The following is a 69954-nucleotide window of genomic DNA, read 5'->3' on the forward strand; positions in this document are numbered from 1 at the left end:
TTGGCTGGGCCCCAGCAACCCAGTAATGGCAATCACGTAGTTAACAGATGGGATGACTTTTGGCCATTTGTTTTATATTGTCCTTCACAATACTGACCAGCACTGTTGGTTTTACTTCTGTCCCGATTTCATGGCAGAAATCACAGATGCCCCAAATGGCACAGTGGAGCTGCTTCTTTCAAAAAGCAAGCAGGGGCGCGGCTTTCCTGCGTGTGCGGGGCTCCGAGCACGGCGTGGCACCTGCCGAAATTCCGAGGGCAGCCGCCGCTGGGGGCACCGCGGGGGATGGGGGTGCAGCAGCGGGACCCCGGCGGGAGGAGGCGGCCGGGCCGGGCCGGGCCGGGCCGGGCGGAGCGGGGCTGGGCCCGGCCACCTCCCGGCGGGGCGGGACAGGGCGGGACTAGGGAAATAGGGGCTGGTTTTGTGCGCAGGGCGGCAGGTGTAGTGATGAGGAGTGCAGCTCGGCGGGCTGGAGAGGGTGGCCCCGCACGGCAGCTCCGACAGCAGCCCGTTCTCAGGAGCATGGCAGCGGCCCCGCCGCGCCGCTCCCCGCGCTGAGCCCTGCCGAGTCCGCGGTGCCACCGGCAGTGCCATTGCCATGCCTCCCCAGGAGCTGCTGGATTACGCGCCCACCCTGCGGAGACACAGCCCGCCCCGGGGCAGCGGCCCGGAGCTGGGAATCAAGTGCGTGCTGGTGGGCGATGGCGCCGTGGGCAAGACCAGCCTGGTGGTCAGCTACACCACCAACGGGTACCCCGACGAGTACCAGCCCACCGCCCTCGACACCTTCTCCGGTAGGTGCCCGCCCGGGCTGCGCGGGGCGTGGGGGGCCGGGAGGTTCAGCCTGGAGCGGCGGCACCTCGGGAGCAGCGGGCTCCCGGCGCGGATGGAGGCGAGCGCTCCCGGCGCCACGGGCTGCGCCCGGGGGCTCTGCGGGCACAGAGCCCCAGGGGACTCCTGGCGCTCGGACCGAGTCCCTCCGACGTTTTGTGAGGTTCAGCAGGTGGAGGTCCTCCCTTCTGCAACCGTGTCGAGCTGATTTGCAAGTTCTATGAACTTGGGCACCTTCCTGGTTTTGTGGTGTTGTTATGACTACATAGAAGGGGGCTTAGTTGTTTTTTTTTTACTGTTTGTGGTGGTTTTAGCTTCAGAAATAGCCTACAGTGTAACGCTGTGATTTTAGTTTTAACTGATAGTCAGGAAGACCATCCTTTTCTCTCCATGTCTGGTGAAGTTAGCATTGAACAGAGGTTGTCAAAAAGTTGACGAGCTTTATAAGTCTGGCTAGAATTGCAAGCTGATGAGCTCTCATTTTGTAAATGCTATCTTTGTTCTTGTTCTACACTCCTCTTCCTTTGGGCTCCAATTTCTAATACAAACCCCAGGAGAATACAAAGCCCTTTGAAAGATTTCTTATCTTCATTTGATATGAAGAAACATAACACTACTTGACAATGTAGATTGGTAGATTAGAGATGTGCTCAAGTCAGACCAGGAATGAGACATCTAATGTGTCATAGTTTTAGGGGTGCTTACAGGGAGTGTTTTGTTTGAACGTCCCCCCTCAGTTGCTCACTCTGAGAGCTGTTGACTTACCTTGACCTTCTCCAAGCTATTCCACTGTCACTTGAAGGAACTGGACTGGGAACACGCTGCTGTTCATGGTCCAGAAGCCCTTTGTGAACAGATGTAAGGAATCATGAGTCCTCCAAGGGAAAGGTTACTGCTGTCTCTGCTCTATTTGCATTAATGTGTATGGATTAGACTAAGAGAGGCTTAACATTACTGTAGCTATTAGACTGCACATTTTTGGAAGGGCAAATCCATAATAAAATGGTCCAGAAAGGTGAAGGCAAGACAAGTGCACAGACTCCTTGATTAACAACAGGTATTCTGAAGATAGCTGCACATGGGTTTAGTTCCAGTCTGGATGTCCCAGTACTGAGTCTTCAGTCCTATGAACCTTCAGAGGTTCATAGGATTTGTAACTGATAGAAATCAAAAGCATTAAAAATGTTTTGTGAGTTTACTTTTTGCTTATTGGGAGGAAATGGAAGAACAGACAAGTTTCCCTTCCCACTCCTACTCTGACACTGGATAAGCCTGAAGAAAGTCCCTTCCTGGAGTCAAATATTATATTTCAGGATCCAGCTTGGAAATTTCAACCCAACTCCTTCCACTTTTGGGGAATACCTGCCATTGAAACAACCGGCAGAACTCAGCAGTGTAAATTCTAACCTTAATCCTGGTCATGGGACTGTGATGCCAATAACAAGATAGGAGAAGGTGTTGCATTAGCAGGGGGTTGACTCTGGGACAGTGACCCAGCCACACACAGATGTGGTCTGGCTGCTACCTCCTGCTGGGTGTCGCTGCCAGCTAGAGCAGTCTTGAGTGAAACGCGTACCTGGTGACCTTTCTCCACCAGGCTGTCCTGTTCTGCCAGCCCCGTCGCTATTGTACCATGATCCATCCTCATCCTGAGGGCGTGGACCTTGTGAGGGCGGTATTTGGAGGGCTGTTGCAGAGTTGCTAACGTAGCTCAAGCTAGCAGCAGATGGGATGAAACTTTGTGCTAACGCTGGAGCAGTAGGTAATATGCGTGGTGAGTTTCATCTGAAGATGGCCAGACATTTCAGAGATGCTAATTCCTTCTCTCAATGCACTTGTGAGACAGAGAAAACCAGGTACTAGAAAGTCAAATGCCTGCTGCCTTGAAGATCAAGTCAGGATCTAGCAGGTTCTTTGATCAGGAACAGGTTTCTCTTCCTCCTCTGGGGCAAAGATATGGTAACAACCCAACTGTTTCCCAGTCACACGGAAGCAATGACTTTCAGCTACGCCGTGAGGAGTGGCACTGTGGTGGATGCACCCACCCCTTCATTTTTCCTCCAGTCTTGGTCTCCCACCAAAATTCAGTTCTTTTTGTCTGTGTCCCCCTTTTTTTCCCCCAGACTGCTTTCAGTGAGGAGTGCTCTCCTTCAAAAACCTGTGTTAAACTCTCTTGTTTCTGTCACTTCTCACCTGACAAATTATTTCAAGAATCACAAAAGATTTATCCTGCCTCTGGCCTCTGGTTGGGAGATTTTTTTTGTTTGTTTGTGGGTTATGGGGGGCTTTTTGGTTTGGTTTCTTTTTTTTTTTTTTTTTTTTTTTTTTTTTTTTTTTTTTTTTTTTGTTTTTTTGACAAAAAGGACAATAAGGCCTCCTTCCTGCACACAGCAGTGGAGTTTTGCTAGTTCATGTCAAGTGCCAGCCATTGTCACCTTAGCCATGATGTCTGCCTCTATTCACCCAAGCAGAGCCCCATCCACCTACTTTCAAGTGATTTCCAGCTCCACAACCCCTTTTTCCCTCTCCTCAGTTCCTAGCCTAATCTCTGTGGTGTCTATGCACTTAAACATCTAACAGTTTCATTCCTGATTGCCATCAGAGGTCCTGCCAGCCCTCAGTCTGAGTCAGCTGATACCACATGAAGGCTTATTGTGATTAGGGAGTGAAATAGGAGCAAACCTTACATGTGTAACTCAGCAGTTTTTTGGTGTGTGGATGGTCTGAAAGGGATTTCACTCATCACTGTTTCTTTAATAGCTTCTTCATTACAAAGATGGGGTTTTCATTAGCTAGGACACTCAGGCAACATCTTTTTAAGGCCAAATTTCTGGTCTGGATGGCAAAAATCTCCAACAGCTTGTTTGATGGAGACTGAATTGAATTTGCTTGGCCAAGAAGATAAGAGCAAGTTGCTGAAGTTCTCTGGTTTTATCCTTATCTTTTTTCTTGGGTTGTGGAAGGAAAACGAGTGGCTCCCAGGGAACTGTTTGGCTAAGGGCTCTTTTTGTGTAGAGGTGCAGTTGTCCAGTAACGTGGAACTATTCTTTCAAAATTCCAGAGACAAGCACAAAACACCTGAAAGCTAACAAAACCAGGTCTGCTGCAGTTCTCTTAGTGTTTCCAGTGCAAGCTTCTACAGTCTTGGTGAGGTTTGGGAGAATGCTCAGCTAGGAGGAGATGTGAGTGACTTCAGTGAGTCTGTTCAGCAGGGTATGAAGCAAAATGCTCAGGAAAAGCCTGTATGAGTGTACCTGTGTGTGCTGGGCAGCTGCTTTGGACTCATCCTTACTCTCCTTCTGCTACAGTGCAGGTCCTCGTGGATGGAGCCCCAGTCCGAATTCAGCTGTGGGACACTGCTGGACAGGTAAGCTCTATCAAAGCAGCTGTCAACTCTGGTCCTGTGGGACAGGGATTGTTTTCAGGCTTTGAGGAAGGAGGTGTTTAACTGGGAAGAAAGGAAGTACAGTGGTCCAGCACCAGCCATTTGCTGGTATGGCAGTCACAGACAAGGGAATGACAGATGCCCTCAACTCTGAAACTTGTCTCTGAAACACGGCATGGCCACAAAGTCAGTACAATGCCCTGTCTCTGTTGTTATCCTAGCTAACTTGTAGAAAAGCTACTGCAGCATCATGCTGTTAGAAGAGCAGTCCAGTGAGGACTTTCTTTTTCCCCTCCCTTTTCTGCAGGAGGACTTTGACTGTTTGCGCTCTCTTTGTTACCCTGACACCGACGTCTTCCTTGTCTGCTTCAGCGTGGTAAACCCAAGCTCCTTCCAAAACATTACAGAGAAATGGATCCCTGAGATACGAACTCACAACCCGCGGGCGCCAGTGCTGCTCGTGGGGACACAGGCGGACTTGAGGGACGATGTCAATGTCCTCATCAGCCTGGATCGCTACCACGTGAAGCCTGTGCCCCGGCCTCAGGCAGAAGGTCTAGCTGACAAAATCCGGGCTGAAGCCTACCTGGAATGCTCAGCACTGACCCAGAAGAACCTTAAAGAAGTTTTTGACATGGCCATTGTCAGCGGTGTTGAGCACAAGGCACGTCAGGAAAAGAAGATGACTGCCAAAGGCATCAAGACTCTCTCTAAGTGCCGCTGGAAGAAATTCTTTTGCTTTGTCTGAAGGTGCTTTGAGGGAGGGGAAAAGAAACACCCAATGCCAGTATTGGCTCTGCCCCTTCTTGGAGTGACTGCTCCTGTGGCCCCAGCAAGGAGGGTATGATAAGCTGCTGGGCTTGGAAACCTGTCTCTTGCTGGGTACAGTATCAGATGCCAAGGAGACATGAACTAGATTTCCATTGTGCTGAGATGTGGAATGGTTCAGGCAGCTGTAACACCTGCTGGACACGTCTGGAGTGTTCCAGACTAATGGGAGCCTTTGGTACATCTAGACTCAGTACCCCAGAACAGGCAGGTTCCTTGCATTGTTCAAAATGACCAGTTTTCTGGTTGAAGCTCACACACTTTCAGAGTTCTGATGCAGCATAATATACATGAGGGACTTCTGAAATCAGCCTGTGTTTTTGCTGATTTACAGGCATGGCAGAGAGTAGGGCAGGAGCAGTTACATGCAACTGCAATGTAGTCAGGCATGGGGTGCAGAGTTTGTAACATGAGACTTGGATTCCCCCTCTGATTCCATTTGCCAAAATAGGTAGAATTCACTTGGTTGTGAAAAAGCAGCACTGTTTCTTAAAGGCCCTGTACTAGGAGTACTCTTGAGAAGTTATTTCCTAAATAAAGGCCATTAGCATGCTGAAGAGAAAATGCACTGGGAGCTACATTAATGTTTTGAGCAAAACATTCTCTGAGAGGACTCTCTAGTCTGCTGGGTGCAGGTGTTACAGTCCTATCCTAAGAGGTAGTTGTGGACTTGGAGACCAACTTTGAAAGGCCTTTTGTGTGTGTGGTGTTTCGAAAGAAAGAACAGGTGAGGAAGAGTGAGGTGTGGCTCTGTCTAGCAGAGAAAAAACTGTGTCAGCAAAGGGTTTATAACACTACCAAGGGGTCAAATGTGGATGGAGAGAGAAGGAAGAAAAGGAAGCAAATAGAAAGGAGAAAGATGGAATTAAGAAAGGTAGATGGAGAAGGAAAGAAGAATGAATGTTGTTAAATTAAAGTTGTGATTCTACTTAGTTGAGATGGTAATATGCAGGGTAACCTTTAGGGATGTGAAAATTTTGCTAGTGAGAAGGTTGTAGTGAGAGTTCCTCTTTATTAGTAAAATAATTCAGATTTACAGATCATTTCAGATCTACACAGAAGAATGGAATTTACCTTGTACTGTTCTTCCTAAGGCTGCAGAACAGGAACAGAGGACTCAGGGCTTCTTTCTGTTATGCTTCCCTTTTTTAGAAGTCACAGCTTGATCTGCTGAAATAAAAAGCAAAGGAAATCCATTAAGTTTATGCTGAAGAAAATAATTCCTTAAGTTTCACTCCCTTCCCCTCTCACCTGTTTCTCGGGGAATTAATACCTCAGACAGCCTATTCACATTTTCTTTTATTTTATTACAGAACTTGCAGCAATTTCTAAATCTTCTTTTGCAGAGACATTTCATTTTCGTTTATGTAGCAGAGAGCATGACAGGTCTGTCAAGTGATGCTTTTGATACTCAGGGGATTCTCTGCATCTGGCCACAGCCCATTGCTTTGAGGACACTCTGGAGTAATGTGACAGAAAGAGAAATAGCTGTGGATGGTTTGCCCTAGACCAAAAGCAAGCAGAGGTGAGCTAGTGAGCCTGTAGCAAGGCAAATGTGACTAATGCAGTCTGGCTCCAAACAAATGCTTCCCAACAGCTCTCACAGCCGGCTGGTTTTGTAGTGCAGCTTATGTAGTTCCCAGGATGTGAGAACAAGACTGCTGTCTCCCTGGGAAGTATTGCAGGATGAAAGAGGTGAAGTGTTCCTGGGAAGGAAAATGGTCCACAGCCTTGGAGCTGCTTCTAGGGTAAGGCTCAGAGGCCTGAAAAGGATGGTGCAGCAAAATGAGCTGAATGTTGAAAGGACTCCTCCAACTGAAATGCCATTTGAGTCCAGTGAGGAGTCCTAAGAGATGGTGAGCACAGAGACAGTAACTAGGAGTGATCTGTCTGACACAGGTCTAGGTAGGACACCTGACAAAGCTCTCACTCAGCAATGCATCCCAGTGTGCATATCCTACCTGTGCAGGCACCTTTGCTGTATCTCCAGTTCAGTTTGTCTGTTGGGTCTTCACACATTTCTTTAGCCTGTGAGACCAAGGGCTGTGGTGTGACCTGCCAAAGAGCATGCCACATCCCTGTGGAGCAGGTCCACAGGTGGAAAGAACACCAGCCTCCTTCCTGCCAAGGACAGCAAGGGTTCTCCTGCAGTAGCTTGGTATGAAACAGGGGTTATTTCATTCTGGAAAAGAAATTGTACTGAGAGCTACTTTCATTCTATGTGATTGTGTCTAAAATTTGTTCAATTTGTTCAAATAAATTTTTTTAATGTCCACAACTTGTGTTTGTAATTTCATCAGTGCAGATTAAGTTGGGCTAATGGAGAGAGAGTTACTCCATTTTACTGACAAAAAGCATAACAGGGAAATAGCCCCACTTCTCACTGCATGTCCTAACCCTCACTAGCAATGGTAAAAATCCCCTCATAGCTAAAACTTTCCAGGTTCCTCCTGTTACCTCAGTTAATCTTTCAATAAGATTAATCACTCAATATGGAGGCTGCTGAGGGGGATGGAGTAGCAAACATCCAGGGCTTTCAATGCCTCTCCCCAGAAGCCACTCTCCAGGGACCAGTCAGGAAGCTCTCCCAGCACTCACTGAGCCAAGCCCATATAGGACTTGCATTTGGAGCCTTAATGACAGCATGCTGCTCTGTCATTAGGGTAATTTTGGACCAGCTTCACTTAACTTACCATGGCAATTAAATACTGCTCAAGTGCTGAAAAATTTTGCTTGTGCCACATAGGATGCAAAGGCTCCATCCAATACAGCTCACAGGACTAACCCTTTTAGCCCTGTCTTCAGTATTACAGATAGGTCAGAGATCCTGCCTGTCCAGATGTGGGGCCCCATAGCTGCTCCAGAGTCAGAGGGCTGAAAAGTGAGGGAAGAGTGTGGTGGTTCAGCAGAGAACTAGGAAAGAAAATGGACAAAAAAAGAGAGTAGCAGAGGTAATGGGCAAACTCAGAAAGTAGAAGGGAATGGGAAATGACTACCAATAAAACATGATTTGGGAATCTGTGTTTTGGGTGAGGTGGTTGTTGGGGTTTTTAGGACTTTTTTGAGTTTTTTGTGGGGGAGGGGCATGGTTGTTTACCAAGTCAGCAACCACATTCTCCTTCTACAGACCCACTGTTTACTAGGTGTAAAGTAACCTATGGGAGTATTTGGAGCTGGCTCCCAGCTTTGTAACTTCCTGGCACTAAATCTTACAGAAGCACCTGTGAATGGAAATAGCAGCAAAGTGTGAATTAACTTTACAGGGAGTGAGTCATTCCACTGAGCCATATCCTGTCATATGCACAATAAGCACTCTAAAACTCCCTGAGACCCGTGAACAAAGCTGAACTCCTGGGTGTGGGGAGGTGAATCTATCTCATTAAATGGAGTTTCCTACCAGAGCCACCTGAGGTGTCTGTAAACCTTGCTCTCATCCTCTTACGGTGCAGTACTGGATCTGTGCTACTACCTGGCTTTGGTAGAGTCTGGGCTTGTTTCTGCCTTGCAGTGCTGCTTGACCAACCTGTATTTTCAGATGCTGCCGAGAGCACAGGGGAGTTCCTGGGAGACTGTTGCTAACACAAACCACCCCACCAGGCTGGGTGAAGCCAGCCCAGTCCATTGCTAGGCCAGCACAATTCCTCACGAGTGCTGCTTAGTTTCTTCCAAAAAGGATCCTTATGATTAGTTGATCTGACTTGTTCCATAGCAGAAAGCTCAGCATCAAATGCTAAAAGCACCGACATTCCTACAGGGTAGAAACTCTCTAGCACCTTCTTCCTTGCTCAGGGCTCTGACTTGGATCCTGGGTAGCAGACTGCTGCATATCCTTGCATCCAACAGAGTAACTAATGAGGAAGACTGTCCTTCTGGTACTGGAGAATGCTGGGTGAGACCCAGCGTAGGTAACAGTACAGGTACACGCCATGTTTTGTAAATCCACACAAAGCCAGTGTGCTTGCTGCCACTCTCAGTTGCCATTGCCAAAGGATATCAGCAACAGGAGAGACACAGTATGGAAAGGACCCTTTAGTTTCCTTTTTCTGTAGGTATCACACCCTAAATAGGCTTAGCTGTGCCAAAAAGGTTTCCAGCTAGTAACACTTTCCTCAGTTTCCACTGAACCCTGACTGGGAATTAAACCCCAAAATAATACCAAGTTCCATCTGACTCAGCACATTGTCCTTTCAGCATCAAAAGGGCAAGTCTGAAAGTCCTTCTGGAGATCTTTATGCCCTGTAGGTTACATCCTATTTATTTTGAAGGGGCAAGGCTGAACTATTACCAGGTCAGGAGCTGACATGAGCCCAGCAGGAGGAACCCTGCTGAAATGCAATCACCTCGGAATGGCATCCTCCCCCCATTTCCTGAGAAGGTGCGATTACATTAACAACCTTATCACTTTCTTAACACTCCCCAATTTAATCCTCAGGTGCTAATTGGCTTTTTCTTCAGATTGTTCCAAGTTTAAAGTTATTTATCAATTAGGCTCAGCTTGGAACCAGGGTCTAATTTGACTTTTCTAAGCTGTACTGGCATATAGGTAACCTGCTTCAACTTTGCTCTTAATGCATTCCTGCCCCTAATTAGGGCTAGATTGGTCCTTTCCCATGGTCCTTTCTGCAGTCTCTCAAAGAGCAGCGTGGGAACACCACAAGAGCAGAAGGGAGCAGAGGCACTGCTCAAACAGATGCTGTCACCACGAGCCATGTTTGTCGTCTCACAGCCTGTGTGCTTACTGAGCTGCTGCTCTTCCATTCTGTTGAGAGTCCTTTTTGCCCAGGATGCTGCCCTTGGCCGTGTGGTCTGCTTGTACATCTTGAGTCTGCTTTACATCATTGCCTCTTTTTGACCATGCTTAATCACTCTGTAGTGAGTGGGAGATAAAGCATTTTTCTAAAGAAACCACTTGAATTTTACAATATGTCTCTAAGACTGTCCTTCCTGTAGTGGAGAATGCTGATTGAGACCCAGCAATGGGTCTGCTTCCAGAAAAGGAATCAAAGAGCTGGCCCAGCTGGCACCTGGGCCTCCTGGAAGCTGCTTACTCATGCCTCTGCAGAGTCCAGCCCTGGGCTCCCCATTCCCACCGTATAAATACAGCATTGTACTTGCAAAGACCTATTGCACAAGAGGGCAGGGTATGTCTCAACTTATCCCTGAGACAGGTTCCCTCTGCTGCAGTCCCACGTGATCCTTGTTCCCAGGGTGACACCATGCCCTTTCCAGTTCCCAGACTGAGCTGCTCGGCATCCAAACTTGCAGGACTTGTTCTAGAGGAGCAGGAGGAGATGTGGGTCCCATCCTCCTCCTCCAACCCCTTATCCCCAGCACTACCCCTAGGGCAGTGTTGTGAACTGAAATACTCTGGTTTCTGCTGCTATGGAGGAACATCAGGTGCAAAGAAATTTGGCTGTGGGACAAGTTTCACCACGAGTCACTGAGCCAGGCTTTTCTTTCCCATGAGATAATCTTGGGCGGGGCAGACAATCTCTTAAAATTAAAATACAATGAAAATACACGGGCTTCCCAGGGTCTAGGGTAAAGCTCTCTTTCCTTGTTTTCTCAGAAAGTGAGCCAGGCACTCCTGAAACCTTCCCCAGGCTTTCAGCACAGAAGGAAGCACAGCAGTGGCAGCCTCAGAGCCAGGCCTGGCGCCTGCTGCTCCCCAGCTGGTAACAGGAGCCCCCCCATGGGCTCTGCTGGTGGTGAGGGTGGAAGAGCTCGACCTCCTGTGGAAGAGAGCACAGTTTAGCAAATCAACCACAGACAGCAAAGCCCCCTTCCTGTGGCTGCGCTGCCAATCATCATGCTGGTGGCACGGTGGAATTTCCTGGTGGAGACAGCCCTGGTGATTCCCAAGCAGTTACCTACACATGAACGGTGCTGCTGCTGGTGCCATCACAAATGTTAAACTCTGTGGGGAGCTCAGGGCACTCAAGCCATGGGCTTGTCCCTTCCTCCACCATCCTCACAAGCATCTCACCCTGCCACCGAGCTTAACTCTCTGCGTCTCCAGGTAAACACCTGGTTACATTGCTCAGTGGCAGCAGGGACTCAGGGATCCAGCTGGAATCTGCCAAGGATCTATCTGGGATCTCCCTTGGAAGGTGGGTGAATACCTCAGCCCTAACACTGGAGATCCTTTCTCATCCAAAAGGGAAAGTCAGCATCACGTGCTGAAGGAGAGCTCATCGTGGGAGGATTTAGTTTTCCCGTCAGAGGCTGCATCCCTGCAGGGCTGGATGGGAGAGAGGCTGGGAAAATGCAGCCCAAGCAGCGCCCATGGGTTGGGATGCATCGCAGAGCGCTCGCTGCTCTCCTGCAGGGAGCCCTTTGCCGGGCCGCGCTGCCGGGGAGCGGCGGTGCTGGGGCCGCGGGTGCCCGCGTGGCCGGAGCCGCTGGCATGGCTCTCCGCAGCGCGGAGGCTGGAGGGGCACCCAGCTACGGGCAGAGCTTCAGAAAGAGCGCATTCATCTTCCCTGCCAGCGAGGCAGGGAGCGCCCGGGGCAGACTGATGACGCACAGCACACCTGAGATCATTTTCATGGGAATAGACCCGTGAGAGACTGAGAGAGGAAGAGTCAGGGAAACTCTCCCAGCACTTCAGTCAGTGTCAGCATTCACAGGGCAGATTTCACAAGATAAACAAAAGCCTTTAATAACCGCAGTGGAGGGAGACTTTGAAACCCTGTGAAACCTCTGCCAGGAAAGGAGAGCAGCAGGCTTCTTGAGGAGTGCCAATGCCACCGGCCAGCCAGAGGCTTGGCAGGCACAGAGAAAAAAAGGCTTGCAAAACCCAAACCATAAAGATCCAAGTGTGGGTACCAAGGCTGTACTCCCAGCTGTGAATAGTTGTACACATGGTGCTATACATAGCACAGAAGAATTTTCATTCCACTTGCTAAGGGGTTTTAATAACATAGAGCAGATGAAAGATGTCAGCCACCCTGGAATATTATCTGGGCAGCAGTGTTTAATTTGAAGGGAGGGTAGGAGAGGATATCTAATGTTGTGATATCTTCTGCAGAATGATTTTTTTTTTCTTGTAAGCCAAATAGATTTGTAGAGTAATAAGTTATTAGCATCTAACAGTAAAGTCTTACATGTACAAAACCCCTGTCAAAGGATGCTGAACCTGAAATACAGGGACTCTGAGCTAATAAATAAAATACAACCATACTCTGGGAGAAAGAGGACTTCCTGCAGTGCCTGCCTGCCTTGTGAGTACCAGTAATGGCAGTGTCCTAGCTTTACATGCACTGCACTTATTCACTATCTCCAAACATCTCTTTTTGGATAATAAAGATACTGCATTAGGTGTTGAGAGAGAAGGTGAGTCTAAATATAATTTAGGTCATCAAAAACCTGGAAATGCTATCCCAGGTTTTAACATAATTTCCCTGAGCAGGTTTGGGTGAATGGCTTTCCTTTTCCATTTGCAAAATGGAGTTCCTTCCCCTCCATGGGGTATGATAAACATTCATGGATGGTACACACAGGGTGCCATAGGAGGGGAAGGGTTATTGCCAGGAACATCACAATGCTTCTTTTCATGGTCCTCAAAATGGGATAAAAGTCCTGAAATATGTCCATTATTGCCTTCTGTGAGTTTCCAGAGAGAACTGGAAAATCAAACCCTCTTGGTTATACCTCCAGCTCTGAGAGCAAATATCTCCAAACTTTAGTGCTGCTGAAGGAAACATTAGTCATATGGTCTGCAAAGTTAGGAGATTATTAAAAGGAAGCTCTGTGCCTATTGCTACTTAATAGTGCATGTGCCACCTTGGTGATGTGGTGGGAGAGGAGGAAGACTGAAATGTGATGTCTTCACACAGCTATCAAGTCCCCAGATAAAATAAAGAGATGGGCCCAGGAGCAGAATACGGGACATTCATGTCAGTTCTGCTTCTTTCATGTGATGCCTGTAGCACAGGCAGCACTATCTGAGCATAGCCACAGCCCATGTGGATGAGAGGACACCACATAGCAGTCTGGGAACCCAGGAGCAGCAGGAACTTTTCCAGAACAAGAGTCTGAACTAGCTTTAATTATGGGTGTAGAAACAGCATCCCATTCTGAGTCTATCATTTTTAGGAGGGGCAGAGGAGGAAGAGGCATTCTGAATACTGAGACACCTCTGCAGACTTTAGTAGACAAGAGCAGCTGATGAGCAGCACAGGCTTCCAAGAAGGGCAAGGTCTCTGGGTAAGCAGCTGGTGGCGCGGGCAGTCATGTCTGAACCCACACTGAATCCGTGCTGCTGTCATGACACTCAATGTGGCTGGACGAAGGGAGCTCACCACCACCAGGCTCTCACCATGCTCCTGACTGAGGTGCAAACAGATGCATGAAAGGGGCATGAAAGCCTCCTGTTGCCACTTGCTGTCAGGCATGGCTTGGACCATTCCACTCTCCCTCTTCCAGAGGTGAGACCAGAGTGGGGCTGCTGAGCACCTGGGATGTTCATCGAGAGGAAACAACACACTCTGGGGTACAGCCTTCTTCCTGTCTCATCCACATAAATAGCCAGTAAAGATGTAGTTTTTCTTCTGCTAAATATCAGTACTGACTTCACTGATGCTGCCCTTCCATGTTTTATTGGCATCCACTGGAAATCTCTGGCTACATCTGTTGTCTAAATAATTACAGCCTCTGAGCAAGAAAGGGTGAGGGGGCAGCACAAGCATTTAAATGCTACAAATGGGTCTCCACAGCAATCCTGGGTTGCTCTTCCCTAAACTCCTTTCTATACATCAAGGATCACAAAAGAGTAGGAAGAGACCGAGTCCTGTTCTCAACCCTCTATTCTGGAGCATGGCTTTATTGGTAATTAAAAACTACATCTCAGCTTAATTTTCTTCCCACACTTGGCTGTACTCTATCTTACCTCCATCTCAAAGAGGCATGTCAGTCCTTTCATATCCTCATTGGAGTTCACAGAAGTTTGCCTGCATTAATCAGAGGCAATTACCTTTGCCTCTTTGGGCAGGGATATCAGACCTGAGCCCAGGGTGACTCACTGCAAGATCGCTTCCCCCTGCAATGTTCTTCCAGACATCTCCTTTGACTGGAGACCTCAGCTGTTGCCTTTGGTCATTCTGCTCTTGGGAAACTCTCCTGGCAGGGAGCAAGCACCAACTACTACGCAGCCTCCTGTACTCTGCATACCTGTATTTTCATCTCACACAGTGTGACTGATAAAAGGGTTACAGGCTGGTACTGGCCAGGAATTATCTAACCAACATTTTCACATTTTGATCAAGTATTTTTTTCCCAATAGATTTGTGTGTGGAACAGTCCCATTTTGGTGACAACCTATTGCAATGCAATCCAGGGCTGCTGGATCACAGGCTTGTTCTCAGCAGTGAGTCCTTAGGAATCCTGGGAAAAACCCAACCACACTGACCATTCCTGATTTGGTCATCTTTGGGATTCTTGCCTTCCTGCTGAAAAGAAACAAGCTGCACCTTCAGCCTTTGCAGCTCTGATACCATCAGAGCCCCGGCTGGAAGGATATCTCTTTCAAGATCCCTTGTGTCTGTGGGAAAAGAGATCTCTCAGAGGTGAACACACCATGCTGCTTCTTTCATTTATGAGAGAAAGAATTCATGGTTTCCTAGAGGGGAAGTTTTCTGTCCTACAGAAATCCTGGGGTTCAGTGTAGCTCATAACAAAAATCTGCATTGGAATATTTGCCAGAAATATTCCAAAGCAGTATGAATATATGCCCCAGAGAAGAAATCTAGTTCCAGCAAGCTGCAGCACTTGGAAGAAAAGTGAAAATTAGTATTATGCACAATATGAAGTAGGTACTATGTTATTATTAGTAACTAATTCATGTTTTTGTTATTCAGCTCAGCCTGCTAACACCCACTCCTGGATGCTGGCTGTAGGCATCCTTACCACTGAAATCCTTGTCAACCTCACAGAAACCCTGGCTGAATAAAAACTCAGGTGACCCTGGCCTACCAGCCTGCCTGTACCTCCAGAGATCCAAGCAAGCATTTGCAGGAGAGCAAAAGAAGCCTGGTGGTTTAAAATTGCACTTCCATCATGACTTCCAGCACAACCTCTCTGGCTGGTCAGGAAGCAGAGCATTTCACATCACACCTGCCACGCTATGAAATGAGGTTGGAAAAGTACGAGTGTTAGGAGCCTGCTGGGATAACTCTGTGAGGACCACTGCCCTTTTATTTCTTCCCTTGCCCTCCAAGCATTCCATCATCTAGGACAGAATTCTGCTCTTCTGCAATAACAAGGATGCACTTTCTGTAGCTCTGGGTGCTGTGCAAATATACTGCTTTGCTGTTCTGGGATCAAGAAGGAAAAATGAGCAGGAAGAAAAGCAACTGAGTGAAAACAAAGCACATCCCAGTAAAGAGATGAAAGACTGTAAGGGGTAATCTAGTTTTCTGTACAAGGCTCAGAGTTCTGAGAAACCCAGGGAACTGGAAAAAGGCCTGCCTTTCATAAAGGCTGGAAAGCACCTTGGAGGGACTCACTCCATATGTGAGGTGCTGCACAGAGTCCTGCCTCAGCACTGCTGAGTGAGCATGACATGAGTGCTTTACACAAATCATTCCCCTGCAAAGTAAATACTGTTCTGGGTAGAAGGAAGCTGCCCAGTCATAATATGCATGGCTGATTGCAGAGTTGCACAAGAAGAAGCTGGTTCTGACGTAGGTGAGAGCAGCTCTGAGAGCACCCTGGGATGGCAGGGTCTGGCTGGGCAGCAGCCCACATCCCACAGTTTCCCAGATGATGCTGAACACAGACTTAATTTCAAAGGCAGAACCTCAACTCAGTGAGCAAAGAGGAAAAATGGACATAAGGGAAAAATGTAAATGTCTTCTGCATGCTACTTAATGACATGCACAGATGTGCTCCACTGCTGGCAGTGAAGGCAAAACAAATGAGCTGTCAGCTCCATCCCAGACACTGCTGGTGACAGGGAAATCCTTTGATAATAGGGACAGATTTACAATCAAAAGAATATTTTTTTGCTTGGCACTTCCCTTTTTACTAAGACCTTTTTTTCATCTCCTTAGTTAGCAGGTACATCCCTGGCTTCTGTTCTTAAAAGTTGGACAACAGCCTCCTCACCAGCAGGAATTACCTCTGTGCTGTGAACAGGACAGGGACATGAAGAGCAGGCTTCTCTGACAGGGCAAGCCTTTCCTTCACAGCAAAACACCGTGGTGCATAACAGGCTACAAGACTGTTTTGGTGCCCATTGTTCCTTTGCATAAAAGCCTTTGAACCAGAGTCAGTAATTATGGGAGCTGCACCGTGCTCAGCTCCTCAGCTGCTGATATGTTTATCAGCAGAGCATCAATCTGACTTGCTTCCTGGAGGTTTAGATGGCATGGGGTCATGCTTGCATCAGCTAATAAACTCCTCAGAGATGGGTTGTTCTCTTTCTTCTGTATCTGTGAAGAAGAGAGCATCAACGGAGTTCCCAACCCTAATTTAAATAGCTGCCTCAATTCAGCAATGACAACCTGCAAGGCTTTAAGGCTTGGGGACTGGAGGGGCATTGCAAAACTCTTCCTGAGAGTTTGGGGAGGTTGAAAACAGATGGGCTTTTAAACTAAATGAACAAACAGGTCTTGCTATGTTAAAATATATTTTGTCATGAAAACATGGAGATTTGCTTTCCTCTCACACTGTCTAAACTTTGGCCAAGTATGTCTGGCAAACAAGTGACTTAGAAAGTCACTGGCCATGGCAGAATCCTCTTGGATACTAACCCTTGCCTGAGAGGAACAGGGATGCTGGGACAGCAGGGTAGTCCCTCTAATTTGTCCTAGAGGGGACCAGCAGTCTTAGTTTCTTTAGACACCCCAAGAATTTCTAAAATCTCTCTTATTTTGTGAGACTCACTGCTAATCCTGTGCAGCCAGGAGGTCCAATGCTCTAACCATTACACACTGCAGTTTGGGATGAACTGCAAGGAGAAGTTGAGACACAGACCCTGGATAACCTCGTCATGAGATTCTCAGCTTGCTCATGCTAGGGGTAGAAAAGATTTTTAAACAAAAGAGCAATTTTGGACAAAAATGAAGTGGGTGTGAGCTGGACAAAATTCAAGACAGGTTAGAAAGTAGATTTTTTTTTCATCAGAGCCTGGAGGTTCTGGAGAGTTTAGCAGATGGAACACTGTAAGGACAACCCCTTCCCTTGGACACCGAATATGTCTTGTTTGTGAAAACGACTAGATGACAACTTGTCTAAAAGAGAAGGTAAGTGTACATGAGTCAGGAGGCCCTTTCCAGCCCTGCACTCAAAAGCAGTTTCAAAGAACTGCCATGCCTCACAATTACCATCAGGCTGGGCTGGCTCCTGAGCTTTGCCCAGCTCCACAACACTCATCTCTATAAGAAATTTGGACCATACCATGTGCAATGTGTATTATTCCACTCTAATTGCAGCACAAACAAGCATTGACTTGGTTAGGAACCAAGCATGGTTTGTCTCAGTGCTTTCAGTGGCCACTTTTAAGATGCACCATGCATCATCTTTTCCCTCGTAACAGTGTTCTTAGTAAGCAGCCCAGGCTTCTGATCATCACTTTTTTTTTCCAGGGAAATCTGGGCAGAGAGCTGATTTCATGACTGTTCAGCTGGGACAAGGACTCTGCCCCCACACAGATTTGGACTCACAAAAATCTACCCAAAAAACCAGAAGCAAAACATCTCAGCAGACAGCCCCAAACCCATGTCACATAAGCAGCAGTCTGGTCACAAGGAGGTGGCTAGTCAAGCTCTGAACATTTTAAGGAAGAGTTTTGTCTTCTGCTCTTAGAAGATGAAAGGCACTCTGGAGAGGACAGTTTGATTAATATTTGCTGAAAAGCACTATTAAGCTGGATAAGAGAACAGACAGGTCATTTTTATCTTCACACAGTTGGTGGATGTCATCCACAGATTGTAGCTGGAGTGTGGGTCCAATGTGGATATACTGGGGTGAACATGAATTTCACTGTTTATTCAACTGAAGCTGGCTTTCTTTGAATCAGAGGCTTTTTTTTTTTTTTTTTTTTTTACAGACAGGTGTATTTTCAATCATTAGGGTTCCCATGGAGCTTTGTGCAAAGTTTGCAAGTGTCCCAGCCAGACAGCTATTGCAGTGCTTTGCACAGTGCCAAAAATCCCCTTAGTGGTTCAAACTGGGAAAAATTATTATCACTTCCTTTTCTGACACCCTTACATCTGTTGCAGAAAGTTTACCATGTCCAGGACCATACAGAGAGACATGGGGCTGCTGCAACTGGAGAAAGATGCTATCTTCTGCCTGATGCTGTGCTATTTAGATTGTGCCACATGATCTGGCAGTTCCAGACATCTTGCAATGCATATCAGAAGTCTCTGGGGGAAAAAACAGAAAGACAGGTAAGGAGGGTGTGCTGGGAGTCAAACAAAGGTAGAGTTTATGGGAAAGTGAACAGGAGAGGGGCAAAGCAGCAATAGGAAGTTAAGACTTTGAACAAGCCCAGTCATGCCTCAGGTACTGGTTCTACCTGTCTGCTGCCTGACCACAGCCCAGTCTGCCCAGTGACTGCAGTGGGAACTGGGGTGCTGAGCAGCACTGAGCATGGGGCTTGTTTGCTGGTCGTGTTCCTGTGGAGGAACAGCAGACAGGTGGAAGTGGCCAAGACACGCTGCAATGAGCATGCCAGTCAGCTGGCAGCCCTTGCCACAGGTTCTTGTGTAGGAACCAGAAATGGCTGGAGAGGAAACACTGATCCACGTGTGGCATCTCCATGGCAGGACTTGGGAAGCGAGTGGATGGTGACAGAGGAGGTTTCAGTGATCTCTGCAGCACACCTCAAGGTGCATCTGCTTGCTGAAAGGGATGGCAGAGGAGGCCCTGGCTACAGGACCAGGTAGATTCACAAATCATTGCACATGATCCTCTCTCTACAGAAGAGAAATCATCCCCCTTATCCAGAATATTTGCCTTTCTCCTACCCTACAAAGTATGATCTTTGTATGGTCTGACCAAGCTCTGAACTTTGTAAGAGGCAGCACTCAAAGCAAACGGATGGGCACACAAGCCCCTCTCCATTTTGAAACAGAAACAGCATACTCCAAAGCCAATTACAAACTGAGATTAACTGTTCTGGATTTCGTTAATTACATATCAATTAGACCATCTCAGAAGGAAGGCTCATTAGGAGCTATGAAGTAGAAAGGGCATTAGGAGGACAGAGTCAGGAAAGCCAGTTATCTTCTAGGGAAGGACAAGCATCCTGTGCTCTCTGCCATCCTCATTTCCTCAGTTTCCTCTTAAGGTTTGGAGACAACCACTATGAATTTCTGCTTTGCTTCTGCTGAAGACAGCAAGTAAAGGAAGGCTGAAGTGCCCAATCTGCAGGTTTTTTTGAGACTTGTGATCAACTCAGCCACAAAAGCTTCAGGAGGAACCTTCCTGAGTACAGGAAAGGGAGCAGGGACAAAGGGCTTGGTTCCCTCCAGCCTAGAAACCTGCCGAGCTCTTCAGCACTACTGAAAAAAAAAAAAACAAAAAGGCTTTTCTCCTGACCTGCTGATGGTCACACACATAACCCTGCCAGGAAATATTTGGCCTGCTGTCTCAGGTGACTTATGCAAAATAAGTGGCCGCTTTTCTCCCGAAGACAGGTTCTACTTGACAGGGCATTCCTGGGCATTTGTAGCCTGCTCCTGCTGCTGCAGAAATCCAGGCTCAAGGGAGAAGCTTTTGCAGCTTCATATGCGGGTTTCACCACCACTGTTTCCTGGTTCTTCCCTCATGGTTTCCTTGGAAAAGACAGTCACAAGAGTTTCCAGCCCACAGCTAGTTAATCACACACAATTAACATAAACCTGAATGTAGTGGGAAAAAAAAAAAAAAAAAAAGCCGGGAAAGCCCCCTTTTCTCAGCAGCTGGATGAGGCAATTTGCAGAAAGCCCGGAGGCATGGGGGAAGCAGGAGCCTTTCTTGAGGTTGCTGCGGGTCCATGTGAAAGGGCAGATGAGGGCAGTTTAGGGCAGCACTCGGGCTCCCTCAGCTTCAGCACTGCGGGCCAAAGCAGGACAGCAGGGAAACTGCCTGCCCAAACACCAGCCGTGCTACAAATGGTGTAGGGGAAAGCTCTCTGAACCATGGGGAGAGCCAAGAGCAACATGACTTGCAGGACAACAGTCAGAACCTGGATGCAGTTTCCGAGAGCCTCAGTCCAGCACTGTAGAGCCAGAGCATGTGGGGCTAGAGGGGATGTCAGGACTGACTGGTACAGTTTGACATTTGTGGATAGCTTCCCTCAGAGGTGCTCTCCAAGCCATGCTCTTCTGCCAGCGCTGGTGCTCAGCTGGTGCCCTGGGGTGTTGGTCCAAGGAGCTGTATTAGCAGAAAACAGATCCCTGAAAAGTGAATTGCTTTTTCCCAGGATGTTTTAGGGCCAGCAGTGCTCATGTGAGAAAAGCTAAATGAGTGTAGAACTACTCCTTCAGTAAGGGCTAGCTGTAGGACAGACTGAGTTGTAATGCTGAGCTGCTCCTTTGGGCTCAATTTTCACCATCAGCTCTGCAGGCTGCTGCTCACCCAGGGGTCCTACCCTGCCCTGCACCCTTGCCTGGAGGCTCCCACCACACAGAGGGCCAGGACAGCCCAGCAGAAAGCTCACCCAGCAGAGAGACAGAATGTCCCTCCAGCCTGTCCCACCAAATGGACCTGCCTGGCACTTGGCAATATGAAGACCATTGCCCATCTGAAGGAGCAGTGCTCACCTCCAGTGCACAGAGACAAACATGTTCTGGAAGAAGCTGCAGTGGATTGTGAAACACCAGCTGTGAGGTACAGCATGTCAGATCTTAGATTGAATCCAGGGCCTTGTGGAGAAAGAGGAGCCTAATGGTGAAAAAATACTGATGAAAACAAATAGCTATTTTCTTGGGACTTGGACGTCCTTCTGGACCTCACCCACTTGCCCCAGGGTTTGCCAACAGTGGGAGTTCCCCCAGTACACAACGCTTTAATATTTAAATTGCAGTGTCTGGTACATTGACTATTTCCAAGTAGAGCCCTCCAGATGCTTACTCATTTAGTGATGGCCAGGTATTTGCATGGGTTTTACAGCCTTGAATATTTAAGGAGGTAATGTGATGGGAATGCAAGAGAAAAGAGAGAAGATAAAGCCTCCCTGGCTGAGAATGTGCATATACAAGGGGATGGGAAGAATGGCATTGGGCACACACACACTGTGCCAGCTCTTCCCTTTACTTGAGAGGCTGTGCTCTGCACAGATTCTGTCTCTGGCCAGTCTCTTAGTTGCTGAATGGGGGGCATAAATGGAAGGAGGATGGAAATTGCATGGCTGAGCAGCAGAGGAGTGGTGGATGGATCAGCTAGCTGAAGACATGGCAAGCAAGAGGTGATTCCTGGGGAAATTAATTTTCCATTTAAGTCATATTAGCCCAGGCTTTGGGGTAAAGGGGAGAAGAGCTCCCCCATCCCAAAATACTATGAGGAGAGGGAAAGGAAAACCTGTTGACAGGGTGTAATTCTACAGCATAAGCAGGGATAGTTTCTAAATATGAGAGAGAACCAGTTCAGACTGGTTTAACAGAAACTCCATGCACCAAAAACCTCTAGCGAGGACATTAGAATAGGAGCGTTGCATCCTTGCCGGCAGCTCCTGTCTGCTCGCCTGCAGAGCTGCATGGTCCATGCAATGACCCCACAGCTCCCTAGAGCTGCTGAGCCACCCCAAGTGTGTCACAAATGCCCCATCATCCTCTAATGTAGATTTGCAGGGAAGGGTTGTGTGGCAACGTTTGGGAGACAGAGCTACCAGCTTCCAAATTTGATGACAGTCTAGTAAAAGGACTGTTTCGGCTTGCTTTCATTTTAATGAAGGTTCTACTGCCTGAAGTCCTCTGATTACTGGGGAAAAGTCTCTTATTTCTTTCAAAATGTAGTGTGTAAGTTGGGACAGCAGTAGAAATCAGCAAAAGAAATCTGGGAAACTGATCCAAACAGGTAAAGAAAGAGAAGCACCCACATGGGTTTTGTTTTAAGTCATACTGGTAAGTTTTTGGGGTTGGACTGGTGACCCCAGTATCTGGGGCTTCCTCTGTGTAACCCATACAAAACCAAAGGGAAGTAAACTCAGGGCACAGCATACCCACAAAAGGTGTGGGAGACCCTAAGTCAATCCTCTGTTCTTCTGAAGGTTTTACCACCTCTTCCTGTCTTGCAGACAGGTAGATATGATGCTTTGAGACCTGGGGGAGTATGGTAGCATAACATTAGACCATGATATAGATGGGGACGAAGGGAACAGGGCCTCACAACTTATGGAGCTCACAGAGGCTCACATCTCACACCTCAGCACCAACTCAGGCAGTGCACCATGTCCCTGCTGCTTTGACAGTGCAGTGTCCGAGGCAGCACCAAGAGGGATATTAAGATATTGCTGCCCCCTCTTGTGGACATCTCAAAAGGAGCTGGCAAACCACCCTGGGCAGCTGCTCTGGCTGAACACCCCATACTGAATAAAAAATGCAGCAGTGCAGCCCGGAGCCCATGGCAGAGGCAGAAGTCTTGGGGCCCCTGGGGATGCAGCTGAGGAAGGGAAGGGCTCCCACAATGCCTACATGAGAGGGACATTATAGTTTCATTTAAAGAAGAGTTTCTGGCTGGGGGAGTCCCAGCAGCTCAAATTTCTGGACCAATGTTTTGCTTCAACTGCTCAGAAATATTTTTTAACAATCCTGAAGCAGTCGTCATGTGGGTCAGGTGTGTCAGGGCAGAGAACAAAGACACAGGCTCTTTGTATGCGCTGAGACTTGTGGAAAAATTCCCTTCCTATCCGAGCGCCTGGCTGGCTCCAGCAGCGCTCCTCTTCCTCTGCATCTCTCATCAGTTGCTCACTGTCATTTTGTGTATCCTCTCATGTAGGTTGGCTCTGGGCAACCTGGAGAAGATGGTAATTAAACATTGGGTGGCCTCTGCAAAACCTTCTAAAGCTGTTACAGGAACTGATGGTTAGTTTCAAAACTCCTGACACAGCTGGAGATGAGAACATCTTGGCGAGGCAACTATTGAATAAGGGCCACACAAACTCTGTCACACCTCCTGTGTGACACCACCTTGCCAGGAAACACTTACTGGTCAGCCAGGTTTCCTTGCAGAAAGGTTCCTCCATGCCCTCTTAGGTGCTGCAGAAGAGATTACAGCTGCTAGAATTTCTAGAGGTGACTCTATTTCTCTGTGACTACAAGCTATTACAATAATATGCAGTTCTTTGCTTGATAACCAAGGGACAGTATTTACAATTCTCTCTCCATGAGTCCAAGGAGGAAAAGAAAAAAAAAAAGATGTCTGGGAAGTTTTCACAGGCTATTTCTCACACAGGTGCTATTTTAGTGAGCAAGGTTTGCTTACCACGTAGTGGACTAGACTTCAAATCTGCATGTCTGCCATTTAGGAGCTCAAAGCACGCTGCAGTAGGAGCAAGTCTGGTCATTCCTAATGCTTGAAGTAAGGTGGGTAAAAATGAGATTCACGATCTGCCTTTACATTATCCAGTGCTTGCACCAAACTGTTCCTTCTTTCACCCAGCTTTAGAGCTCTTCTTTTTAACCAGAATGAACAGTTTGGTCTCAAAACAAAAATAATTTCTTCCTTAGGCATTAAAGTAGCCCTGAGGGCTAAAGCAACTTATCAGAAAGTTTTACCCCACTGTGGCTTTTGTGTGTGGAACAGTGCTCTGGCCTGCCACTATGGAGCCATCCCTTGTTGTACCAGGGCAGCTGCTGCAATGGTTTGCAGAGCCATTGTGCCCTGGGGAAGCCACAGACACACGATGTTTAGCTGTGAGCTAATGCTTCCAGGCCAGTAAGCCACTCAAACCCTGTGAGGTCCCCTCCAGCCTGCTGGGATAATCTCAGCCAAAAGCTCAGGCAAATCCTCCTTCCTGACAGTCAAAGCAAGGTGACTAAACAGCTTTGCTGGTCAGGAAGGGCAGAGTTCCACGGTTATCCTTCTGCAGAGGTGTGCACCACCAACAGGCAGATTGGACAATGTGAAGGAGCAGTAGTTTCCCCTCAGTGAGGCAGCAGCTCCTGGGACCTGCCAGGAGCCTGGCTCCTCAAGGATTGCAAAGAACCCTTTGGAAAACACTGATCTCGGTGGGGAAGGCATTGTCTGCATTCACTGCAAGGACAAGGGGCAGGTCCAGAGCTTCCTGCCCTGAACCAGCCAGCAGCTTCACACAGCTGCCTGTTCCTGGCAGGTGGGGAACATGGAGGATGTGCTCCCTGTCCGACACAGCCAGTGCAATGGGGCAGCTCAGCTGTCACCAAACACTGCTCTTGCTTGGGCAGTAAGGCAGTGAGGCAGCCTCCCCTCACTGCTGGCCCCTGAGGAGTGGGATTCTCATTTTGCAAAGTTTCAAATTCTGGGTTCTTGGTCCTGTCTGAAAATTTCCAAGAGCTAAGATTTCCTGGGAAGCAGGAGCCCTTGTGTCGGGTGGGGGCAGGGGCTGAAGGCAGGTGGGACTTGGGGGTGCAGGCCCAGGAGCCGCACGGGGCAGGGCTCAGGCCGGACCCGCAGCCTCCAACAAGGCTGTGTCCAACACCAGGGGCCACAAAGGCGTACTGTAAGAGAAAGAGACTGCAAAGCACGTACCCAGCTCTCTCTGGAGACTGTCACGAGAAGCAGTCGTGGTTTCAGGTGGCGCTCCCAGGCCAGGGGTTACCGCCGGGAGGGAGCGGTGACCCCGTAGGCCAAGCTCAGCAAAGCCGCTCCCGGAGCAGCGCTTCAGGGCACAGGAGGGAAAATGTCTGCACTCTACACCTGTAAGTAGCTGGAGAGGGCATGTTGGGAGGGCTGGTGTAGTGTGTGGTCATGACAGAGCAAAGCCCACAGCCCAGAGCAGAGTGTGGGGAGAAAGCGTTCCTGCTGCAAGCAGCGCTCGGAGCCCAGCCAGGGTGGCCAGGTCAGTGGTGCAGGGCAGGTCCACCTCGTTGCTGTACAAACCCACTCCCATTTAGCTGACTTTACATCGCAGTTCTTGAGTGATCACCAGCCTGAAGACACTGTTAGAGCAACTCCTGTTTAAAGAATAGTGTCTGCTTTTGGTTTCAGACCCAAAGCCCAAACCAGTCTGACCAGCTGGAACCCAGTTTCAGGTTACACCCTGCCTTGCTCTCTGGGTGACTTAGTGGGTAATAATCTTTCTCCCAGAACACCTCATGCAGTAGTTTCCTCTTTATGTACCCACATATGTTGCACCCGTGCTTCCAGCCCTCCCCACGCCATGGGACCGCTGCTGCAGCAGCTCTCCCAAGACAGCACAGCTGGGGCAGATGAAAGGGTGTGAGATAGCAGGCATAGGAATGGTACCTGCATCCTCTGCAAGTCATTGCTCCTCAGACACCACTCCCAAGCCAGATAAGACAAATATCTCTTTATTATCAGAGTAAGCACACACACAAAAAAAAATAAATCAAGACATTAGGTTTATTGCATAGGCCATGATAGGCTCTGGGAAAAACAAAGAGATGGAAGAAATGATATGAGACAGGTCACAAAAAGGAGGAATCTGACCCAGGAATGCTGAGATGCCTGTGATGGGGAGAGGCATGTAGTCAGAATGCCAGCAGACTCTGGGCAGCAGTTTCTTTCCTTTCAGCCCAGGCATCAGCCCAAGGAGGCAGCTCTCCTGCCACTGCACTTGAGAGGACCTGAGCCGTGTCCTGAGCTGGGAATGGCTTCACCAGAGCATTCAAGAACAACTCTGCCCTTGGCCCTGAAAGAGTCCCAAGAATTTAAACTGAAGCCTGTACATGGATTTATGCTTCTTACACACACAGACACATGGACACACACGCACTGGTTTCCTCTCTCTTCACAGCAGTTTTCCAAGAGTAGCAGACACTGGAAGTTTAGGGATTGGTGCCAGCCCCACAGCTGACAGCACATCAGGCCCTTCACAAACAGCTTCTTCTGCCTCAACAGAAATCCTCAGCTCACTGAGGTACAAGCCTGGACCAGCAGATGCAGGATTGAGCTTGGAAGCATCTCATTGCAAAGGGACTACAGGGGAACATATAGGACCAGGACTGGGAACAGGACACTGGCAAAGTGGGGATTTCACATGCTGCCTTGGGGCCAGAGATGAGCTTTGGACCTCCCAGAGCTGGGCTGGGCTCATCTTGCATCAGAAGAGACAAGTCAGCAAGGGCAAGGAAGCCTGTGGATATTAGCTGGTGGTATCCAGCCCACTTCTGTGCTCTGGGAGATGCCAGGGACTCAGGTCAGGCAGTGTGCTCAGAAGAACATGCAGTAAAATCAGAGCTGTAGCTTTTCTGCACAATCAGCAGGAAAACTATGGATGTTTACTTCATGTGAGAATAAATAAATATTTTCTCAATGAGTTTCGGTCCAGACTGTACACTGGGAGAACTCACAGACAGAAAAATGGTGAACACGTACTGTACACAGGAGACTGAAACACAGCAGCCAGCCAGCAAAAAGTCTAGGTGTGCTTTTCTGTTAAAAAACAAAGCCTAGTGACTTAAGCAGGTATTTCTGTTTCTGTCCATGTTGAAAACAGGAACTGCCAGAGAGTGTCAGAGAGCCCTTGGATCAGGTCTGAATGATTATTTGAATCCCACAGACTTCAAGGGATGCACCACAACCAGACAGACTGCTGAAAATCAAGGCACCTTGCAGAAGGGAAGGAAAATACAAGGTTAAGTGGCAGAAAGTGACACTGAAAACAAATTGCTGGCTCTGGTGAGCTTGCACCATTCACCAACATGAATGCTACACAGATCCAGTTCCAGGCTCCTTCAGGAAGTTGAGCAAAGTTGTGCCCCAGGTTTGAGAAGGAAGAAAGATGTAATTCAGAGTTTCATTGGATTGTTTGAGGTTAGGAACAGATGGATGTCAGAGAGCAACAGAATGCTCCCAGTTCCTCACTTTCCAGAGCAGCCATTTAGCCTAGACAATCACAAACACTAGTACTGCCAAATCACAGTTAAATCTTGGCCTGATGCTCCAAATGTCTTCACAGAGAACGAGTCCTTCAGGCACAGACCTGTGTCTAAAAACAGAACTCCAGAAGTTTTGGGGAGTGCCCCAGTGCTGAGCTGGAGAGAGAGGCTGTAGGTCAGACTGGTTTGATGCCACTGCTGTAGAACAGATGCTCAGTGTCCTCTGTGGTGGAGAGGGTTGAGTTGGTAGCAGTGGGAGGCTGACGGCGGTGGCTGTTCTTCTTCCTTTTCTTCAGGAAGAAGTAGCCAATGAACGCCAGGACCACCATAATGCAGATCCCAAGGAGCACAGCAATCACAACCTCAAAGGCACCTGCAGGAATGCATGCACATGTTAGAAGGGATGCTCCACAAACTCTGATGCAGCAGGAGTGGCCAGGATGAAGCAAGCACAAAAGCCACTGCAGAAATTGTGGTGGCAAAGAGAAGAGGTAACAGCTGACACGACAGCATGGTGGTCACTGCACAACAGGCAAAGAAGAAAGCACAGCCAGCCTGTCTCTCCCTAATGATATTTCCCAGATGCACCACGCCCTCTAAAGGCTGATCTGTGACTTTGGCAGGCTTGGCCATTTGACAACCCTAGGAATATCAAATCCTTCTGCAACAGCAGCCTTGTGTCATACCTCAACAGGGAGGTCATCAAAGGGTGGTCACAGAAGGCACCTCCTGGCTGGGACAACACCGAGGGAGTGAGCTATGGAGGATAGGCTGAGTTTGTGGGAAAACACTCTTGGCAGTGGTGGGAGCACTTCTCCAACCAACCAAACCCCTGCCTCATCAGTGGAGACAGTCAAACACGATGCTTTTGAGAGATAGTGTGAATTTAAAGATTAAACCCATCTCTAGGATTTAAGAGCAATAGAGAGATAGTGTGAATTTAAAGATTAAACCAATCTCTAGGATTTAAGAGCAATAACCTTCATGTGACATTTTTTAAAGAATTTGTATTTCAGCAGCATTGGGCTTTTTTAGTGCTGTAGAGAGGTTGTATAGGGTCATCACATTTCCCCACAGTCTAGCACTTGATATTATTCACATTTCCACTTGAGCTTTCTTTCTTGTAGAAGTTAATAGTCCTCATGTGAAATTGGCCCTTAGGAAGAGTTTTACTTCCCATTTTTTGATGTTGAACTGTGGAACATTTATGCAAGTTGATGGAAAGAAAAACAGGAGTCTCTGCAAGAACCACTGAGTCACAGACACAGGAAAAAATGGACCACAGTTGCACAGTGCCCAGAAGCACCTCTTGCCACTGCCAGCATCCCACAAATCCCACACTGCTCCCCCAGCTTCAAAAGGGGTGTGAGAGAGAAGGTTACCGTTTGCAAAGAAAGACAAAGTATTTTTCAGGATAAGGAAAAACAACCAGAAAGATTGGTTGGGAAAATTGTTACTCACTTAACATAGCAGTTTGGGACTCAAATGATTCCCATCTTCGGCCAATGACATCTGCTTCTGAATTGGGAACACAGAGGGGGGAAAAAGGTTTTACAAAGAAGGCTGTGAACAAGGCATAAGACAGGTTTCTGAGGAGCATATTTCCAGTGCTCTGAAGTGACTGAAGGCACACAGCATCCCTCCTCGACAGCCATGGCACTGAGCTCACAGGGTAGGCTGCGAGGCCCAGTGTAGCTGAGGGAGGCAGTTTGCCTCTTAACAGCTACAGCTTGGCAGTATTCCTCCTGTTGGCCTCCAAAGCAATATGTACCAAGTGTACAGTGTAATCCTTTCCCTATTTTGTTTAAAGCTTCAGGCTAGTATGTGTCATTTAGGGTTTTCTCGATTTCTCCCCTCTCACTTAGGGAGGACACCTAGAGCAAAGATACGAGGTTAGAATCTCTTCAAAGCAGATATATCTCTGGTTAATTTTGTTACCCTTTATTGTCTTTTCTTCAACATCAGCACCAAAAATGCCTTCCAGCTCTGTGAAATGACAGGCTGCATTGCAGAAAGATGCTGTAGATCCCCCATACGCCATGCTGTGGGTCATGGCCAGGGTTTGACAGCAGAGCAGCTTTGACTAAAAGCTCCCAAGGCGCTGCCTCTTTGGGACCACAGAACTTAATCTGAAGTGGTTTTCCCAGTTCGATCAGTAAAACTCCAGCCCTCACTATGTATGCTTACTTGTGATGCCTGAACATGATTTCATGCACTCCTCCTCTTGTTCAAAGTTGTTGCTGTTGCCACCACAGCCCCCGTAGGTGAAGGGGTCACATTTCTCCAGGAATGGGTTGTAGTACCAGCGGGAGATGCTCTCAGTGCACTGTCCAGTATCAGGCAAGTCCACACAGTGGCCTGGCAAAGCAAGGCAGAGGTACTTTAGCCCAAGCAGTGCCTTCCCAGAGCAGCAAAATCATCTGTTCACAACAAAAGAGCACAAGCACCATGGCAGAGGAAATCCATAGCCAGAACAGTGGCTCTCAGGTCCCCACTGCTCAGTTGCCAGCTGGTCAAATTTGCAATGCAGAGGTGAGCTGGCACCTGCTATAAATCCAACTAGCAAGCAGAAAAAGGAACTTCAGAGTGTGGAGTCATGGTAACCTGGATTCACTCCCCTGTGGAAATGACCTGTCCTCCCTGGGAGGCAGAAGGGAACACGAAGAGCCTGGACACACAGAAACCACAAATCAGCTCTACAACTGAGCTGCATTTAAATGACTTGGGATATATTCTTTTAGCCTTGTGATATTCTTTTAGCCTGTGACAGTTTGTTAAACTGTCTACAGTTTAACAAACAAAGCAAAGATATGGGATCGAGCACAGCTATTGCTGTGTCCCCCACATTGCTTTGGTTTGCACTATTTAAAAAAAAACAAACAAACCATGCTGCAGGGTTTTGTATAGGCCAGGTACTGTGCCCAGCAAGCAACATGCATGAGACCTACCTGGATGGAAATAGTTTAGGCAGGAGAGTGAATGCCTGCTGTCAACAGCTGTCCTCAAGGTCAGAGAACAGGCCCTTGCTCATTTTCAGTACAGGGACTATCCAGATGCTACACCTGGTTTTGGATTTATAGAGGGAAGCAGTTTTACCATGGAACAACAAACTGAAGAAAAAACCAAAAGCCGGCAGAGGTCAGCCTAGGTGCTCTGGATGGTACATACCTTGCTTATGTGTGACATTGATTTTCTGCAGTCTATTGAACTCACGAGCATCTGCAAGGGAAACATTTCATATTAAAACTTCTCTCACCAGTTGAAAAGAAATGCCTCTGTCCATGCAGACATGGGCAGGCAGGACTTTCCTGCACCTTCCTTTGCTATCACGAGCCAGAGGAAGGGAGATACCATTTGATGTTCTTATGTATCTCAAAGCTATGAGTGGAACATGGGAAAAATAAAATGTACTAACAAGAAACTCTTCCCAATTTCCAATCCACAGATACAGAGACAAAACTAAGGGAAATAAAGGCTGCTTTCTTATTTTTGTTTTCCATCAAGAAGTATGGGAAAAGTCACTCCACGTTTTAAGAAATGTAAAAGAGCATGAGTGCAGAATACAAGAGAGGGCAAGAGAGATTCATCATAGGCTTGCAAATCTAAAATGGCAACAAAACACCCACACACAGGAAAGAGATTATGGGAATTCAGAAGAGGTGAGGAGGGAAGGAAGAAGGGAGGAGACAGGGTGCATTTACATTAGCATAAGAAGATATTAAGGGGACTGTGCCACTGGACAGACCTGGAGAAATAGTGGTTTCCTTCCCCATTTCCCCACTCTAAGACAGCAGGTAAGGTCATTCAGTGAGAAAAATATTGAAAGGGGACAGAAAGACAGGCCTGAAGTCTTACAGATAGGTGCAGAGAAGAGAGTCAAAGTGCATTTAAGAGGCAGGAAATGTCACAGAAGGAAGGTCATCTCTTGTAGTCAGGAGAGATACAGGACATGGCAGAACCTACAAACGTAATACTGTGGAAAGAGATAATGCAGGGTCAGGAGTTAAGAACCAAAGACACCTAACAGTATTGACTCAGCACCTGTAACTTACATTGGACCCATTCCTGGGCAGATGCTAAAGTTGTCTGAGTCAGAATTTAAAGTACTTACATTGTGCACAGTACATCTCATCCGATTCATCAGCACAGTCGGGAGTTTCATCACACTCCAGATAGGCATCAATGCAGCAACCATCCTTGCATCTGAAGAAGGGGGCCTGGCAGTTCCCATTGCATACTGCATCAGAAACAGTTCAGGTAGCTCATTAGAATTCATTGTTTCTCCCTGCCAGATGCTTTACAAAGGACTTAAAAGCTGCTGATAGGGTTGGCAAACAAGAAACAAGACAGACCAGTAAAGGTCTCTCCTCAATGCCACCCTAGACAAAAAAAAAATAAAAAAAATCCTGTTTATAAAGGAAACATTACTCTGGAAACAGCCATGTTTCCTCTCAGAAAAAAGTACATAGCAGGTGGAAGCAAAACTGAGCTACTCAGGAAGATTATGGAGACATTGCCAAAGCATGGGGGATTAAATTAGGAAAGCCAAACTGAAACCTGCACACTGGGCTGCAAAAGCTCCAAACCTCTTTGCTCTAGAGGCAGTCTCAAGTGCTGAGTACTGTGCCCAGTTCTCAGCTCTCCAGTGACAAAAAACATTGGTACACAGAGTAAACATCAGCAAGAGCCTGGAGCACAAGACCTAGCATGAGCAGAAGACAGACATTATAGAAGAGACATTCATTTTGGAGCACAGTAATAGGATGAGCAGCAACAGACAGGAGTTGCAACAAGGGAAAGCAACATAAGGGGAAAAAAATTATAATGAGGGTCATCAAACATTGGCATACTTTGACCAGACAAAGTGTAAAACCTCCTTTTTCAGAGATACCCAAAACTGAATTGGATAAAGAGCTGAGCAAGCTAGTGTGACTCAAAGCTGGGCCTGCTTTCAGTAGTTGGTTGGATCAGGTGACCTCTAGAGGTAATCCCCAACCTAAATTATCCTATGACATGAAAGTGAAAGGCTTACTAAAGAAATTACTCTCCAGTGCCTCACTTTCCACACTGAGTCCCAATCAAAGCCACAGGAATGGACATGAGACACTCAGCCCAAGATTGCAGTAGGATTACACTGTCCTATGGGAGACTCACCTGGCTGTTGTCGCCCACCAATAGAACCTGAAGAGACAAGGGGAAAAATAAAATAAATTTACCACCACAGCTTTTTGTCAGCTTAATATCAGCTTTATATTGCCTTCATGTACCACATGAGAATATTTTCTAGAAGGAGGCCCTGGATTACAGAGGTGAAATATGGATGCCCATCATTCAGAGACCCAGATGAGCTGTACCTGCATGAGGCAAGCCTGGAGGAGGACAGGGGAACTTCCCACCACAAGGGAGACCATTTCCAAATTGTCTTTCTTTTCAAAGGCTTTACCCTCTTTCTTAAGCTGTGCACTGCAATGGGCCTGACAGAGGCTCAGCCCATTTATCTGAGCAGCACTAAATTGTTCTCAGTGGCTTGAGGCTGGCAATGAGGGAGATTAATTTCATTCTGGGAGTGAAGCACTTCTGGCCCCCAACTGCACAATGCTGCTCTCTGAATTTAGGATTCAGACGCAACACAAAAATTTGATGTGGGGTTCTGCAACCAGAGGAATACCAGGGACACTGTCCAGTGCTTTAGGAGCTGGGTCAGATATGTTGGCAGCTTAAGACAATGACTGTCCATCCATAATTAGCCCAGTCTCTTCAGCTTACTGGGCTCTAACTAGGTGAAAGCCAAGAGACTGCAGTATTTCTCCATAGGGTCATCCCCATCCTACGAGAAAGAGGGGGCTGGATTTTTGAAGGACTCACCTCTGACATTCTTGCAGGCGAGTTCACACTCCTCTTCCCGCAAGTAGTTATTCTTGTTGGGCTTGCAGCCACCAAAAATGAACTCCTCACACTGCTGAAGGCTTGGATTGTAAAACCAGCGTGGAAAAGATCCCCGACACCAACCCACCTTCTTTGGAGTCAAACAATGCTCTGTCAAGAAAGTTAACACAAAAGGGTCTGGGTGAGATAAGTCCTTTGGAAGATTTTCTGTTTTTTATATGTGAAGGCAAACAAAATCTTCCAAAGCACATGTCTGAAAGGTTTACAAAATCTTGACCAACATGGATAAGGAGAGCAGGGAATCACGGAATGAATTTTTTAATATGAAAGGGAGGGTCACAAAACTGAATTAGAAGGTGCCACATCCATAAAACAAAAAGAGCTACATCCCCGCACAGCACCTAGTTAAGCTGTGAAACTCCTTGCTTCAGGAGGTTGCTGCTTTTCAAAGATTACATGAGGCCAAAAAGGGATTTGTACATGGTTATTAAACAGAAAGACATCATCTTCTGCTTAAAAACATCTCCCAGTTGTAAAATCCTTGGGCATTATTCAAGTGTAGTAGAAATTTACTGACAGCATATCATGTTCTTGCACTCTTTCCAAAGTACCAACGTCTGCACACTGCTGAATGCAGTGTATTGGACTTTGGTCAGACCTTTAGCATCACTTGACATGGCTGCTCTTATATTTTTATGGTACCTGAGGTAGGAGACATCCCCTGCTTAGCTACTAGTCAACCATTTGTTCAAGAACTTCTTACTCCTAATACACTTGTAATGCTAAACATTTTCATCATTAAATAAAGCTATTAAAGAAAAATAAATAAATCCAGGGATACATCAAATATCCTGCAGATGACTCCACCTACCCTGCAAGCTAAGGGCCTTCACAGCAAAACCACAGAGTCAACAAGACCTTTCATGTTCTCCTGCTTTGTAACTTCAGTAGCACCCCAAGCTTCATCCACTCTGGTGTTACCCAGCAGAGAGCAATAAGAGAGCAGATGGGGTTATTGCAGGCACCATCTCCTGCAAGGTACATGAAGACTCCAAAATAGATCACTATGAATGCAGAGACCTTGCACTACTGGTGCAGGGTGTTACTGGGAATAGCTGACATGCAAGTCCAGGCTCTTGGTTGTGCTCTTGTCCCATCCACCCCTCTGAGAAGAGCACCAATAATGCCAGAGCAGTACCCAGGCTTGAGGACGCCAGGCGTGGGCTCAGGCTCACCTTCTGTCTGCTCAGAGCTCAACACCATGATGGTGATGTTGGTGAAGTCTTGCTGCTGTGCAGTGTCCGTGACAGTGAGCTGGAAGACGTAAGTCCCCACCTGGAGGTTGGAGATTTCTACCTGATCTTCTTCGTGCTTCTGAGAATGCAAAAGAAAGGCTTATGTAGGAGAAAAGTACTTCTAAGGAAGAAGTGACTGAAGGTATGCAAGGTCCATGTTCCTGTGAGAGAAAGGAACTTGGATGGAAACCTTCAAGCAGATGTCTGGCATGAAAAATGTCTCAGTACTAAACAACCCCCTCAAACCCAAGGACTGGTATACAACTGGAATAGAGAGAGAACAAGTACCACAAGCATAATTAGATATGTCATGGTTTGAATAGGGCATTGTGAAAGCACAAGGGAAAATGAAACTCTTTAGAGAGAACAGAAATACCTGTAGTTTTTACTTAACTTTTTAAAACTTAAAACCTATTATGAATCATATGAATCACTTAGTACATAGGGAATAAGGTAGCTGTATTCAGTTATTTTGTCAGAAGAGAAAGCTACAATATTATTGACACAAACCTTTCCTCTATATTTACAATAGAATTGGACATTCATTTCCATACTCTGGTTTTGATTAGGTTTCAAAAGAACACAGCCTTTTATTATATATAATTTTTATGGAGTTAATACAGCATAATATTAACCTCCTCCCCATCCACAGAAATTGCTTTGGTTGGGCTAGGGCAAAGGGAAAAGGAAAGGAGCACTTGCTGAATTACACAGACCCCTTGGCACTCTAGAGTTTGTCACTGCTGATGTTCAAAATCAGTTGTGGTCCCGGTGTACTCATTTGCTAATTCTTCCAAAAGGTGCTACAAGAACCCCACATCAACTCCATGGCTTTCCAAAGCATTTTGCAGAAGTTTAAAATAAATAATTTGCCCTTCTAAAGCCACAATTCACTTTTAACATCTAGTAAATAGGCAATGTTCACACCCCAGAGATCTTGAATCTCTGCTGCAGCTCAGATACAATAGGAGGAAGAACTTAATGATTTAAAGAGAGGCAAAGTCCAAGCAAAGCCCCAGGAGAACAGAAGCAGAACCTGAGACCAGATTGTTCAGAGACAGAAGAGGAAATAAACTGAAGTGGACAGAGTAAAACTAAGAGAAGGGCCTTCACTGAACTATAGGATCTTGGGACCAGAGGCAGCTCTTGCAAAAGCTCTGTCCTCTCAGCTGCTCCCACCCAGGCAGGTCAGGTGTTGCTCAGGAAAGCTTGTGACAGCATCCTGTGCAGGGAGCCTGAGACCTAATGAGGCCAAAAATGACACTTCTAAGTAGTGTGTGAGACAGGGAGGGCAACCACAAGGACCCCTTCATAGTTTTTGGGAACAGACTCCTGCATGGACCGGCTTGAAGAGGGAAGGACAAGGTGACATTGAAGTCAGGGCTCTGACTGACCAACCTAGTGCAGAACACTGAGCAAGCTGCTTATTCCCTGCAGCTCCCTACCTTCATCTCCACAGAGGGGTCGCCAAGGATCTGTTTCCATTCATAGCTGACTATCCCATGGTCATCCGTGCTCTCTGTGCCTCTCAGCATCACTGGCTCCCCTGGCTGTACCCTCATGTCCTTGACAGCACGGGCTATTGGAGGGTGGTCATCTGCAGAAGAAATGTAGAACAACGTTAGGGTAAGAGGCTGAAGGGTCCAGTCCTTGTCTCCACTACAGGAAGACAAGGGAAGGGGATTCTTCCAGGCTAAATCAATCCAGACTTCAACTGCTGAAAGGAAAACATCTTTATACCGCTGTGCTCCTTGCAGCCTGAGCAAGAAACAGGCAACTAGTACCATTATTAATGCCCTCACTAATTTAATAAGTCCACAACCCACTATGGCAGTCTCTTTGAGCCAGCTGGCTCCCTGGGCACTTCTGTCCACAGGAACCACCATAAGAGGGTGGCCCTGTGGCCACAGCCATTGTGCTTCTGAGAGTGGGACCACATCCTTGCAGAAGAGCACAGAGCAATGTCCACCCTTCACTTAGCAAGACAGCCTGATGTGGGTGTTGAAGAAAGTGGGAGGAATGATGAGAGTTCCACAATCTCTAAGCACTACATCAGTGTATTTAGCCAGAGCTACACAATGTGGGACTTGGATAGGAAATATTTCTCTTCCAGCTCATCTTCCACCCCACTCTCTGACACACGTGCCTTTAAAACAGCACAAAAAAACATTCACGAGATTGTTATTTTTGTACTGTTTCACAGATTCGCTTACCAGCAACTTCCACAATCTATTAAATGTTTTTCCAGACTGTAAGTACAAGAGGTGTAAACGAATCCTTGCCCATGCCAGCCAGAACAGCCTATACAATGACACCACTGAGCGTGACTCATAGCTCCTCCTGGCCTGAATGTCTCTGATCGAAGGCTTTGTGCATAGCTCAGCCTGTAAAACTCCACCTGGTAGCACCTGTACCAAGTCCAAGACTCAGTGTTCCAGCTCAGCCTGAGTCTTTTGTAAAGGCACCAACCATCACTTATAAGCTAGATAGAAATCACTCTGCCATTACACTGTTATATCAACTGTGACTGAAGGAGAGGATTAGTGTCCAAACCCCTTAGAAAATTACTCCATTAGCCGATTATTTTCACTGCTGCAGACTTGCTCCTAATTTCCTGTTTGAATCCTGGATTCAATCCTGTGTATCTGGATTCAGATCCCAGCTGCTGACTCCTGCTGCAGTCTACTGAAGGAACATTTAATACAAGGCACATGTACAAACAAACCTGACATTAAAACAGGTCACTTATTTCTTTTGTCACCTTGTACACACCACTGCAAGCTCCGGAAAGGGGACACATTCCTGCCATTCCTGCTAGGCAAACACTAGGAGGCTGGCAAGGAGAAAGGCAGCCTACTCCCTGCCACCATCCTGCCAGGGTGAGCCCAGTAGGTGGGTGCAATTGCACAAGGAAAAGACCAGTTTTTCAACAACATGGAGGCTGATCCTTAACTCGTGACTCCAAATCATGTTTTTCCTTGACATACATTAGCACGTACACTTTAAACAAAAAATTGCAGGCCAAACATCCAGCTACTTTGGGTTGTAGGTTGCATGATCAAGTAAAAGTTCAGTTCTATTCAACAGGCCAGCAACTTCTCCAGTTCCCATCTCTGACTAACCAAATTTACTGACTCTCGTCACATCCAGAAGAAGAGTCAAGAGTATTTCTTTATTTGTGGTGACTGCCAAGGAGTAATGCTCACTAGAATGTAAGGACCTGTTTTTCACGTCTATCCCTTTTCTCCTTAGGATGCCTGAAAGTTCAGTGACTTTGGAGTATTTCTGCCACACTGACTGCAGGAAGCCTTCCCTGGCAACGTGGCTGTTTTCCACCTGAGCTTCAGAACCAAGTGCTGACTGACCCAGAGTGAGTATCAGCAAACTGCTCATACAATGGAGACTCCACTGTTTTGCTCTCAAAGTCTGTAGGAAAAATGAAAGTAACCTTTGCTATAATGCTCTTTCGACCATGGAAAGTTTCTGCTGTAAAACTCTGTAATTAACAGGGAGGTTAAAGCTTTATGATGCTGTCTGTGGCATGCTTTTTACTGTGAAACATAATCCTGGAGTCACTTCGTAAGCGACAATTTCCTCTCCCATTTATATAACACATCAGTAGGGGATGTATCTTTTCTTTATGACTCCAGAGGAAAGCATGATAGAGAGAATCCAGATTGCTTAAAAAGGTTTTATTATTCACACAGCACTCACACCTGAGACCCTGATTTTTTGCTTTTTAAAAATTTTTTTCTTGTTTAAAAGCTCATGCAGTCAGAGGCTTGTCTGGCTTCACCTCTAATGAGTTAACTTGAACCAAAACTGAAGGAATTTAAAAGATAATAAATTTCTACAAGGCCTTCAAAAGTAAGCATCTAAGTGCAGGAGAGAACGAGAGACCCCACTAAGGACCTTGCTAGGCAGGTACCATTGAAATCCCATGGCAGAATGTACTTGATAAGCTCACAGTTTGGAGGTTTTTCTCTTCTGGAATTCAGATATTAGCTTTTGCCCTTGAGATCTATAGAAAACCAGATTTCCTCAATTCTAGAGCTCATGCAGATACACCCCGAATAGCTGAGACTATAAAGCAATGCTTAAAAATACCTCAGGATGATTTGAGGTTGCTGCTAGAAAGAGTTGGAAAGCTTTCTGGTGGTGGCTGAGGGGCCCTTACAGCCCTTTGCTGACTGCCTTTGCAGGAGCAACTTCCAAATGAGACAAGTGTAGTTTGCACTGGGGACCAGGCACGGGAAAGACCTCACCGAGGACAAAAGCCACTGCTCAAAGCAACTGACCAGGCCAGGAGCAGAGATAGGAGCAAAAACGAGGCCACCGAAATTCCAGCATCCATGAGACACAGGACCTTGGAGATTTCAGTGTCAGAAGCCAGCAGAACCTGTCTGCTGCAAAAGCAGGTGGGCAGCAGTGTGGCTCTTCCCACAAATGCTTAATTTCTGCTCCTGCATTGCTTCCAGGGAAGTCATTCGAAAGTGAACAGCTTCCTGAACCATCCACATAGAAAACTCTCCATTTCCACAGGCAGAGGTAATGAAGGATGACACTGCTGCCACAGTATTAATTTGCCTGAAGCGGAAAGAGAGAAAAGGGAACAAGGCAAGGCAATGCAATGCAGTGCCTGGAGAAAGAGAAATACAGGCTCCTTCTTTAGGCCTTCATCCTGGCTGGGCAGTAAATACAGTCATGACAAAGCCATACAGTTTTCTAACAACTCATGCATAGCCAAGCAGCTCTCAGCATTAGTTTCTAGAAGTTTTTGTAGTGGTTGGTAAGTGGTGCACACAGCAGATCAATTTAACCTCTCTAAAACAATACAGTATGACTGAATGGATTATATATTCAGAATAACATAAGATGCTGCTCTCACTAGGTTCCCTCCATCCTTCCTCAAAGTGTGGGAGACCAGTCCTATTTGCTTTGGCAGGCACAGGGAGACTCTCCCACAGGTATTTATGCTATTTTAGTGAAGACTTGTACTTCCAGTCTCTTTGTGGAGACTGGAGCTCTGGAGACAGGACATAATGTAGCCACTTCACTAAATGCTGCACGACAAACACTAATTTGACAACAAGCAGAGTGGAAGCTCCTCATCACCCACTCTGAGCAGGGAGCTGGACCAGCTGGTCTTCCAGGACCCTTCCAGTACACATTAGGCTCTGAATCTGTGCTGTGGGTACTGACTGTGCAACTTCCCATCTCCCAGCCTGAGCTTAAGGATGAGCAGCTGGCTCGGAGCTCAACAGCATCACCCAAAGGAGGACCTGTCCCAGCCCCAGCTGTGACACCAGTGCTGCTCATTTTAGTTGTCCACATAATGGAAACCAGCATGGGACCAAACATTTGAGTAGGGATGAGCTTTACTCTTGGGGAGCTCTCCTTTTGGAATGCACTACCAAAGTTTTAGGCTGCAAATCATCCTGTATGGTGAGGCAGGAGCAGACATATCTGATCAGAACCCTGGGGTACCCAAGCACTTCCTGTCTCCCACTCACCAGCCCTGGATTCAGCAGGAGTAGGAGAGTGTCACTGAGCATTTCAAAACAACCACAAAAGGTTCAATTCAAGAAATGGACAAAGGTTCAGGGAGGTTATTTTCTAGTTTCACACCCAAAACTGGTTTGCCTAGACCAGGATAAGCTGGGCTAGTTATTTAAACACTGGGCTCCATTATAACCAATAAAGTGCATGGTGAGCCTGCCCCTCCCAGATGAGCCAGACAGAAAACTCGCACCAAAGTTCAGGCCCAGGAATCATTTAAGAAGATTGTGCCTTTTAACAATAACATCAGAGACTTCAGGCTGTACGTTAGCTGAAACAGGCAAGAGACAAGGCCAAGCTGTCGTCACCAGCTTACAAAGAACTCAGAAGCTCTTGTTCTGCAAAATACTGAAAATATATTCAGAAGATGTGCAGAACCCAGATTTTAGCTGTATTCATTGCTGACTATACCCACAGTTTTTTTCTGAAGTCATAACAATGTAAGAGTGGCCACAGTGGATTAGAGCAGGTATCCATGCGCCTGTGTTCACTTGCCAACAGTCTCGCTGCAGCTGCTTGAACAAGAGCAAGACTGCTGCAAGAATATGCTCTCCCAGCTTTCAGCTGCTTCCATCAGGCTCCATAAACACTCCAAGATTAAATTTGTCCATTCAGCAGCCCCCAGCTGTGTGCTCTCTTTCAAGTGTTACTTACTCTCCTCCTAAACATATATAAACCTCTTAATTCGATGGTCTGCTCCCTTTAGTAGCCTAGTACTGTGGGTCTCATAACCTGTGACTTTTTTGTTTAATGTCACCCACTGGGATCACTAACTGGGTATTTCATTATTCACTAGAAAAAACATGCATTTAATTCTTATCATTGCAGAGGGTGTTGGAAGAGTGATACAGGTAAAGGCGCCTAGGACACCAGCAGCAGCTCATACAGGAAAGGAATGCATGATAAAGCATCAGATAAGCTTCCTGCAGACCCTTAGGGCCAGAATCAGGGGGCTGACAGTAACCTGGGATCCACAGTAGTCACAAAACTTCAGGTTTTAGCACTGATACAGCACAACAGCAGGAAAACGACGCAGTTCTGTCTCCAGTCCAAAATCTGGGCCAAGATTTTGGGAGGAAGACCTGACATGCCAAAACCAGCTTCCTTTAACGCTTGTTTCACCCGGCCTCTTCAGGCATCCCTAAAAGGTCCGGAAGCAAAAATGCTGTAGAGCTTCCTTATGTAGAGCTGTGGGCACTGAGCAGACACACTCAGTGCCCAGAGGCTCCTTCACCTGGCCTCCTGCACCTGCCCCATTGTGCCCTTCCCTTTCTCCCCCTCAGTGACAGCCAGGCATCCACCTTCCTGTCCAGACAGGTCCTGCATTGACCCAATTCCAGCATCACGGCTGGAAGGGCTGGGGGTTTTGGTCTGGATTTTTTTGGTTTATATCTGAATCAAAAAGGACATCCACATTTTTAAGTGCCTCATCAACTGCTGTAGGAAGGGGAACTCAGTTATTTCTCCAGTAAAATAACTCCCTTGGTTTCTTTCCCCCGCTAGCCCTCCTGTGTCATTCAAGGTTATTCAAAAAGCTTTTGATATGCCTAAAAATTTCAGAGGAGAGGAATACATTTCCAACAAAAGCACAGCCCGAACATCGCAGCCTGACCCAAGTAACAGCAGGGAGCTGCCCAGTGTCTGTCACTACAGCTGGAGACCTGCCTGGCACCCAGCAGCCTCAAAGTCAAAGACAGCTGCAGAAGAGACCAAGCCCTTCCTACACCCACAGCAGCCTGAGGCACAAGCCCCATGTGAGTAAGGAGAGGCACCCAAACTGCATTTCTGGAGTGCTTTTCACCTCTCACTGATAAGCCCTCCTGGGTCTTCCTGCTCCACCGCAGCCATGCCAGGATTGGTGAAAGGAGCACGAGGGATGGATTGCAAGACAGCAACTTCATATTGATGTCGGCTGCTGCAGCTCGGTGCCATATTTTAGCAAACATGTCACTGGTCACACACAGAGGTCAGTGACACTTTCTAAAGATCTGCACACATGGAATGCCAGACCCTGGGACCAGCCAAGGGACGAGAGGCTTGCAGTCTTCTTGTATGAGGCACTGCTCCACAGAGGTAAAGAGGCTGAATTGCTCAACAGTATATTGTATTTTAATCTAATCTTGTGAAATCAGGATGTACTAGAGATGATGCATTCCCTTTTCCTCCTACAGCAAAACATATAGGAGTTTAGACAGCTGCCAGCATGCCACCTCCAGTCTTGGTGATGTGGCCTGCACTTCCCCCTTAACTGCAGCTCCTGTGAAAAGAATTTTGAGCCTGGAACAGAGAGGAGGGAGAACTACTGAAACAGTCAGACACCTTTACCAAAAGGCCCTAAAATCCAGGAGGAAGCCACGAGTAGGGACGGAGGACCAGGAGGACCACTTCTGCCACACTGCTGTTCAAACCAGCAACACCCAAGGGCCGTTTCAGAGAAGTTGTGCAAAATCCCTGCTCCAACCCCCTCACAGTGCTACTCAGGATGGAGAAGTGGCCATTGTGGAGTCTGGGGCCATTTCCCACCTCCAGCACCCACAAGGCCTCAGGCTGGCACGTCCCAGCAGAAGATCAAAGATCTATTCAGCTCGCACCATCAAGCCCTTGCACCCACCTGGATGCTCCCCTTGCCATCTTCACAGATCCTTTCCTTCCCACAGGTGGGCTGGAAGGGGGTGTGAGGAGGGTTACCCATAGAGATATTCCCTAACAGCCCAGCCCAGGGACCAACAAATGATAAACTGGTTATGGTTACCAAAGACCCAGCCAGGCTAGAAACATACCAGCCTTCTTAGGCTTCAACCAAAACACAGAAGGAGGGAGCAAAAGGAGAAGCTGCTGTGTTTTAGTGTTTCTGAGCACACTGCAATTCTTTGGAGATTGCAGGTGGCCAGCTTCAGATTAGTTCATTTTCCACCTGGCTCTCTGTGGCCAGGTGCAATCTTTTAGAGCAGGGAAACAGGGATTGCAGAAGAGAAACACACCTCCAAAGGGGAAATTTTATGACCAGCCTCCCCCAGCTGCTCCTCTCCCAGCAGCAAAAAGCAGAAACAGCCCCAACAAGCAGAGAAACACTGACGCACCTTGCCATCCAGGCTGCTCTTAAATAAAGGTAAGTGGATTGCATCCTGCCTCCAGCCCCTGAGCAATTAAGAGATTAATGCAGCCCTTTAAAACCTGGTGATGTGTAGATTTTCAGAGGATTTCACTTTCCAACCTCAAAGGCCCAGGGGAAAGGAGAAGAAAAATAATATCTTTTTCTCTACATTGTCAAGTAGCAAAAACTCCACCTGCTTCAAACAGGTTAAAGAGAGACTCCCTATTCATTCATTAACAAGTAAACTGAGGCACAGATCTTGAAAATGAGCATTGGGGTTTGGGAAAACCTTTGTGGCAGAAGAAAACACAGAAACACCATCATTAGCATGACTCTACCGCGAGTGTTTGGCAGCACTGCTGCTCATCCGATGGCCGGAGGAGCTGGCACCAAGTAACCATTAATGGTCCCCCAGACCCGGTTTGCAGGGATCCATTACAGGCACCTTACCACTAGGTTTGTGATTCTGCATTGCCAGGTAGGAATCGTACACGTCCTTCTTCAAGAAGTTGAGAAAGCCGATCTTCCTGGCAAACCTGCAAACGAAAGCCTTCTCATAGAGGCAATTGAGGAGAAAGCAGCCCTGGATGTGGTCTTCCTCCGAGCCCGGGCCCTGCTCCACCAGAGCCAGGTTACAGGCGGGGTCCTTACAGCAGGCTCTCATGCAGTCCCTGCTCCGATGCACCATGGGGGACGACAAGAAGGTGGCTCCATTCTGGACGGAGGCGTCTGTGTCCAGCACCCAGTCCGGCAGCCCTGCCGTGAAGTCCTCCAGGCACATTTCACCGAAGGGTTTTTCCTTCTGCCCTTCGCCCAGCTCCAGCACCAGCACCAGGCAGACCCAGGGTACAAACCACGGACCCGGACTCCTTCTGGCCATCTTGGCGCCCCGATTCGCACCGTCTTAAGACTTCAATCCTTTCCTAGAGCAAGGGAGAAGACATATGAAGCTAAGAGGGACAGTGTTCAGGCGCATGACAACCCGGGGCGAGCGGGAGCCGGAGCATGGCCGAGGCTGCGCTCTGGGTTCTGGCTCGCCCCGAGCAGCCGGGGTGTCCCTGACCCGCAGCTCACCCGCAGGCTGTGCCCCCAGCCCCGGCTGGAGCTGCTGTGGGAGCGGGGGGTCCCTGACCCGCAGCTCACCCGCAGGCTGTGCCCCCAGCTCCGGCTGGGTGCTCCCGGCTGGAGCTGCTGTAGGAGCGGGGTGTCCCCGCTGCCCCGCGCTGCCTTCACCCCTCAGGTGCGCCTTCAGCTGCGGCCAGCGGAGACAAAGGCTCGGCGAGCACAGGAAGTGAAAACCAACTCCCTGAGAGAGTGGGGAAAAAAAAAAAAAATCAAGTCACTCCCCTGCATGCTGAATTGCGTAAGAGGAAGGGGAGGAGAGGCAAGCTGATAGGATCTTCTACTGGCCTTGGAGCAGAGCCGAGATGGATTCTCTCTCCCGCAGGTGCGAGGGGAGCCCTGCAGAGGAGCATCCCACCTGCCGGGTGCTGGCTGCATCCCCGCGCTAAGGACGCTCCAGAGGAACCGAAAGCCGAGACGCAGGCGATCTGTGTCCTGTGGCAGTCGCCCTTGTGCTCTGGTGCGGTCACTGGCACCATTATCCCGTGTCTCGCTAACCCAAATGAGTCAGCCTTGCAGCTCTGTCTGCAGTGCCCACTGCCTTGCTGCTGCAAGAGCGTTTTGTGCTCAGTGCAGGCATCCCGAAATAATGAATTCCCTCCTCTTGGGACACAGTACTTTTTTTTTTTTTTTCCAATTAAAGCATTTGGGATCGTACCTGCAGGCTGCCTGAGAGGAAGGACCCCTGCTACCTCAGCAGTGAAAATTTGAAGTAATCATCCCCCACTCATGAGCAGCACTTCATTGTTCTCCTCAATCTCGTATAGGGTAGCTATGGCCCATTTGTAGTGCCCGTGCCTTGCAGGACGGTGCTCTTTGGGGCCACGGGAATGCAAAGGCTGCATGTCCATATATTTCCCCCCTTCCTGCTTTTACTTGCAGATCCATAATCAAATTCCTTTGTTCAACGCATACACCTGTGTCATCCACCCCCTCTGTCTGTAAACAGTCCTAAAACTCCTGGGCAAACTGCTCTTATCCCTCTGTCATTGTCCTTAGGAAGGCTGGGAGTGTTGGTAATTTGCTTGGACATTATTTATAATGAAATATTTCATCACTTAAAATAACAACAGCAAATCTGAGATGGCATTCCATGGTATGTCTTCAGAAAGAGGGGGTGAGCAGCAGCTGTATCAAACAGCAGTTGGCTTTGTGGTTTGGGAGATCACTCTGGTGTCCAGCATTTCAATTCTTGCTGTTTCTTTCTGTAACTGTGATCCAGGATTTCAGGAATCCTCACAGGATTTCTTGAGAGTCCTTACAGACACGTTTTCTGCCTCCTGGCTGTCACAAGCATGACAGGAGGATAATATTGTGGGAATATATTTTTTCCTTACCTCTAATGACTTTCTATGGCCTGATGTTGACATTTGTATAGTACTGACATCTGTTAGGAAAAAGGAATTGCTTTGATCTGGCAGTGCTGAAGTAGAAAATAAACCTCAAAAATTGATAGAGAATACATGAATATCTGCAGAGCAAAGAGATGTTGCTTTCCTCATTGGCTTTCTGTGTCTTTGTCAGAAGAAGCATGGGTGTCTCTCACCCCATGTACAAACCCGACCTCTTGGACCTGCCTGCAGACCATGCAAGCAGTAAAGGGGGAGGTTTTCTTGTGTTTGAACATCTAAATATATGCAGGAGAAATAAAAATGGCAACCAGGTTGTCTCCTTCTTCTGTTCTGCACTGCCTGAGATGCTCTGCTGGGAGCTCTCTCTTGTGTTTAACCTGGAATAGATTTTTCCTGAATAAATATTCCAAACCTTCAGAGTGGAGCCAGGTAAGGCTTGGTGCAGTTCTCTGGCACAGGAGCAGGGAGCAGCTGGCCCCATGGCAAACCAGTGACTGTGTTGGGATATCCCCACTGGCAGAATTGTGCCTAAACTCTGCAGTTTGGTTTTTTTGTCTCACTGGCAATAATTTAATCTGCCTCAGCAGTACTGTTGTGTTACAAAATCGGTCACAGATTTCCTGCAATCCTGAAGGACATGATGTCTCTTCTGCTTGTGCCAAACAATATAAGAGTAATGTAATTCCTACAAACACAAACCTGGAAGGATTCATTAATTGGCATCTCTAGTATCTCCCCCCACTTAAAAAAAAAGTTTATGAAAGAATGAGCCCCTTCATAAGGGGATGAAGCCTAGCTTTTAAATAGGTGTGTTTATTGGCTTTTACTCTTAGCAGAAGGCTGTGCTAAATTCTGCTGCAAGGTTTTCTGCTGTTCACCCTGTCTTTATAGTCACTTCATACTTAGTTTTATTCAGTAACAGTAGCACAGTTTCTAAATATGCCCAGTTTATTCAGGAGGAATTCAGTAATTAAAATTTTGATTGAGATTGGGCCCAAGATCAAGGACTTCTACTTGGAGCCCCTCTCTGTGGCAGCAGCTCTTCTTCCAGCTTGGTAGCTCAATTTTTGCTCTCCTAACCTCAAAATCCCATTACTGATCTCATCTTCTGCAAAATAAATAAATTCCCACGGCTTCAGCTGAGACATGTTATTCATGTTAGTGTTTAGGGAAAGTGGGGTGTGTGTTTTTATAGCTTGGGAGTGTTTTTAAGGGGTCCTGAAACAGTGAGTCATTGTTAACTTTTGTCTGTCTTTGAAGTGTCTGCTCTCCGTCTGGAAATAACTATTCCGAGGATGACTCAGGGGGGTAAACCACACCATAGTTTAATATTTGACTAAGATTGAAAGAGATCTTAGACATGCATGCCTTGTAACAAATGCAGTGCAGGAGCCTCCATCACCTGCCTTCTTTCTGTGTGATTGCTCTTGAGACCACAGCACCTTTGGCAGCTGGATGCTCACCTTCCAGGAGGAAGTGACTCCAACAGCAGAAAAATAAGGAAGGCTTGATTCAGGTTCCCCTTTGCCCCGCTGTGCAGCCCAGCTCTGTGGCATCATCATCTGCAATGACTTCCTCACAGCAGCTTGTCCCACCGGCTGCTGCAGATGAATCCATTCTGCTGTGTTTTACCTGGGAACCTCTCCATGTGTAATTAGCACTTGGGAGACAGGTTTGCTTGCTTGTTTTGTTGTATTTGCCTCAGGTTAAACCTCCTGGTGTGATTTAGGGGTGAGACCCGGATGCAAGGGATGGCACAAAGATGTGGCAAAGGAAGGAGACAGGAAGGGATCTCATCAGGCTATGACTAACCCCTGGTAGAACAAAGCAGGAGAAAGGATGACAGCCTTCTGAGTCCTCCTGAGAGCCATTCCCATTGCATCGAGGTAGCTTTGGGGAAGGGAGTTACAATGAGGGTATATTGTTTCTTTGAGGATGTTCTTGTCTACAGTTTCATGGCGCTGGTTTTTATTTTAATGTTGCTGGTCAAGGTAAACCCTTAAAGGCAGGAGGAATGGGAAAGGAAGAAGTGGAAACAGTGTCTAGACTAGTTACACCAAGAAAGTATTTGCATTTTTGTCCTGTCTTTGCTAGATTTTTACAGGGAGATAGGTATGGAAATGTGAAGTAAAGAGCCTTCAATTTGCAGGAACTAGAATTATGTTTCCCACTGAAGTTCTGACAGACATCTTGATCTATTCTTTATTGTACCTGTAGGTGGAACAGGATTGGCCATAGGGTTCCCTATAGACTCTCTTCCATTACTTCCTGCAGCAACCACATCCCCAGAAATCTTCACTGCACACCTTCAGGCCAGCTGCCAGTGCCTCCTGGGAAGGTCTGCTCTCCCCTCTGCTTGTAGAGGGTGATTTCCCTGCAGGTGTGAGAAGTACAGTCCCTGCAAATGGAATGGTACCCTTTCAAGGGGATTGGGTCATAATAAACTTATTGGTGCAAGAGCTGTACAGCCTCTGCAAGCCTAAAATGCTGGCTGGAAAAGCCTAAAAGCAGGCTGGAAAACAAGGAAGATCCCCTTCAACTATTCAGCCAGTGCTTTTCTTGTCTCAAACACCATCATTCAAAGAATCGCTGAAACTTCTGTGTTACATGAAAACATGGATCATGCTATCAGTGTCTCAGACCTCTTCCTGTGGGGAAACAGCAGTGTAATAAGGGAGAGAAACAAATGAGAGGGATAGAAACAAACAGCATGGGCAGGTTTTCAAAGATCTCCAAACAATTATTTTGGCATCTAATTCATGTTGTCAGCTTCACCTATGTATTCTAGGGAAAGAGGGTCTTCTTCCTCAGTGGAGATACTTACTCAACCTGCTATCTCCAGCCAGTCTTGCATGGACACAGACAAGGAAAATTGATGTGCCAAAGGAGTAGGTACAGCTATTTCTCATTTATCCTTCTGAGCTGCTGATGTGACATTAGCCTTTATGCTTCACTTGGCTGCCAGTAACGGAGGCCAGAGGAAGGGCAGGTGGGCAGGCCAGCTCACTTGACCTCTTTATTGCTGAGACCTCTCTGTTCTCTGAAAGAGCGCCAAATAGTGCAATTTGGGTCAATCAGTCAAATTGGGAAATGTTTTCCTCTGGCACTTGTCATCATTCCTTCCCAGAGCCCTTTCAGTGCCTTATGAAAGGTGAGCCTGTCAGGAGAAAGGAATAAGGCTGATTACTGACACCTGGCTGAAGAATGTAGAGGCTTCTCAGCCTGTGCTGATGGGAAGGTGGTAGTACTTCTCAGGTGAAGCTGGGGACCATATGAGCTGGATATTCCTTTCTGCTTCCCTACATCTCCAGAAGTGGAGGGTGAGAGATGATGCATTCTCCCCCTGCTCACTAGAACTCTATGCAATGATGCAGGCTTGTTGGTTTTCATGCTCCCATGGAGACACTGAAAAATAAAGAAAGTGGATGATGGACATCAACGTGCTGGGTGTACTGGGGTTGCTTACCTAGGGGTCTGGATTTTTTTAAATCTCCAGTCCTGGCTACGTTGTCTTATTGCACAACATTTCTTCTGTGCCTAATCCTGTTCCCAGGAAGGAACAGAACCTCTTTGCCTTGTGGTGTCACTGTAGTATTGATACAGTCACCTCTGCTGGCTTCTCTGGTTTAATTTGTGTTAACCATCATACTTGCAACCACAGGGAAAGTGATTATTTTCTAAAGCAGATGGAGAGTGGCTTCTGCTGTATTGAAGGGAAGTGTTCCTCACTAGGCTGGGACTCAGGGGAAAGGGGCCAACCTGGTTCTGTAAAAAGATGAGCTGGGGCCCTGCTGAATTATTAAGCACACACCAGAGTCATCAGCTCAGGAAGAAAGAGAAGCACCAGCTTAGGTCACAGGTGTGGGATGGAGATTACTAGCTTCAAGAACAGAGGAGTGTAACTGGATCTGACTCATGCCCTCGGATGCTCTGCTGGATCAATGTCACAGCTGTTTGGTACTATGATGCCTGTGCGAGGCTTGGTTTGGTGGCTCTCTCTGGCACTATAGACAGCCATAAAAGTCCAGCTCCACAGTACTGAATCCTCCCCTCCCTTCAGAGGCACCTCACTTTTAGGGTAGCCCTGGAGGATCAGCAACCCCAGATCACACACATGGAAATTGAGGCATAGTGTTTCTTCCAGTCTAACAATTCAAATGTGTTGGCCATGTTTAAATTCCCTTTATTCACCAACATAAATTATGATATACAGATTTGCAGAGATGATCACAAGCAGCTGCAGCAGGAGGTCCATTGGAGCTTACATGTGCACAGCTCTTGTGAAAAAACAGATTGTCTGATTAGATGAGTCAGTTGCCCAAGTATGTGTGTTGACTCCAGAAATTTTGCTCCAGGTTGTATGCCTGAGGCTATAGGGAGAGATAACTAGGCTGAAAATAAGATTCCATCTCCCACCCATGCCTGAGATCTCTGAGATTCTGTCCAAACAAAATGGTGAATGTCTTTTTGTCCCTTTGGCCATGTGAATCTGCTGTGATGCAAGCAAAGGACAGGATGGGGTGTGGCACTGTGAAGGAAGTCTTGAAGCTGCTTTTTTTTTTTGGTGGCAGCTGGCATTTACCAGCACTGGCAGGTGGCTGGTGCACCCATAGGAGATGCTGTCTCATTCAGGGGGACAATATCCCTTACCTTGAATGAGGCACCCAGTCCTGTTCCTGCAGGAACTTCTGCCACACCCACTGATCTTGCACTGGTTTTGCTTCTTCTTCTTCTTGCTTTAATCATAGATTAAAACATTTTATTACTGGAGGAGGCCTACTTTATCAGTAAACCTTTGTTTCCATATTGCCACCTTCTTATTACAACAAATTCATGACTAAACTGAAATAAGCCAAAGCAGTATGATGAACATCCTGTAATCTGGCTCATTTTGGATTGCAGCTTTCCTGAGAGGGCCTCTGACATCATCCTCCGAACGTCTTGTTCAGCTGCAGGGCACTGATGGAGCAGCACGAGGGCTTGTGCCCCTTATTTGTTACTTAGTTGGTGGAGTGGGGTGAGTCTGTTACTCAGAGAACAGCTCTGTGGACCTTTTCAGATGTGGCACCTCAGCTCAAGGGAGGTTACAACTTAACAGCAGTGCAAGCTATCTGAACAGCCACTAGAGCACATTATGTTCCCTTTTCCCTCATTTTCACAGCTCTCCTGTGACTTCTGGATCCTCTGCTTCATAAATTCAACCATGCTGGCAGAATACTAACAGGGCAACCCCACCTTTCATGTAGAGATTAACTAAACTGCTCAAGAGCACCAGAGTCAGCACAGGGGATGGAAGAAAGGGGCTTCCCTGCCAGCCCTTCAGCCACTGCAGACATTTGGAGTGACTTGAGATAACAAGTAGCTTCTCCTTTAAGTCTGGCCCTCTTTCTCTGCTCTTAATGCCAGCCTCTCTGGAGATTCTTGGGACCAAAGAGGCACAGTTTCCCCCCTCTTTTCCCTCTTCAAATATGTCAGTCCTTGAACAGCAAAATAGAGCACTTCTATTTGGGGACAGGAATTTATCACCTGTGTGTCCTTTGGTCCAGACTTACCTTGTGAATATCTGCCCATTTTAGGCCATATTAACCTTTGAAAAGCCAATAGTTGTAAAGGCATTATAAGTTGTTCAATGGGTTTTACAAGGTTTCCACTAGTTAAGAATCTCTGAAGAATCTGCACTCACTAAGTATGCTACAAGCCTCTCAACACAGATTTTTCTGTGTAACTTGGATCTAAATAAAGAAGTTTTAGGAGTGGAATTAGAGCAGGGAAACAGCCAAGCAGTGGGGAAAAATGGGTAAAGCTGATAAAATTAAAGCTAACTGTTGTCTTCTGAACAGAAGTTTTAGGCTGTCAGAGAACCGAGGAGATATCAGTTTCAGGTATACTTTAACACTTTATTCTTCATGTACGTGAAAGCAAATTGAAGAATTTCCCACCTGAAAAGGGTTTTTAAAAAAGTTAATTTTATTTTTTTGCTCACATTAAGGATGAAAGGGCTGTAATGGCCCTGCTCTTTTTTCTACTACCCTGTGTACAAGATTTTGCTGGCTGGCTGGGGAGATGTACCACCATCCCTCTGGGAACAGAACTATGCCGGAGGACTGGGCAAGCTTTTGAGAGACCAGCCCCTCTGCAGACTGGCTCATGCAGCACCTTTCATGGAGAAGGGTTGGTTGCTTTTCCTTTGGCTTATCTAGCTCATGGCCTCCAAACTTGGCTCCTGATAGCAGAGGCTTACTTGCTTTTCCACATGAATCATGAGACTGGAGGTGTTTGATCTGCTTCAGGATGGAGGGTCTCAGTTGGTTTGTCCGTGTGGTGGGACAGCTCCCTGGGCAGGCTGCTGGCGGGCTCTGGGAACAGCTGGATAAAGAGGTGTGACAGCATCTGGAGGGACAGAGTCCTGGCACCCTGAAATCACAGCCAGCCTGATTTCTGTTCCTCTGAACAGAACAGCTGTGTGCACTTCTCACACATACTCTTCTAAATGTTATAGGGCAATAATGCTGCAGACCTTTGACCAGGTGGGGAGGAATTGTAAACCAAGCATTGATAATATATAGTCTGATAGCCATTTATGATGCTTCAGCAGGTGAACCTGTTTACCATGAATACTCTTCTGTGGGAAGGAGATGGTGCTATATCTCTAGTGAGGTCTTTCCCCTGCAGTGCCATCAGATCAGCTACTGTACTTTTTGGAGCACAGATATTTTCTTTTATCCCAGAATTTCCATGCTCAAATAATTTCAAATTAATGTCATTGGGATTTCTACAGAAATTTCTGAGAGAGCTGATAGAACAAAAAACAGAACTGCTGAGCCCAGCTTTGGGTTGCAGTGTCATTTCCTGACGTACTACTGTAAAATAATGAATGAGCTGCCTGATTCCAGACCACTCCTTAACTGTGCTGGGTCCAGTGCTTTAGCTGGAAAATGCCAAATATACCATCTCAAAGGGAGCTAAACCCTGTAGCTGCAGGCAGTTTACTGAGTATGAACTGCAGCAGGATTCAATGCATTATGTATGGATCAACCCTCTGGAATTGCACATGCATGTAAGTTATGCCTGTAGGAAAACAGTAATTTAAAACCTCCTTCTTCTCCACCTCTTGGACCTGACTTGTGTTAAATATTAACAAACATGGTTCATCAATTCCCTGGTTCACTTGGCTTCTTTTAACAACAGATGTTATTACAACAACTCTGCCTACCTCCCTGCTTCTGTCAGCACATCTGATGGTGAAACCCAAGAGTCTGTGGCTGTAACTCAGCCTGCAGAGCCTGGCTGCTGCCCCAGCCCTGTGGCCACCCCTAACTCTCTCCCTAGGATCACCAATGCCTCCCACCTTTGGTGCCTGTAACTAGCTTGTGCTGGGAGGCACTGCTTGCAGAGAGGCTTTGGTTAAAGGAGACAGAGAAAAGGTGTGAGGGAGCCCAGAGGAAGGTGGGTTCCTGCTGTCAGAGGAGGAGGCAGTGAGGATGGCCAGCAACTCCAGTGCACTGCCCCGGGTGACTTTCCAGACGCCAGAGAAACCTGGAGAGGAATCATCACACAGGAAACTGGGCAAGCTGACCATAAAGTACAACCGCAAAGACCTACAGCGCTGGCTGGACCTGGAGGAATGGATCAACGCCCAGCTGCAGGAGCTGTACCAGTGCCGGGTGAGTAGCTGGGGCACAGGAACCACTTGCTTGTCAGGTGAATGGGAGTAGAGCCCTGTGTGCTGGCACGCAGGTTTGCTTGCTCTGCTTCACTGGAAATAGTTCCTTGTCTTCAACTTCCAGCAGGTATCTCCATGCCCCCTCTGCAGCATCTGAGTGGTGTGTCGGCAGGCAGGGAAGCTTGCGCTGATGCAATCCAACTGGCTTTGAACTGCCTGGAGCTGCACCCACTGAGGGGGTGTACCTATTGCTCAGCATGAGTAGCACAACCTAGGGAGATGGATAAACCCAGGGTGATTCTTGTTGCTGAATTCCATGTGGTGAGTGGCTTTGCAGTGAGCACTATCCAAGCTAGCTGGGTTAGAGTGGTCAGTGTAGCCCTGTTCCTTTTGGACACAACAGTGAGGCTCTACCTGCTGTTTGAATAATACACTTTGGAATGTGCTGTGCCCATAACTGCAGAGCCTGGACACACTACTGGCAACAGGGAAGATTGGGAAAAAACTCTTTGCTCAAATGTAGAGATCTTATGCCTCCATCTTCACCAATCCCCAGAGCTGTCTCCCTTGCCTGAGCTTCCCTTCACATCAGGAACAGTCCTTCACAAATTCTTCCTGCCTGCCTGAGAGCTGTTCCAGTAGGAAAGATCCAGGAGTGTCTATAGCACCTGAATGGTACAGGATTTTGCTTCAGCTGTTGCATTTTTTCACTGGGTTAGTGGCATTTATGTTCCAGCACTGCCTGGGTATATTGAAATTTTAACCCTGTACTATTGCTTCTATTCATATATTGTCCTTAGATGCATAACAGTTATGCTGGGTGCTTTCAGAAGCAATAGTGTTTTTCTGTGTTTGAGATAATCCTTTGGACTGTGGTATAGTAAAAGATGAAAGGTTTTCCCCCATTGTACATATGATCTTAAACACATTTAAATGGCTTGATTAAGGATTTTGCTTTTCTCTCTAGGACAGTGGCTGATACAGTAAGAGAACACAGCTTTCTTGACTCACAGAGAATCTCCATCTTCAACAGATGACACAGATGGGTTTAGCAAATTGTGTAAAACTGCTTATTTATGTCCTGGATAGGGATGGACTAAATGAACTGCCAGGCCCTTTCTGTCCTGTATTCTGTATTTGCGCCCAGTGCAGTGTTAAGCACACTTTTGTGATACAAGGAAATAAGAGCTGATGATTGTTTAGAGTCTTCCGCTCTGAGCATCAGCAGTTTCAAATTGCAATCAACACTGAAGTGGACATGTCAGAACAGGTCATGAATGGTGGGTTTTGTGCTACTTGCCATGATGGTACAGAGAAATTTTTGCCTGCCCAGGCTGATTTTCTGGGCCTGAGAGCTACAGAACGATGTCACCTTCACAGCTGAAGACCCAGACTTCAGGAACTGCTTCTAAGTCTGTCCTTATTATTGTTGTTGCTGTTGTTTTTATTATTATAATCATTATTATAATAATCTTCGGTGTGACTTCCTGTGTGACTGTGTATTTGATATTTCTGTGGGAATGTGCCAGATTCTCATGCCATGTTGGGAGATAAAAATAGTTAATTTCTGTTTTAATTTATGCTTTATGCAAAGAACAGGCAGAAAACAAATATGGAGAAAAAGGTCCTTCCTTCTGCTGCAAATGCATGGCTTGTCTGAAAATATTACTACTTCTGTTCTGTTAACTTATTGTTTTAGATTTCCCATGCATAGCTTGCTCAGTAAAAATTACTAATCTATTCAAGTTAGTTGTGAATTTCCAGTTGTTTTCTATAGCTTATTAGAATGATAGTAAGAAATTTACAGGTGTATCTTAGGCCTCTTGATAATGCATTTTGAAATTTATACAGTGCACAGGGGAGCAGAAGTTATCAGCACACCCAGTCAGACAGGCAAAATTCAGTGTGTCTGCAAAGTGCTAGCATGGTAGTCCTGGTGAGTGAAGGCTGTTCAAAAGAGTGGCAGCAACAATATTGATTCCCAACCATGCCAGCACTGGCATTTAAGGGACTGTCCCTGGAGTTGGTAACTCAATTCAGAGTCCTCTTCCTGACTGTTGAGATAAGCAAGGAGAATGGCTGCTGCTTTGAGTAACAGAACATCTTGCCCTTTGGAGAATTACTGCAGTTTTAAAGAGTTAAATTTTTGTCACTTTTTTTTTCTGAGACAGACAAGAAGCACTTGGTATGACCAGTAACATGACCCCAAGATGGTGTTGTCCATGTGCTACTCTTGCTGAAATGTACAGAGATAGGCCTTTACACTTGCAAAGGTGTCAGAAAAACAAGTCAGTTTACATTATCACTTCTGTTTTCTGGAGAATTAAGAGCTGTTTACTGCCATCACAGTAGCTGCCCAAAGGGGATTCTTTTTCCCTACTGCAAAACCCCAGCAGGCACAAGTGAGAAACCCAACCATGCCCTTACAGGAACAGATTGCCAGTGGATTGTCCTTGCTAGTATCTTTTCAGCACAACAGATTTCCCTGCTTCCTGATGTATTCAGGCCAGCATAAGAGATTTTCTACAAGGAACTACATAACATAATGCTGTGCCAGGTCAGAGACTGTTAGCAGGATCTCTTCATATACACACATGTGCCACAGTAAATTACTTGTAATCACAGAGAGGTCCAGCAGGTCATCCTGCTCTCCTCTGTGCATTGTGACAAGACTATTTAGTTGTCCTACTTCTTTGGGCTTCCTTGTATCCATCAACTTCCATTACAATTGTCTTGTTACCTCTTCCTTTGCTCCACCTGCCCTTGGCAGTGCAAAGTTCCTGGGTGTCTTCCAGAGATTCAAATGACAGCAAGGTGAGCTCAAACATCACCTCCTGATACATTCCCTTCATAGAGGGAATGCTATGATGTTTACTGTCACAAGGCTTTGTAGCAACAAAACTAAGACTGATTTTCAAGATGATTCCTTGCATATGGAATCCAGAAGAGCATCCACACTAGGACTAAAAACCACAGGGATTTCCTACCCTATCACACCCTCCCAGCCTACTTAGCTTCTTAACCAGAGACAAAGTCAGGCTGGATCAACACCTGTTTTCTAAAAGGTCTCATGAAAACTGTTACTTTTAAGAAGAAATACTGTGTGGGTCACAATATATTTAGTTCTGGTTTATTATTTATTCTTAAGTTAGCTATGTATCAAAGCTAAACAAGGGCTTTCTACTTCCTCTCTGGCTCGGTATCAGTGATTGCCCAGGAAAGTTTCTTTTTTCCCTGTAAGTATTGCCTTTAATGTTTAATGTTTTACATGCATATCCATAAATGCCACAACCTGACAATCAGGAACTGTGCTGTTCACCCAGTATCCTTATTCTACTGATTACTATGCCAAAATATCACTAGTGTTGTGTAGTGAAGGATTAATTTTGCAAATACACTGGAAAAATGTAGGCTTATAGAGATTTGTGAAGCTAAAATGTGTCTGTGATCAAGTGAACAAACTAACACCCCCATGCAGTACAAGATCATTACTCCAGTCACCAAAACCTGGAGTCCCTCTTACATTAAAGGAGACTATTATATCCCTCTCATATCTATTAGAGAAAGCAGGCAAAATATTGTTAGGTCTTTCAACAGCATCATTTTCTCTCCATTACTGCCAAAAGCCTTAGTATAAATACAAAGTATGTAAGTGTAATTACCATAAAAACCTAAAATCTCCTTCTATTATTTATGCCTCTCTAAGATTAAGCCTGTTGGAGTTCTGTTTGGTGAACTCTTCATAGAGGAAGGGTGTCACAGGCTGGTATATGTGGCACTGCAGTTTGATATCCTTGAAATGGTCTTCCAATGATGGATGATGATCCCTGAGCAGTGTAGTGGTTGGAAAAGATGAAGATGTGTACATCAGGATGTGTGGCTGGAGCAGACACTACAAAGGGGCTGGAATCCATGCCCTCCATTACAATCCATTACAAGAACCTCCCTTTTTTGAGATGATTTATATCTTGTCCTCAACTTTGCAGCATAGTTTTATTGTAATTCAGCTGCTTACTTCTTTAAAGATGGCCTCTAGAGTTCTTGAAGGTTAATTAACTCTGGTGGTTTTTTTTTTCTTTTTAGCTAAGGGAGGAAACAGAGGCAGCAGCTCCTGAACCACAAATTGATCTTGAGGATCTCCTGGAGGTCCCTAATGAAGAACAGAAAATAAAACTACAGGTCAGATAGAGGGACGTGTTGATTTTATGTTAGTGAAGTTCTCTTCATAAAGACTAGTGGCATGTGGGGTAGAGAATAGGTGTTTGTAGTGTTGCATGATGCTTTCTTGAGCCTTCCTTTCTGTAGGGAGGGGAGAATTAGATCAACTCATAAAACACTAAAATGACGACTCCTTGTTTTTTTAGGAAATCCTCCATGAGTGCTCCAGCCCCACAGAGGTGAGTGAAGGACCATATAAATTTACATGTATACATGTTACACTATTCTGTTACAGTGTCTTTGCTGCTGCTTGGATGAGTAGCCAAGACACTACGGTGATGCAGATTTGTTTAATCATAATGCAAAGTGTTTGCCACTTTATTCTGTGATTGTAAAATTACATATAAATCCATAGGAATGAGCTGAAGGCAGAGCACTAGAGCAAGTAAGTAATTATGCTTTACAATCAGAGAAGTTCTTTCTATGTTTCGAACATCCTAAGCTGATCAGTCTGAGCTGTTATTTGATCCTCAGTGTAGAAAAGCCATTGACAATGACATAGCTCACATAACCATTTTTTACACTATTAACTGAATGCATTCTTAGCTTAAAACACTCTAGGGTTATGAGTGACAAGGGTGCAGAATGGTCCTTAGGTTGGACTGGGCAGATAACTGCTGAGCAGTAGCCATGTAGGTTAGTTTTACACATGGATTTTTCCCCCCACAAAACTTTGCAAGTTTTTATTTGAATTAGACAGTTAAATCCCACAATGTCCAGACAATTGGAGGCAATACTGTGTGCATGCACCACACAGGGATTGCCTTTGCTGCACTGCACACCTGTGCAAAATGTGGTCCCCATCACTGCTTCAGGCACATGCACTGCATGTGAACATTCTGCTTGCACATTATCCATCAGACCACACGTATTGTCGTGCCAATGTGGCTGTGCAGTGCTGAACATACAGAAAATGAGATGAATGCATGACTGAAATTCAATCACTGAATCAATATTAGTATCACTGAAATTAAACTGGGCTGTAGCAATCATCACAGGTGCTCTCCTAGCGGGGGTTTCAGCAAAGCTGGCAATATGAAATAATTTTCAGAGTGTCTGAATGTCAGATCTGAGGCAAGAATCTCACACTTCCAGAGCAGTAACTGAAGAGAGTTTGTTCTGCTAACTCAGAAGCCATGAAAATGTCCTGTGGGCAGCACAGTACCTGTTGAATACAGATACTGCTGCCCCGTTGGCAAAAACACATACTTTCACCTTGGGGATCTTGAATCCAGTTTCCTTGAAAGATCACAGCAGTTTAACTGCAGAAGGCAGACAAGAAACTGAAAGGACTGACTGAAAAGAAGGGTATGTTCCTAGGCATTTACTCCCAGAGCATGTTGTGGCAACCTCTGATCACCCAAGTGAGGACGCTGGGCTTCCACACAGCACAAATGGTAACAAGCTGCAATACTTCCAGTGACCCTGTCTAATTACAGGAACATGTAGCGATGTCTTTGGGTAAGAAAGGCTGCACACCTCTTTATGGTGATGTTACTTGCCATGCAGGGGGTAAAGTTTGCACTAGTCACATTGCCTTCTGCTTGGAATAACCAGATAGGCCAGTTTAGTTCATAGTCCTTGGCTGTGTCAGCAAAGTAGTCAGGGTTTGTCTCCATTAACTGCTCATCTATCTGCTCTGCCTGTCCTCAAACCCTGCTCAACATTATCATTAGTCCTACATGTTTTGCTCCACCTCTTCTCTGCCAGCCACTTCCTTGTAGAACTGGCACAGCTCCAGGATGGCTTGCAATTCACAACATGGAGCTCTACTGGTTCAACAAGAGGGACAGCTTGCTTTGCCCTAGATTGGGAGGGCAGCAGAAGTGGGCAGGAGGTTATGGTGGCAACAGGAAACAGTGGAACCTAAAAGAGAACAACATCCTGAGGTCATCTCATGGTGGGAAAAGCAGGCATCTGGGATAAAGAGGGTCGGGCTAGCTCCTGAGGAGAAAGTAAGCATGGCTGTTCCAAAGGGAGACAGGGAAAGGGGAGGAGCTTTTACACCCTTCTCATCCATCACAAGGTCTCCTTTCCTAAGCTAAAATATAGGTTTGCTCAATATATGTCAAAATTCTGGTTTCTGCTCAATGTGAGGGTGAATGTGGGAATGATGGCAATGCCACAGAACACTTTGGGCTGGTGAGTGCTGGAATTAATATGACATCCTTCTGCAACCAACTCTTATTGCAGGACTTCATTACGGAATTGCTCAGTCGATTGAGAGGTCTCAGAAGAGTCACCAATCCTCAGAAGAAATGACCTTGCTCACATGGAAAACCCAGCTCTGACTAAAAGGAAATGTGTATCTTCCTGACAAAAAACAGGATCAGCAACAGAACTTCTGAATGTGTTTAGGACTTATTATTATTGACAAACTTCACCAAGTTTGTGAACTCTGTACCAGTGGTTTGAAGTCTCCACTCCTTCCAGATCTACACACACAGCAGGGAAGCTAGACTGTACGTTTTCCTGATTCTTAAAGCGTGTGTTAACCTGAGGAAGAGGACAAGATTTCTCTCCTTTAGATTCTTCTAGGAATCTCCATGCTGGCCAAGGAGCACTGAATACAATTCTCAGGAGCTCAAGACTTCTTTTTTCATCCACTGCAAGGAAAACAAGGCATTGGTTATCAGTCATTCATCAACATGGAAAATCAGCCACTGTTAAGCTGCACCTCATTTCAGTCTGGCTTAAACCCAACTGTGATCTCCTGCCTGTTACTGCTGTACCTGACTCTACAGCATTGCACATACTTTGTAAGTCTTACTAAGCCTCTCTTATTTATGGAGGTTGGATAGAAAATATATGATAGTTTGGATGCACCTGGTTTTCCTAAGAAGTTTGTGAAACAGCTGCTACAGCTAATGGCTATTTTTTTTCCATTTTGTGGAATTTAAGACTTAAAACCTAGAAGCCTTTTCTAAAGGAACAAGGTCTGGGAATGATTTTTCTCCTAGTTTAAAAAGATGTTGGAAAATACTTATTTTATATTAAAGCAGAAAAAAACAACCATGCATTACTTGGTTTTGCTCTCTCTTTAGATTCTAAAGAAAACCTGAAGTAAAAAAATACCTGCTCCCAAGTTCCCTTCAGGGAGCATCTCGGAGCGAGACTTTTGCAGACAGGTAGGTCTCACAAATGAGCAGGGAAGTAGGACACAGTACCTTGCTGCACAAACTCTTCTGGCTACAACTAATATTTGCCTGGAAAAATACAGAGGAAACTACATCCAGCCTCTCAGCAAGTCAGTAACTTGACACATGGACTAGGACACAAGACAGCAAATGGAGGCTGATTGCTTAGGCAGAGCGCTCTCACATTATGCCCTGACCCTACATTGATACCTGCCATGCAAACACAAGAGATGAGTGTGAGTCACATCCAGAGGAGCTCCTACAGAGCAGAACATTCAAGGCCAGCTTTTGAGTACATCTTTTGTGTGTTTGGTGAACCAGGCAGAAGGGACCAACTACGGAACGAGAGGGACATGCAGGTTAGCTAACAAAGACAAACAAGGATTCTTGGGCTGAACCAGTAATATCTTAAATGCATTAGTCTTTCCATCTTTATCAGTAGCAGAGTGATGACTATTATCTTGTTCTTCCTTCCTATTTTCCAGCTGTCAGTGAATAAACTGTAGTTTGTGTCCTCTAAGAAGACAAAATCCAAGCTGCAGTAACAACTGTGATGTAAGGGTCTGCTTCCTTTCACATGCTTTTCTTGTATCTGACTGGAAGCTGGCAAGCCATGGACCTCATGTCTTGTTCTAAGACTGCTCCAAGGTGTTCTGAAGTTCACCCACTAGGCTGGAGAAATGGTCTTTCTCTATCAGGTCCAATATATGTCTTTGGTAGCCCTGGGAACATCCCCATTTTGGCTTAATAAGGGGTTAGTGGGACATGCCTACCCTCAAGAAATCTCAACTTAATCAGTAACATAACAAAAGCTTAAATCCAGACCTGCAATTGTTGCAGATCTGGCTTAAGGATGACACCTGCTAACACTCATGTAACACACCCCTTGAGAAAGGAGAGCAGCATATTGACAAAAAGCTCTGAGCACTGGTAAAAAAAGACTAGGATCAAACAGAAGTGCAGGTGGAAGAGCTAGGTGGATGGGTGGATAAGGAGAGTGTCCTAAACTAGAGATGCAATTAGCTACAGCACAGCAGTATAGGAGTTCAGATTAGTTACATACCCCACTAACAGGCTTTGTTTTATTCTGCCGAGCTGCAACAGCACAAAGACATGACATGCCTCTCCTCTGGCCCAAGAGAAATAGCTTCTTTCCCCTGGGAATGGTTCTACAGAACAGTATTTCCTCAATATGGAGTGACGCAAAAAGAATTTTTTGTCTGTGCTTTAAGGTAGACATTGTTAGAATCAAAGACAAAGCAGGTTCTGAAAACTCTACTTGACCAAAGTTGTCTTTATGCTTATTCTGCAAGCAGCAGGCAAAGAGTAAGCTGCAGACCCTATCATGTGCAGTTGGTTCTGATACATAAGGAATTCTGATATATAATGATACCTGAGAGCACTTCAACTGAGCACACTGAGATCAGGGGAGCAAGGCAACATGTGGCCAGTGGTAGATGGTTTCTCAGCTCACTGGTGTAAAAGAAAAAGCAGTGTAATGCAATCAGAGTAACTTCTTTTTTGTTTCATTCTTAAACAATAGTAAAGCACACTTGGTTTGATTTACGTTTTGGCTGTTCTCCCACTAGACCACAAGGATAGATTAAAATCAATGCTTGAAAAATTTTTGTTACAAACATCTTCCAGTTAACTTTGCTGTTTCTCAGTATCACCACTAGCAAAAGTATGTAGATACTATCTATGAATGTTGCTTGAAAGGAGCTTTGCCCTCTAGATTATAGAAAGATAACCCAATGTATGCAAGTTCATGAACTTTTCTAATTTGAATTCTTATTGGAGTGGAGCCCACATTCGATAATTCACATATAAAATATTTTGAGAGGGAAAGAAAATCCCTCATGACTTGCTACAAAGACAAGAGCAAAGAAGTTGAATCTCTTTCTTGAAGATGCCAAGCTGTCTTCTGTCCTTGAACAGCTGTGACTGAAGTTGATCTGGCCTGTCAGGAATTGACTGATTATCAGTATCTTTATTTACCAGCACCTTTTCAGAGACAAGGATAGGGAGTAAGTAACACAGCTAACAGTGCACTGCCCTCTTAAAGGTCATGCAGCATTCCTCTTTCACAACACAGATTCAGCTAGGTGTGCTTCCTGCAGACAGCCCATCTGGATACCCCTCTGCCCCTCCTACATGGAGTTCACTGAGGCAACAGCTACAGTAGGAATGGCTTTTCAGGGGAAAGTGATTGGGCTACTACTAAAATGCCCCATTACATGCAGAAAGTGCAGCAGCCACAAAAATGTCCATTAGTGGTGCAGGGAAAGCAGCAGCTTGTGTCTGTATGACTTGAAGAGAGTCTTCCATGTATGACTAAGTTCTATTTCAGGTAATGGGTTGGGTGCATTTCTGGATTCCTTAGGATGGCCCCACAGAAACCAATCTGGGAATCTAAATAAACTGCTTCCGGCTGCAACCTGCTCCATTAATAGTGATGTGAACAGGGCAGGGCTTACAAGGCAGAGGCTGCCTAGCTGCAAGGGAGCTCAAAGTTTTGTTGTGCCTGATGAAGCATTCAAAAATGTTGCAAGTATCATACCAGCTCATACTAAGATATTGAAAAAAACAGCAGCTGTAGATCAAGAAACAAAATTACTACTAACTGCTTGGGAAGACACAGGCTGAAACCCAAAGCAGTGGATCAATTTAGGAGAGAAATAAGAACAGATAGTTGCATCTTCCCCTGTACATGTAAAACATGAAGGCTTTAACCTCAGATAGAACTGGGCTGTCTTACTACCAGACTAATTATCCATGTCAAATAGCAATGAAAAAGTGTCACTCCTATGATAACATAAATAAAGAACAGCATTTTGTTTTGATTTTTAAGACTGCAAGCTCCTCAGGGCTTACTTAAATAGCTTACTTAAATTTTGTGTGTCATAGGGTTAATTGTGAACTCTTGCATCAGAACAACTCAAATAGTTTTCCCATCTACCTGCCCAAAGGAGACAGGCAGTGATGAAGAAAGGGCTGCCAGGAGAAAGAAGATCCTCCACAGAAGTCAGGTTTTGCCACCCCTTCCTAAGCAAAGGTTTTGATGGCACTGCTGGATACACTTGCCATTTTTAGTGTGTTGACCTAAAGTATTACTATTCTACATTGTTTGAACCAGCTTTTTGTTGAAGAGTCTGATCCAGAGCAACACATTAGCAGAAACCCACCTTCAACAGTGGTTTCATTCACTTGCTGTCCTCTGACCAGAGGTGCAGGTAAACACAGTTTCATCACTTCACCTTGGAGGCACTGACCTTAAGCACCGGGGCAAGGCAGACATCTGGGAGTGGCAGTGTCAAACCAGACAGGCAAGATTCATTGGAAATTCCCTGTCAAGGGCAAATCCTTAATTTTGTTGCAATTGGAATTGTCAGCCTTAGAGAGCTCTCTCAGAAGGCACATTATTTGGAAAGAGCTCATCCTGATGGAATAATAGAGCACGTTTACAGCCAATTTACTTGGGTATTTGAAGCAATTCTGGGTGTTCTGGGCACTGGCAAGTGCCACTTGCATCTGGATTGTCTCCCAGGAGGGCTATGGACATATGCAACTGAGCTTTGCTCCTAACCAGATGAAGAGCATCACACAGGTAACATTTTTATCTTACCAGGTGACCAAATAATAAACAAAGTCAAATTCTGCTTTCAGACTTATACGTAGCTCTTTCAGACTAACATGTTGCTCTTTCAGATGACATGACCTTGGCACAGCCACTGCAGGCCACAACACTGTATCAGTAGCAGATTACCTTTTCAAAGGATCCTTCCTTTCATGCCAGTGAGCAACATTGCCCTGCATGTTTTCCAGACGTGCCACAGAAACATTTTTGATGACTTCACTATTCTTCATTTCTTTCCCTAAGCTGCTTGACACTAGGAATAACATACCCTTATAAGAAAGCAACACTTTGATAAGGGCTATCAGGCATTTTCAGGAGAGACTTTAACCACAGGCCTCTGTAAATCATTTTTATTATGCTTTGCAAGTTCCCATCACACACATGATCACAATGCAGACATTTTTCTCAGTGCAAAGTGCTTTCCTGCCTGTAGAACCAGTGTATAAGCTGTTAGTAAAAGCAGGAAGTTATTTATCAGCCAGTCAGTACTGCCTTAAACACACATCTTTACTGCTACCCACATTGTCTTACCATCTGTATTTACAGACTTGTATCCACCTCTTCATATCAAGTTCTCATTTATCCCCAAGCATGCACAGCAAACCCTGCACTTCTCAGGTGTATTTGTGAACACCAAGTCACACACCCTCCAAGCCTCTCTCAAATTACAGCACATCCTTTAACTGTCCAAAACATCACCCGTTTTGGCTGCAAATCCACTTAGATTCTTCCCATCTGGCTGGCTTCTCTATTTTCCCATTCTCCAGCTCCTCTTCTGCCCATAAGTGTGGTCACTTCTGTTTGCAAGGAAGATGATAGCGGGAGGTGTGGTGGTCCTTCAGGTCAAACTCCTCATGGCCTTCCCTAAGAAGCAAATACAAAGTGCAGTCAGAAGCAAATACCCAGGCCAGGAACTCACCCTTGGCCACTGCACAAGAGCAGTGCACTCCCAGCAGCCCTTAACCAGAAACTTATCCCAAGAGTTGGCTGTGAAGACCTGAATGGCAGCGATGTCGACTAACTACTTAAGATATTTGCTTTTAACAGAAATTTCTAAGGTGCTTTATGGGAATGTCTGCTCATCCTTGTCACTGGATTTGAAAATGACAACAGGTCCTGCTTCTTTCCCTCTTGAAGAGACTCATGTAACTCATAGCTCATTTTCAGCACTGTGTCTGTGACTCCAGTGACATTAGCAACTGTGACAACAGAGGAAGTGACAGTCTCCTCCAGAAAACTCTGGAAAATAACTGAAAATAATGCAGTGTATTGGCAGCTGTCTTAACCAGGAGCAGGCAGTGTTGAGTAAGATACAAGCCTGCATCTGCAGTGTGTGGATGATACACTCACCTGCCAGACTGTTAAATCTGCTTTTACTGATGTTTGCTGTCAGATACTTTTGTTCATATGCTTTGTTTTAACAATCTAACATTGCCAGTCATATGTTTTCTGAACATTTTCATATGGACTTCCCCCACCGCATTTGCATTTCCCTACAAACACCTTTGCAGGAAATGAGACAATGTGCACAAAAAGCATCTCTTATTATCCAACCACATTTTTAGCAACCTGCTGTCTTAATGTCATCCAGCACAAATCTGAGAACCCAGCCCAATACTTCTGAGGCTTGGAAAAAGAGAAGTCACACAACCTGTCAGGAATAACTTTGTATTCAAATGAATTAACCCTCCAAATCTGAGGCATGAAAATTTTGTCAAAAATCAAGCTACCTGTGTTTCAGAACAAAGACTACAGCTGCTGCAAGTCTTTCACCAGCCTGAGTGGTGAAAAAAGGCTCACACATACATATTTCAACAAAGAATTTTTAATATGGTTTAGGATTGCAAAGTCTCAACCTAAGAAAACCCTCAGGAATTCATAATATCTGATCTCCCCCTTTAAGGGAATCCAGCCTAGGTCATCCATCAATGGCATTAACAAGCCATAGGAGTCACTGAACAATGGCCTCATTTATCCCATCACACGTAATGCAGCATATCAGCTGCTCCAGAGAACACTCAGACAATGTGCCCAAACATGCACTGAAGCATTTCTGCCTAGGACCAGTTTAGTTCCTGAAGCCTGGAACAACTACTGATCTCACAAAGTATTTCTCTAACAACCAGCATTTAGTTCAAATCTGGATTCCTCAAATCTTGCCTCCTACGGCCTGTTTTTCTGCCTAGTGAGAAAAACATACAAAGAGGACAAGCTTACCTTTGACCCACCTCTGAGACCCAGAGGAATTGCAAGACTCACCAAAAACAGCGCTGACAGTAGAGGTCCCCATCACAGCCATGGCAGCGCAAAGTGGCATCTTCATTGCAGATGCAGCACCAGGGTAACTCATCCTCATCACTATCATCTGCCCTTGCAAGAGCTGTGATGGCTGGAGTGTGGCTCTAATTCACACAGAAAACAAGAGACAGAGAGTTCAAACCCCAGCATGGACAATAAAGGACATTAACTGTAACACATGATGGCCACAGTACCCTGTCCCATAGTCCACAGTTTCCTCTCTGCTGATCCTAAGTCTGTGAGATGAACTTGCCCAGAGTGCAGGGACAGGCACATATATCTATATGTATATCTATACATCTAGTTGTCAAATAAAAACCTAGGGTATTGGGTTTTTAGAATTTGGGTTTAAATCTATGTTGTTTGGAATGTAAAGAGGTATTCAGCCTCATTTAGTGTCTACAGTGACATACACCCACATTGCATGTGCTGTGTTAAGGGCATAAAGCTCAGATATTCTGGCAGGCACCACAACAATACCATGTGACAGACAATTCCTGCTGCAAAAGCTACAGATCAAACAGTTTTGCTGAAAGGAGCTGTGTGGGAAGGGAAAGGAATGTGGAGACAGGATCATTGTTTTCTCCCTGTGGGAAGAAAACTGTACAAAAGAAGTGCTTTGCCAAAAGGCCCCTACTATTCATTCATACCTGAGGCTGGGACAAAAAGATCTTCTGAAATCATAATCTAAATATATCCATACAGCCAACTATGGCCTCCTTCTCCCTTACAGAGAACTCTTGTGGAACTTAAAACACACTGAAGACATAGTGCCTGGACACTGGCAAAGGCAGCTTCCTGACACAATCTTTTCCTCACACTATCTTTTGCATCAGTAATCCCAGAAATGCAAGGTGTCATACCTGAGATTGATGTTTTTGATAATGTTTACAATTATATAATTTCTTCCAATGGGAGCAGGCCTAACAGGTGCCTGTGAGTCACAGGTGCATTTAATACACATTAGAGATTATGTATATATTTCCATAGTAGGCCAGAATCCACTCTGAGCATAGGGTATCCTGCTACTAATTCCTTCTTCTGACATTATATGAGAATATGAACAGTAGAATGCTGTCTAGAGGTTCTATTCTGCTGAAAACACTGGTAAACCTCCCATTTACTCTGGTTCAGATTGTATGGCACTAGACCATGGCCTTGTTGATCTTATTATACATATATATATTGTGAGGTGTCTACCACCTTCTCTTGGTTTACACAACTCTATAACATTCAACTCAAAGCCAGACTGGAAGGAACTGTATTCCAGGGAACAATTCCTTTAATAAGTACAAGGATGATTCATAGCTGAGCTCAGAGCTGGTCAGCCTTGCAGAAGCTGCTTGACTTGTTAGCTCTGGAGAAACTGGTTATTTATTTTTTTTTCTGCATTAAGCCTATGATACAACAAACTTTTGCTGCAGAACTGTACTCTCCTGACACTCTGGAACATTCCAGATGTCAGTTCAAGAGATCCTGACCATTTCACTGACCTTTTGCTTTGCTTTTTTACACAGGTTCTGTTGTGAGGGTCCTAGTTGGGTGGTCTGATCTGGGGGAATATTGAATCCACTTGCTTCATCCAGGGCTGCTTCCTCTGTGAGCTGGTGACAACACAAAGGAAGAAGTCTCTTGTTTCAAACACAGCCTCATTCTAGGCCCTAAACCTCCTGTGCTTGTTGCTCTCATGCAGTAACAGGAGATGACAAGTCTGAATGCAGCTGGTGTTACCCAGACAGATGAAAGCTCACTCTGCACTCGGAACACTGTGTGTCCATTGTGGACAGTCTGCAGCAGCAGGGGCCTGCAGCTCACACACTCTGCTTTGCAGTGCAGCTAGCAGGCCCTCTGCATCATGCTAATCACACACATGTGACATATCAGACAAACTTAAGCTCAGGTCTGCCTGCAAGACAATTCAGAGACATTTTTGGGAGAAATGTAAGCATAAGCTGAGCTACACAGCACACATCTCATCATCCACGTTCTAACTGGCTGGAGGAAAACACAGAACAAGAAGAGAGGAAGTACCAGCAAAGTGTGGTTATGCAGGAGACACATGCAGACCACAAGAGACACTAAGCATGAATGAGAAAGACAGTGTGACAGACCAGAAATATTGTTTTCAATTGCCTGTCAAATAGCTGAATGGACCACGGGAGCTAGTATTGGAAAACCACCAGGAAAGTAAGGAAGGAAACTCTTCTCAGGAACAGAAACACAATCTTTGTATGCTCACCAGGTAACACACTCATGAGGCATAACCAAGAGGAAGAAAAACAAGGCCACAGTTGCCACTTCTGACCTGTTTCAGCACTTGGCGAATGGCCTCCTCCTCAGCCACTTCCTCATCACTGTCAGGGAGCTTATAGGTTTCCAGTGTAACTGTAGGAGTAGGAAATGTGAGACTGTAACTCACACCTGCCTCAAGCCTTGTGCACACTAATGTACCAGAGACAATTCTTTGTGGTGTGAGCTGGTTGTCCATTCTGACTCTGACCTTTTAAGGTGCAGGTTCCTCATAAAGGACATTACTGTTTATTTTTAATACTTGGAAGAGAGATGGAAAAGATCCCCACCAAAACCAGACTTTTGCTTTTAGAAGTTTTGTTAACCTCACCAAAGCATGCTAAAATTATCCCAAAGAAGGGTGCAAGACAAAGCAGCCTGACCTTACAGTTCCAGCCTTTATCCTCAACTTAGATCTTTCATAACGATTTCATGACAAACCATCCTGTACACCTTAGCAGACGGAACCAAATTTCAGTTTGTTTCTTGCAGAACAGAAGAATTAAATGGATAAACACTAATAAAGAATTTACTCTGTCATAGCAATTTGACTCCTCTCTTGGCACTGTATTCTCATCTGCTACCCACCTTTCTCTGGGTCCTCGCCCTTGAGTGCTGCCAGTCTCTTGGCAACCTGTAGGATCTTTTCCTGCCTAGTGTTCTCTTCCCGCAACTCAGCAGCAGCTTCTGACAGAAGTTTATTCTTCTCTTCCTCTAGCTGTTTTGGGTCCAGATTTGCAGGGCAAACACAATCTTCACTTCCCCGATTGAGATCATTCAAACTCTGGCTACTAACAGCTGCAGACAGACACACAGAACACACTGGTGACTCAGCAGCAATGCTCCTTGGGCACAGAAAACATGACAAATAATGCTGTGAGAGCAGCTCATTGCTCTCCACAAAACTGGATAACTAGAGGAAAAGGCATGCCAGTGGGATCTTCACTGTACACAAAGAGAAGAAAATGAGCTAATCTGTGGCTTAGAGTGAGTTTACAGAGAAAGCAATGCAGCCAGGAAGATAATGGTATGCCAGATTCTGATGTGCACAGGTGCATTAGCAGTAGCAACAGCTCCTCTCCAGGGAGAAGAGAAACACTTTAGAGAAACAGAGAATCTGAATAATACAATCTTGACAAGAAGGAACTATCTCCAAGCAAAGACACAGAGTGGAGCCAGATGGCTGCTCTTGGCCAGTGCAAGGGATTATAAGGGGAAGATATGGACAAACTGGACACTCAGCTCACCTGTAAGTTACATAGGGAGGCACAAACCCCCTTCTCAGCATAGCACATACATTATTAGACATAAACCAGTCTTTAGAAGCTGAAACAAGATACCTTGAGGCTGAACTCCTGGTCTGTAATGCTCATCAATGGCAACCTCCTCAGA

The 69954-nt window shown here is 46.0% G+C and overlaps 4 protein-coding genes across 8 annotated transcripts in view; 2 read left to right on the plus strand and 2 right to left on the minus strand.

Annotated features, from left to right (window-relative positions):
* Window positions 1-391: 391 nt before the first annotated feature.
* Window positions 392-7317, plus strand: RHOV (ras homolog family member V). Its single transcript, XM_039705550.1, has 3 exons — window positions 392-794; window positions 4140-4198; window positions 4524-7317. Exons 1-3 carry the CDS (start codon window positions 599-601, stop codon window positions 4962-4964), a joined length of 696 nt encoding a protein of 231 aa, XP_039561484.1. The 5' UTR covers window positions 392-598; the 3' UTR covers window positions 4965-7317.
* Window positions 7318-25498: 18181 nt separating this feature from the next.
* SPINT1 (serine peptidase inhibitor, Kunitz type 1) lies at window positions 25499-44143 on the minus strand. 2 transcript variants are annotated; one of them, XM_039705510.1, is made up of 11 exons: window positions 43990-44143; window positions 43297-43769; window positions 35639-35790; window positions 34134-34272; window positions 32878-33048; window positions 32167-32193; window positions 31124-31249; window positions 30181-30231; window positions 29200-29370; window positions 28474-28530; window positions 25499-27385 (listed from the first exon to the last, which is right to left on the minus strand). In XM_039705510.1, the coding sequence occupies exons 2-11, from the start codon at window positions 43724-43726 to the stop codon at window positions 27189-27191; spliced, it is 1521 nt and encodes a 506-aa protein (XP_039561444.1). In that variant the 5' UTR covers window positions 43727-43769; window positions 43990-44143; the 3' UTR covers window positions 25499-27188. The 2 variants fall into 2 exon arrangements, with proteins under 2 accessions (XP_039561444.1, XP_039561445.1); XM_039705511.1 differs by having other exon boundaries at window positions 43921-44143.
* Window positions 44144-52756: 8613 nt separating this feature from the next.
* Window positions 52757-59463, plus strand: PPP1R14D (protein phosphatase 1 regulatory inhibitor subunit 14D). Its single transcript, XM_039705301.1, has 4 exons — window positions 52757-52984; window positions 57067-57162; window positions 57348-57380; window positions 59395-59463. Exons 1-4 carry the CDS (start codon window positions 52802-52804, stop codon window positions 59461-59463), a joined length of 381 nt encoding a protein of 126 aa, XP_039561235.1. The 5' UTR covers window positions 52757-52801.
* Window positions 59464-59633: 170 nt separating this feature from the next.
* The window catches only part of ZFYVE19 (zinc finger FYVE-type containing 19), a 16757-nt gene continuing 6436 nt past the window's right edge, over window positions 59634-69954 (minus strand). The window contains exons 6-13 of one of the 4 annotated variants that reach the window (XR_005627091.1): window positions 69903-69954; window positions 69151-69360; window positions 68579-68658; window positions 67767-67877; window positions 66235-66377; window positions 64675-64839; window positions 61732-61811; window positions 59634-59807 (exon numbers count right to left, since the gene is read on the minus strand). The exon at window positions 69903-69954 is cut by the window's right edge and continues 63 nt beyond it. Coding sequence is in view for 2 of the 4 variants with exons in the window: in XM_039705298.1 (XP_039561232.1) it covers window positions 64767-64839; window positions 66235-66377; window positions 67767-67877; window positions 68579-68658; window positions 69151-69360; window positions 69903-69954 (669 nt within the window). In the remaining 2 variants the exon portion in view is untranslated. Of the gene's footprint in view, window positions 59808-61731; window positions 61812-64310; window positions 64840-66234; window positions 66378-67766; window positions 67878-68578; window positions 68659-69150; window positions 69361-69902 lie in introns of those variants that run through there. The other 3 variants (XR_005627090.1, XM_039705298.1, XM_039705299.1) reach the window with 3 other exon arrangements.

Source organism: Passer montanus, unplaced genomic scaffold (assembly GCF_014805655.1).
Source record: "Passer montanus isolate IOZ18808 unplaced genomic scaffold, ASM1480565v1 scaffold18, whole genome shotgun sequence".
Lineage (NCBI taxonomy): Eukaryota > Metazoa > Chordata > Aves > Passeriformes > Passeridae > Passer > Passer montanus.

Coding starts and splice junctions, on each gene's coding strand:
- SPINT1 (XM_039705510.1), bottom strand. CDS start 43,726: ATGGCCAGAAGGAGTCCGGGTCCGTGGTTTGTACCCTGGGTCTGCCTG. Junction 30,232..31,123: donor TGAGATGTACTGTGCACAAT/GTAAGTACTTTA, acceptor TTTCCCTTGCAG/ATGCTCGTGAGTTCAATAGA. Junction 29,371..30,180: donor CAATGTCACACATAAGCAAG/GTATGTACCATC, acceptor TTGCTTTGCCAG/GCCACTGTGTGGACTTGCCT.
- RHOV (XM_039705550.1), top strand. CDS start 599: ATGCCTCCCCAGGAGCTGCTGGATTACGCGCCCACCCTGCGGAGACAC. Junction 795..4,139: donor CGCCCTCGACACCTTCTCCG/GTAGGTGCCCGC, acceptor CTTCTGCTACAG/TGCAGGTCCTCGTGGATGGA. Junction 4,199..4,523: donor TGTGGGACACTGCTGGACAG/GTAAGCTCTATC, acceptor CCTTTTCTGCAG/GAGGACTTTGACTGTTTGCG.
- PPP1R14D (XM_039705301.1), top strand. CDS start 52,802: ATGGCCAGCAACTCCAGTGCACTGCCCCGGGTGACTTTCCAGACGCCA. Junction 52,985..57,066: donor AGGAGCTGTACCAGTGCCGG/GTGAGTAGCTGG, acceptor TTTTCTTTTTAG/CTAAGGGAGGAAACAGAGGC. Junction 57,163..57,347: donor AACAGAAAATAAAACTACAG/GTCAGATAGAGG, acceptor TTGTTTTTTTAG/GAAATCCTCCATGAGTGCTC.